At 41.3% G+C, this 72,089-nt stretch overlaps 2 protein-coding genes across 2 annotated transcripts; one reads left to right on the forward strand and one right to left on the reverse strand.

Annotated features, from left to right (window-relative positions):
* Positions 1-20,275: 20,275 nt before the first annotated feature.
* LOC138907791 (uncharacterized) lies at positions 20,276-20,788 on the reverse strand. The gene has a single exon (XM_070198404.1). It carries the CDS (start codon positions 20,786-20,788, stop codon positions 20,276-20,278), a length of 513 nt encoding a protein of 170 aa, XP_070054505.1.
* A 7,895-nt stretch (positions 20,789-28,683) lies between these two features.
* LOC138907792 (uncharacterized) lies at positions 28,684-56,643 on the forward strand. The gene is made up of 7 exons (XM_070198405.1): positions 28,684-29,219; positions 29,648-29,907; positions 30,804-31,000; positions 31,397-31,646; positions 37,742-37,963; positions 38,248-38,409; positions 56,447-56,643. The coding sequence occupies exons 1-7, from the start codon at positions 28,684-28,686 to the stop codon at positions 56,641-56,643; spliced, it is 1,824 nt and encodes a 607-aa protein (XP_070054506.1).
* The last annotated feature ends 15,446 nt before the right edge of the window (positions 56,644-72,089 follow it).

Below are 72,089 nucleotides of genomic sequence, written 5' to 3' on the forward strand. Positions count from 1 at the left end.
CATTTTGTTATGACTCGGGAGAGTGTATCAGGTGCTAGGTTTGACGAGGTGGTTGATATTACTCGGCAGCTAGAGATGGTCCATAGTCAGGAGCGTGAAGAGAAGGAGGCAAAGAGGCGTCGTGGTTTGAGTAGTTTCAGTGGTGTTCCTTATGGGGGGGCTGTTCTCCTACAGTAGGGGTCGTCCTTATAGGCCCGCTCGGATAACTCATCCAGTTCATCATGATGCATCAACTAGCCATGGTTCGTACAGTGCTCGTCCGGGTCAGTCATCTCTCAATGCTCTCCCAGCTCAGAGTTCATCCCATGCTCCATCGGTTCAGGGTTCATCTGTGCCAGGTCCTTCTAGTAGTCACTGTGGTACTCGAGGCCCATTCTAGCACCCACCATCACCAGCAGGGAGTTTATTCGAGTGCGGGAAGTTTGGGCATATGTGGAGACAGTTTCCTCGTTACCCGGGAGTTCCAGTTGAACAGAGGGTTCAGGCTATGACTTCCTCACTAGTCACTTCACCACCCGCCCAACGAGCTCGGGGTAGGTCCCAAGTAGCTACATGTCGCCCTAGAGGGGGAGGCCGATCAGGTGGTGGTCAGGCCTGATTCTATGTTATTCCTGCCAGCCAGATGTTGTTGCTTCAGATGTAGTGATCACATGTATTTTCTCAGTGTGGTACAATGAAGCTTCCATATTATTTTACCGTGGTTCTATTTATCCCTATGTATCATCCTATTTTATTCATTATTTGGATATGCCCCATGAGTCGTTAGTTTCACATGTTCATCTATCTATGCCGGTGGGTGATACTATTATTGTGGACCGTGTATATCGGTCGTGTGTAGTGACTATTGGAGGATTGGAGACTAGAGTCGATCTCTTATTGCTTTGTATGGTCGATTTCGACGTGATTTTGGGTATGGAGTGGTTGTCTCCATGTCATGCTATTCTGGATTGTCATGCTAAGATCGCCAATGTCGGGGTTGCCAAGGTTCGAGTGGAGAGGTTCTCTAGATTATGCTCCCAGCAGGGTGATTTCTTATTTAAAGGCCCAACGGATGGTTGGGAAGGGGTGTCTATCATATTTTGCCTTTGTGAGGGATGTTGATGTTGATACCTCTACTATTGATTTTGTTCAGGTGGTACAAGACTTGTCGGATGTGATTCCTACAGAGCTGTCGGGCATGCCACCCTACAGGGATATTGATTTTTGTATTGATTTGGTGTTGGGCACTCAGCCCATTTATATTCCTCCTTATCATATGGCACCAACTGAGTTGAAGGAATTGAAATATCATCTTCAGGAACTTCTTGATAAGTGATTTATCAGGCCTAGTTTGTTGCCGTGGGGTGCACCAATTCTGTTTGTTAAGAAGAAGGATGGTACTATGCGGATGTGAATCGACTATAGGTAGTTGAACAAAGTTACAATCAAGAACACGTATCCTTTGCCGCACATTCATGATCGTTTTGACCAGCTTTAGGGAGCGAAGGTGTTCTTTAAGATTGATTTGAGGTCCGGCAACATTGTTATTGTTAATTTGGTGATGTTGTGGCATACGGGCACATGTCGTGCAAGTTGATTATTGTGTTGTGATATTGATACACACGCGGTGGTATAAGAGTGGGTATTTGTAACGACCCAACCGGTCGTTTTGAGTATTATAGCCCCATTCCCCCATTTATTCCTTATTCTATGATCATTTGTTGTTATGTGACTTACCGCAGTAGTTGGTTTAGTTTCGGGGATGTGTCGGAATGAGTTAGGACACTTAGTGTCAAGGTTAGAAGCCTAAGTTGAAAGAGTTGACCGGATAGTGACTTATGTGTAAATGACTCCGGAATAGAATTTTGATGGTTTCGATAGCTCCTTATGGTTATTTTGGACTTAGGAGTGTGCCCGGATGTTGATTTGAAAGTTCGTAGATGATTTCGGCTTGAAGTGGCGAAAGTTGGAAAACTTGATGTTTGGAGAGTTAAAAGGTTTGATCGAGGGTTGACTTTGTGCTAACCGAGATTGGACACGAACATGAAGAACAAATATCCTCCAGTCCAATTCCTTATTCACAACTTACACCAGCAAAAACCAGCAAGACAAACATGAGAGAAATGATCTGAAATCAATCTGAAACACACCCAAGCCCCTCGGGGCCCCGTCCGAACATACCAACAAGTTACAAAATATAATACGGAATACTCCAGGCCTCAAATCTCATAAAATAGTATAAAACAACAAATAGTACCCCAATTCAAGTTTTATGAACTATTTAAAATCCAAATTCCAAACTTACGCCGAACACGTCTAAAAAACTCGGAATCACCTCACATTTTACACACAAGTTTCAAATGACATAACAAACATACTTCAACTCCCGGAACAACAATCTAAGTCCGATAATATCAAAGTAAACTTACAGTCAAACCTATGAACTTTCCAAACCTTCAAATTGCCAACTTTCGCCAATTAGAGCCAAAACCGTCTTGAAACATCCAAATGCAAATCCGGGCATACTCCCAAGTCCAAAATTACCATCTGGATCTAACAGAACCATAAAAACTATGATCCGAGGTCAAATACACAAAAGTCAAACTTAATTAACTCTTCCAACTTAAAGCTTCCTAGTTGAGAATAATTCTTCCAAATCAATCCTGAACCACTAGATAACCAAAACTGATGATACACACAAGTCATAATATACCATATAAAAATGCTCATGACCTCAAACTATCAAATTGAACTCAAAATGACCGGTCAGGATGTTATATATTTAAAAAAATAAGTTATGTTTACATATATAAGAAGTACTAAGCTATTGAATGTATAGAACGTTAATGCATCGTTCTAATTTCTTCTTACGTAATTGTAGTGTAAGAAGAAAGTGTACCATCCAAATGGACCACGGCATGTTACAGCGTCAGGAGCCTGAAAGAATCATATAATGGGAGGCACCTTATGTATTAGTATTTTCTATCAAATCTTTTTTCGGAAAGGCCACAAGGTGACTCAACTATTACCTGTGTCAATGTCTGTCTCAGTCTAAGCTATGTTTCAAAATGAAAACCTTTTTGCATTTCTACGTTGTCTTTCATATTTTCCATATGAAAATATTCTATGACCTTGGTTTTTGGTGTTGGCTCTGAATCCTTATATATAAATAATAAATATTTGAAATTACTCCATCACAAGAGAAAATGTTCAACTCTTTCTGTCCTCAAAGGTTTTCAACACTTGATGTAATTCAGCATCTCCTTCCCGAGTCATCTTTTTATTTTCTAGAGATTTCACATATATAACTAGTCGTGATGGCACCTAACGCAACCCGCTAGGTAAGCCAATTAATATATTTAAAGCTAACACGTTAATCAAATTCTCTCTAGGTTGATGAAAATCCTTCTCCGTCAATTTCAAGTATGTCCTTAACACTCTTTAAATTGGCAGTTGTGTATGAGCAAGCTGTTGGAACCAAGTTCTCTTTTAGGTATATCTGTCACGACCCAAAATCCAACTAGTCGTGATGGCACCTAACGCAACCCGCTAGGTAAGCCAATTAATATATTTAAAGCTAACACGTTAATCAAATTCTCTCTAGGTTGATGAAAATCCTTCTCCGTCAATTTCAAGTATGTCCTTAAGACTCTTTAAATTGGCAGTTATGTATGAGCAAGCTGTTGGAACCAAGTTCTCTTTTAGGTATATCTGTCACGACCCAAAATCCAACTAGTCGTGATGGCACCTAACGCAACCCGCTAGGTAAGCCAATTAACAATAAACAATAATATAATGATAATAATAAGAGTTAAGAATGAAATAACTGAATTTTATACAACTCCCCAAGGACTGGTAGTACAAATCATAAGCTTCTAAGACTTAGAGTTTACAAAGCTGGTATGAAATAAATACATCATCTATTCAAAATATACATGAACAGATTTATAAATCAAAACTACCAAGAACAAGAGGCAGTTGTAACCGGAATGCAAGTACATCTTCAAGGCCATCTCCCGCCACATGCAGCAACATCAACTCCAATATCTGCACGCAAGGTGCAGAAGTGCAGTATCAGTACAACCGACCCCATGTACCTAATAAGTAACAACCCAAACCTTAGGTTGAAAATAGTGACGATCTTGGACAACGGTTAGAGTTCAACACCAATGGCCAAGAACAACTCGTAACAATATAATAAAAACATGACAAGTAATAACTCAAAGATGTGATGCTCAGCTCATTCGCAATTAGGGAAAATAGGCATGCTTTTCGGGTGTAACAGTAAAACCCAAATCTTTCACCGAAATCACCAAATATGAGAGTATCAGAAAACTCTGATTTTTTCCATAAACTTTCAACAACAAATAAGGTATTCCATTATCAGATAGCATGAGGAAAGTACATCTCTATACCTACATGTCAATGTGCATGTGAAGTCATGAATGCAACAGTACTGTTTAGCATGAGGAAATGCATCTCTATGCCTACATGCCAAGTATGCATCACAATGATAAAACTCATGTGCTCATACTTTATGAGTATTCAACCTCACTCAGCATGCTCAATCACTCAGCACCTCCCAATCACTCAAGACACTCAATCACTCAGCACCTCCCAATCACTCAACACTTGGCACTCGCACTCAGTAGGTACCTGCACTCACTGCTGGTATGTCAGACTCCGGAGGGGCGAATCCTGCCCAAACACTAATCTAAGCCAATCATGGCATGCTGTGGCATACAACCCGATCCATCATGAATCAATAAAGCTTGCTGCAGCGTGCAACCTGATCCACCATGAATCAATAAAGCTTGCTGCGGCGTGCAACTCGATTCCTAAATATCACTCACAATCAGGCCATGGGCTTCACTCAGTCATCAATCTCTTCAGTCTATCGGACTCACAAATCTTATGCCAGTCAGCCAAAACAATGATAACATGATGTGACAACAAATGATAACAGAGACTGAGATATGATATGCAAATGAATCAATATGACTGAGTATGTAATTGCAATTTAAGAAAATAACTCAACAATAGAAATAACCTCAGTGGGTCCAACAGAATACGTATATGGCCTAAACATGATTTCTAACATGGATCACAAATCAATTACTCTAACACATATGAATTTCATGGAAAGAAACAAGATAGATAACTGCACAGTACCAAAGAATCAATCGAGTCATAATTCACATGATGCACTCCCACACGCCCACATCCCCATCACTTAGCATGTGTGTCACCTCAAGCCCAACACATAACAGATATATTCAGTGATCCATACCCTCAGTACCAAGTTTAGAAGTGTTACTTACCTCGAACAAGCTGAATCCAACACCGAAGAAGCCAAACAATACTTTAGAAACGCCATCCCGTGCGTACCGACCTTCGAATGGCTTGAAACTAGCCAAAAGCAACTCCAAAACATCAAATAATGCCAAAGGAAACAAACCCAATTGGTAAAGGTCGAATCTTTAATCAAAATCCCAAAGTCAACCAAAAAGTTAAACCCAGGCACGCACCTCGGAATCCGATGAAACTCACAAAATACAACAACCCATTCAATTACCACTCAACCACACTAGTTTCACTCAAATTCGACTCTTAATTGATGTTCAAAAGTCAAAAAATTCACTTTATGAAAATTTAGACAAAACCCCCCAAATTTAACTTCTAAATCATCAATCAAATGCAAAAAACGAAGATGGATTGATAAAATATAACCAAAACGGAGTATAGAATACTTACCCCAACCTATGTGGTGAAAATCGCCCAAATCCTAGCTTCCCAACTCAAAATATGAACAAATGAACAATCTGAAAAATCTAACAACCCAATTCTTAGTAAAATGACCATAAATTTCGCATATGATGTCGAAACTTGATGATTTCAGTTGCTATGGTTCCAAAATTATGATACGTATATAATGGTTTAGTCAAAACAAGAATCAAATGCCATTTTCTCAATATGGTAACCTTTATGCTCAAATCGACGTTGAAACCGAAAATAATCACCATACAACCCAAACTTATCCAAAATCATCATACAAACCTATTAGAATAATTAAAACCCGTTTCCGAGTCTGTTTATCCAAAAGTCAAACTTTGGTCAACTCTTCCAATTTAATGCTTCTAAACGAGAATCATTCTGCCAAATCAATCCTAAACCACTCGAAAACCAAAACCAACCATACACGCACGTCATAATACATAATATGAAGCTACTCAAAGTGTCAAACCACCGAATGGAATGCTAAAGCTCAAAACGATCGATCAGGTCGTTACATTATCCCCCACTTAAGCATGCGTTCGTCCTCGAACATGCCAAGAGTCGTTCCAAAGCCATCAAATCGCAGTGTAACCTTACCATGCACATACCCAGCGGAAATCCCGTGTCACCCCAACCTATATAAGTCTGACAACACAACATAACTGAAAATCCTTAATTCAACCTTTGCTCATAAACTTAGAACCCAACTTCCAACATCCGAAATTTTATACAAGATTCGAATCTCGCATCTACACACTGTATAAGTGTGAACAAGTTGTATCAAGCCATAAATATAACCCAAGATGTAATCATATGATATACCACATAACTCGTATACTCGTAGCAATAATTCTCGATCATAGTAGCTACTCAAAACAAACCCAAAACCTGTAATAAACCTCGTATCAAGTAAAACCTCATTCAAAACCTTCGTACTCTTCCGATGATGAAAGAAACATACAGAAACTCATAACCACTCATCAGATCAACAAGTCATGGAGCCCTTTCTCGTCCACCAAGAACCAAATCCAAATCCTATGCTGACTTCCGATATTATTCCTCCATACATACCATAATCAAATACATCCATTCTAGGTCCAACGACCCCATCTCATCAATACAACCACTCTACTGACATGCCATATCAATAAAACCTTAAGCCACAAACCATGCAGTATGTGCTCCAATACACAACAATTCAAATGCACCCAAAAATGAAAAATGACTCAAATGAGAGAACCATCCCGCAAGCTCAACAAGTACCACCACAACCGCAATGATATGAACCCATCATACATAGTATAACCAAGACACACGAATATGACACAAAGGAGCATATCCCAACATAACTCTGTTTCAATGCGTGACCACATCCAACACTGGTCCTATGAAATACCTCAAGCCACAATGCTCAAAATCATCAACCATATGCAATTCGATAGCTAGTACACGAAGTGCATGACCAAAACCATGGAGAAGTAAATAACACAATATACCACAACCCGAAAAGACCATAACCATGGTACGATCAACCATTCCACACCCAAATCACCATCTCGCTCGGATTCTGCTATAAGGCCCAAACATGACCACACCATGTGTTCATATAACCAACGAATCACCACCCCTTGTACCACAGGGGAGTAATACATAGAACATATCTGAACACTAACATGCTTAACTCTAACTGAATGGCACACCTTTTAGCAATCATGATGTTGAGTCAACAAATCCGACCCGATATAGAATACACATCATCATTGGGCCTACCAATAAGCCCATAAATCAACTCCGATCATCCCCAAATGGATAAATGGCCCTCCAACCATCCACAATGACCTAACTATAGCACCTACTGTCATCTAGCAAACTTTGGCCACATCTTCACAGTCCGCCACTCCGAAACAATCTGCTTTTGAGAACTCCTAGTCTCCAAATCCATAGAACACATGAATCACCATAGTCGATCCCAACTCCACCACTCGAATGACTAACGCATCTCTCATACATAATCATTCCCACGAGAAATACATTTATAATTCTTCCGTACCACATAGCAAAAATCTGAATATCAGCAGTCGATCAACCATGCGAGTACCACAATATCAATGAAGCATCCGCAAGTCAACATATAATGCGCCTTCTAAAATGCGTACCCTTCCCAAGCAATACCAAGTAGTAATAGAATTTATCTAGTCATCTGAAACAGTCCATTTTGTCTAATAATTCATGACCTTCCCTTCAAAACTAAACTGTGACCTTGCATATGCGAATCTTAATCCCACACAACACACCGCATCTATCGTACCATCATATGAAAAATATGAGAATCTCATAATCAACTCTGAGTCACCAGCAAAATACATACCTGATCAGTTAGAAACCTTCTGCTTGATCCCATCTAGGATAAAATCATAACGCGCCATATACCCCTCATACATCCGTAGATTACCCCATAGGTGATAACTCACCTACTTAGCCTCAAACTGGCATCTCTCTATACCCTTTCACAACCATAACTACTACGTAATCACTTAATCTTCCTAAGTTTGAACTCATCAACAAGACATCGAAATCTACTTCGTTCCACAAGTGAAATAACAGGAAAGAATCTCCCAAAACCTTCATAACTCAAGACTGTATGACACATCCACAGAAATTAAGCATCCAATATTCCTTTTCACATCTAAAACAAACTCTTCCCGTCACATCAAACCATCTGAACACATCCCGTAGTCACATCTTACTAATCATATAGCCATCCAACCACTCACCGAGCCACCAGTCCCACTCATAGGGACACCACTGGACATAGATGTCCAAAAGCACATCCTCACACAACTAAAACTACCAAGCCTAAGTAGTGGTCCAAATCGGGCCTCAAGTCCTCCAGACTGGGTCATCACCAAAACACGGAAAATACATCTTACACCTCATCCATGAAATCCACAAGTCGACGATATATAGTTGATACCAAGTGCTCACATGTACATACGAGTGAGTGGAAGGAATTCAGAGAGCTACATTTCAAGCTGAATCAATGCCACACGATAAAGTAAAAAAGATGGGAAGAGTATCCTAAATGCCCTTTAGCCTATCAAAGATAGGTATGGACATCATCATACCGATCCGTAAGACTCTACTAGACATTTGCTCATGACTCATAGAACCTATGAACCTAGAGCTCTAATACCAACTTGTCATGACCCAAAATCTAACTAGTCATGATGGCACCTAACCCAACCCACTACGTAAGCCAATTAACAATAAACCACAATATAATGATAGTGATAAGAGTCAAGAATGAAATAACTGAATTTTATACTACTCCCCAAGGACTGGTAGTACAAATCATGAGCTTCTAAGACTTAGAGTTTACAAAGCTGGTATGAAATAAATACCTCATCTATTCGAAATGTACATGATCAAATTTATAAATCAAAACTACCAAGAACAAGAGGCAATTGTAATCGGAACGCAAGTACATCTTCAAGGCCAGCTCCCGCCACATGCAGCAACATCAACTCCAATATCTGCACGCAAGGTGCAGAAGTGCAGTATGAGTACAACCGACCCGATGTACTTAATAAGTAACAAACCAAACCTTAGGTTGAAAATAGTGACGATCTTGGACAACGATCAGAGTCCAACACCAATAGCCAAGAACAACTCGTAACAATATAATAAAAACATGACAAGTAATAACTCAAAGATGTGATGCTCAGCTCGTTTGCAATTAATGAAAATAGGCATGCTTTTCAGGTATAACAGTAAAACCCAAATCTTTCACCAAAATCTCCAAAATATCAGAGTATCAGAAAACTATGATTTTTCCCAAAAACGGTCAACAACAGATAAGGTGATTCCATTCTCAGATATCATGAGGAAAGTACATCTCTATGCCTATATGTCATTGTGCTTGTGAAGTCATGAATGCCAAAATACCATTTAGCATGAGGAAATGCATCTCTATGCCTACATGCCAAGTATGCATGTCAAATGTAATGCATCATAGTGATAAAACTCATATGCTCATACTCTCAGAGTATTTAACCTTACCCAGCACGCTGAATCACTTAGCACCTCCCAATTACTAAACACTCTCAATCACTCTGCACCTCCCAATCACTCAGCCCTCTCAACCACTCAGCACTTGCACTCGGCACTCGTACTCAGTAGGTACCTGTGTTAACTGCTGGTATGTCATACTCCGGAGTGGCGGATCCTATCCAAGCGCTAATATAAGCCAATCATGGCATGCTACGGCGAGTAGTCTGATCTCATCAAGAATCAATAAAGCCTACTGCGGCGTGCTGCCATCCCATCAATATCACTCACAATCAGGCCCTGAGCCTCACTCGGTCAACATCTCTAGTCTCTCGAGCTCACAAATCTCATGCAAGGCAGCCCAAACAATGATAACATGATGTGACAACAAATGATAACAAAGAGCGAGATATGATATGTAAACGAATGAATATGACTAAGTATGTAATTTCAATTAATCCAAATAACTCAACAACAGAAATGACCACAGTGGGTCCCAACAGAATAAGTATATTATAAGGCCCCGTAAAATCTTACCAAAAACCCGGAGTTTCGTATATTGGAAGTACAGGGTATTTTGTGTGGCCAAGTGATCGTGTCCAAGCCTACACTACTATTGAGTAGCGAGGATGGTCGATGCAGTTTTACCCAACAAGGTCGGGATCGAATCCACAGGGAGTTAATTGATTTGGAATTAGGTTGATATCTAAGTCTAGCTGTGTGTTTTGTTCCTAATTGCACTTCCAAACATGAAGGTGCTGATTCTACTTCTATTTCTATTTCTATTGTATGCTAAGATTAAAGCTAAGTACAATATTTTTGATGTTGGTTTTCAAGTGTTTAAAAGTACTGGGGTAGTGACTTTCGCCTAGGTGGACATCGAACGGGTAGTAAGAATCTAGGGTAAGCTTGATTAATTTGGGATCGTAATATAGCCATCACACCCAAGTACTCACTTTATATCTCTCGATAGTTTGAGTGATTTTGCCCAATTTGGCTTTCTCAAGTCCAACTAGGTATTCATGCAAGTCATGTGATATTAGCTCAAATCGGGTATTACTATCTCTAGGTTTAACCCTTTATCTAGGGCTATCAATTTCTTGAGTTCACCCCAATTACTTGTTAGCCTAGTTTTCCCAAACTTAATCCCTCTAACTCAAGAAGAGACAAAATCATAAAGGCATGAATCAATATTTGCAACCACTAATTCTATAATTCTAGCAAGAACTAGGCTAAATATCACTAACCCATAAACATTCAAGTCCTAAAATTCAAGACCCATTAAATACCCACACTAGGGTTGAATCACGACCCTAGCTATGGGTCTAGCTACTCTTAATAATAGCAGAAATCAAAGATAAAGAGAAGATATAATCCATAATACTAAATTAAAATATGAAAATCTAATGTTGTAAAGTAAATCTTGTAAAATATTGCCCAAAGAGGAAAACCTAGCCGTCTCACGTACTCAGCAAAAACATAACATAACCTAAAATTGACAAAAAGATCTATTTATCCTAAGTGGAAACTTCTGGACAAAAATACCCCTGCGGAAGTTTCACGGCCGCGTAATTCTGACTGCGGCCGCACACTTGCTTTCGCGGCCGCGTAATTCTGATCACGGTCCGTGTTTCTTCACATCTGGACCTGGGTTGAACCTTGTTTCACGGACCGCGTAATTTTTACCGCATCCGTGTGAGAGACTTCCGCGGCCGTGTAATTTTGCCGCGGACTGCACTTCTCATTTTTTCTTGGATTATGCACTCTCTGAACCTTAGCAACCGCGGTCCGCAAAATTCCCATCACGGTCGCACTGGTACTTTCACGGCCGCAACTTCTTGTCGCGGTTCGCGTTCATGTTTGTGCCCAAAAAACCATCTATCTGATTCTTCATATCACGGACCGCGAAATAATGGCCGCGTCCGTGTTGATACTTTCTCGGCCGCACTATTTTGTCGCGGTCTGCATTCCACACCTCTTCGCCCAGTTTTGGTTTTTGTTCAATTTTTGACTCCTTTATGAGTTGATTATGGCTCCTTTGGCTCATTTTGAACAATCCCTGCAAGCAAGCATATTAAGTTAGTTTTCAGAAATACCTTCACGCAATTTTGGCCCAAAACACAAAAAAGAGAGCAATTAATAGGCTAAAATCCCTACTTATCAACTCCCCCAAACTTAAGCTTTTGCTTGTCCTCAAGCAAATAAGATAATTCCCACCATCACAAGAAAAAGAAAAGGATATTTCAGCTGGCCTAAGGTGACTTCATCAAGCATCAACTGGGACTAAGAATTACCTTCAACACTAATGAATTATCAAAAACATCGTGTTATGACTTTTTGAGTTCCATAGTTCTAATGTGACACTAGAGCATCAAGAGTTGACTCAATTCATCAAGGAAGCTCGCTCTCTCACGTAGGTTATTGTGGATCCCAAACTCCTCCTCCTCTACTCTCCATGAGCAAATCTCGCCTTTTAGAATGTAACACTCAAAATAAGGATTGTGAAGAAGTGCGCTCATCACTCTCAAAAGAATACTACAAGTCCGGCTCTAAGTACCATAAGCTTGCCCCTTATGTAAATCACCACTAATGTAAGCTCACTCAACTTGAAATCATATAGGGCTTTAGCAAGGATGTAATGAAGGCTTTTGGATCAAGATAGGACTTAACGAACTATGATGGTTTCATTTTTCCTTAAGCACTCCATTTTCTCATTTCGGCTCATACTTTCTTGACTCTTTGAGTCATTTTTCTTCTTCCTTAGGGGAACTAGAGAGATAAACCGTCACTCTTTCTTACTCATGACAATCATTTTTCTCCTTTTCTCATCATTCCTTGCCTTTCATCATTATGTTCTTTGAATCCCTTCAACCTTCTCTTTCTTTTTGATGTATTTATTTTTGGCTTTTCTTCCTTTTCTTTTCCCTTCCTTTTCAACAATTCCTTTTCTTCTTTAAACCTTTTATCATTTTCAAATTACTCGTCTCTCCCCCAAACTTATGCTTTTGCCAATTGTTCATCATGAATGCTAAGGAAAGATTGGGTGCCAAGAGAGGGTTATTATAGAATGGTTAAAGGCTTGTAATGTGGCTATTGAATAAAAAAGGCTTAGGCTCAAAGGGGTTGACTAGGGATATCATATTGGTAGGCTACGGAAGCTTTCAAAGTTCAACTTGGACCAAGGAGAGCCTACAATCATTTTTCAAGTCGAGCTACACTTAGAATTTTTCCTAGACAAACAGTCAGGGCAAGTTCTAGACTTATTGGCACGGGACTTGGACTTGCAATTCAGTACCCCACTTCTCAAGCCACTGGATTGTTAAAGAGAACAAAGTCTAGGGCCCACAACAACCCTAGCTAAGATTTGAAAATCACAAATGGCTCAAGGAAACCACTCGATGATTGTTTTAGCTAACGAAAGAGTCTAAAGGTCACAACTAGAGCTAATCTTTGCCAATAAACTTGTATCTTACCATGAGGTCGAAGGTAAATGTGTTAGAACCAAGTGAAACCTTCTTTAGACACTTTTATTCATTACTGCTACTATATACACCAAAACAAAAAGAAAACGAACTCGATCCCTTAAGAAGGTTGTCACGCCATCCATCATTGGGAAGAGCCACCCGGTTCATACAACCTCCATATTTGAAAAGAACCATGGCATTAAGAAAACCAAAGGCTATTGATCATGCAGAAAGTAAAAAGAAGGTAAAAACTCAAAAATAAGCTACTAAAGGAAATAAGAAGCTAAGCTATTAAGGAAAAATAAGAAAGAAGTTATAAAGTAAACTACGGAAAGTAAAAATGAATATGTACAATAATGGAGTGAACGAATATATACAAAATGGAAATGAATAAATACATAGAATGGTAAAGTTATATACATACCAAAAGTGAAAAAACAACGAAAGTGAAACTAGCGATAAATAAAGGTAAAGAAAAATAGTATCATAATTATTACATACCAATGTTATCAAATCATCACCAAATCAAACCCCCCCCCCCCCCCCCAAATAAAAGATAGCATTTTCCTCAATGCTAATATCAAAATAAGATCAGGGAAGGGTTAGAGAGTAAAGAAAATTCCCTATGTGGTCTCTGTTTGTATGGGATCATCAGCTCCCTCTGGGTCCTCTAACTGGATCTCCAAATCCTCTGACTGAGGAACCATAAATCTTCTAACTGGAGCTCTGTCTGCCTTATGCTCTACTGCCTGTGCTGGTGGGGCAGTCTCTTCCATAAGCAAGTCAAGTGGGATGTCTACAGCATAAGTGAAATTCTCTATCTCCCTCTTCAGCTTCTCCACTAACTCCTTTGACGCCTGAGTTTTTCTCATCTTCTTTACCTGCTTGCCCAGATCCTTGATCACCTTGCCATGAGTATCCAAAGTCTCCAGGATCTTCGTTTAGTTATCCAGGAGCTTCTTCTGGTTGGACAGAAGCTCCGTCAATGAATCATCCACTGATGGAGGTACCCGAAGCTATGCTGGGGCTGACTGTGCTGCTAATGCACTGGATAAGACAGACAACTTTGATGTAGCTACCTGCATCCAGTTGTTGATGCTGGATAAGTTCTGAGAAACCTGCAGTGCAGTCTGGGGGTAAGTAGAAGATGGGGGCATAGATAGTGGCACAGTGATGGATGGCCCGGATGAAGGAGGAGGCATGGCAGCTGAAGGTTCTTCTGCTGTGGAAAGCTCTGACCCGGTGGCCACTACCCTTGGCTCTTCAGACTGGCCAGTGGAGAAAGTGGCTTTACCCTTTGCTTTAGGGTTGTCTAGTCCTTGAAGGCTATACCAGGAGAAAGGATTCTTCGGCTTCACCTTTGTGTCATAGTGCATCCCCTCTACCCCTTGGTCCTCGAGATACATAGTGATGAAGTTGGGGTAGGGGGTAGGACCTTTCTTCTTTCCGGTTCATTTGGAGATGTGGTGGGACATGAGGTTCCCCACATTGATTGGATACCCCGCCATGATGGAAGCTATTAGGATCGCTCGGGAGAGTGGGATGTCACTATCATGATGGCTAGGATCAAGCTGGCTACATACAAATGTGCACCACCCATTGGCTTCAAAGCTGAGGGTGTTTCTGGCGATTGGGACTCCAGCTGCGAGCCAGGCCGGTGTTGTCCCTGGGATGGCTATTACTTATGCTAGCCAAGGCTAGGCTGCTTCATCTAGGGTCATCTTCTATAAATACTGTACCACTTCCACATCCTCAAAACCGGCATATTTGTTCAAGGTGTCGCCATCAAACCGTATCCTCAAGTTCCGTAACTTTGTCACAGTTGTGCCCTTTTTGATATGGGCAACATTTGTGTAGAACTCCTTGACAAGGTACTCATTGGCATCCAGGATCTTGCTGGTGAAGCACTTCCACCCTTTTATCTCCTCAAACTGAATCTTGACATTTGGATTGTGAGGAAGGAGATCTCTTTCTATAAACTATCTCTCAAGGATGAGCGATCTTTGGGGCCACCATTCTCGGAATTTGAGGTATGCTTTCTCGCTCACGAATATATCCGCCCACACCTCGGGTTTCCTTGATTTAGCAAGATCACCCACATTGGTATCACAACCTCTCCCGTCATCCGGGACCTCGTCATCCTTATCTACACTGATAGGAGCAGTAGTAGAGGCCGGAGTTGCAACAGGTGGGGAAGATGGCTCTGATGCCTCACTATCTCCTTCTGAGCCATCATACGACCCAGTAGAGAAGGTAGTTTCATCGATTAGGCGAAAGAGTTGTGATTGGGCCTCTTGTCGAGGTTGTGTAGATTCCCCCTCAGAAATATCTCGGGATGAGAGATATTCACTTGTGTCTGATGAATCGGCAGGAGGTCTAGTGAGGGTTTTCTTTTTGCTTATGATTCTTTGAGCTGCTAAGGGTAAAGCCTACTTTCCTTTGCCCTGGCCTCGGGAGGATTATGCCCTCCCTTTAGATATGTCTGCTCCACGAGATCACACCATTTTCTGTAAACACACAATTAGTGAAAGATAATTAGAATTGGGGTTCAATCATGCCTTAAAGCAGTACAGATGAAATGAAGAACAGGGCTTCTCAAAATAGGGCATCGTGGACCGTAAAAAAGTGGCCGCGGCCGCGGAATGTCCATCACGGGCCCAAAAAATTGAACGTGGCCGCGAAGAGGTCAGGTTCAGACCCCTGACTCTCTGATCTTGGGCACATGTGAACCGTAAAAAATTTGACGCAGCCGCGAATGACCAATCGCGAACCCCGAAAAACTGAACACGGCCGCTAAAGCAATTAACAGACTCTTTGAAGTTCACAGGCGCGGACCGCGAAAACTTGAATGCAGCCGCGAAGGACCAACCGTGGACCGCGTAAAAGTAACCGCAGACCGCGTAAAAGTAACCGCGGACTCTTAGCAATTACTCAGTAACTAAAAGCTGGGGTAGCGTAGACCGCAAAAAATGAACATGGCCACCTACCCTATCGCGGATCGCGTAAAACTGACGGCAACCGTGAAATTCCAATAATATCGGTACTAAGAACACTGATAACTAGGGTTTTCACTAAGTGTTCAAAAATTAGTTCAATTAACCATGCAAAGTTAGTAACCCCAGCCCACATTAGGTATATAAACACTACCCACATATATTTAAGTATCAATTAAGCATTAATTTGAGATCATGGCATGCATCTAACTCTAACTAACAAAGAAAAATTAAAACAAAGAGAGAAGAAAAGAAAAATACAAAATCACATCATGGATTTGAACATACCAGTTGTATGATTGTAGTAGGAAATGAACTCTTAATGTGAATGATATGAAAATTGAGAGCAGGATGAGATGAACAGTTCTTTTTTTTGTGCGGTGAAATGTTAGGGTTCGAAAACTATAAAATGTTTAAAGAACCCTTATTTATACTAATGAAATGTTAAACCCTTATATAGACCAGCTTCAAGCACATGGGCGTGATCCGCGGAATATTGGCCGCCGCCGCAAAATTCAATGCGGTCGCGATATCTGAAGAATATTTTTGACAGTCCAACTTTAGAGAGTTGGAATTTTGCTCTTATCAAGTACGCGTCCGCGGAAAAAAATGTGATGCTGTGAAATGCTCACGCGGACCGCAAAATTTTGGGTGAGGTCCACGAACGTCCAACACTTAGCCAAATTTTTCCTGTCAAAATCCTGCACTACACAACCAGTTCCTACATACACTTCACACCCAGTTAATCCAAAACAATGCCTAATCTAAGAAGAAGATCAAAAGAAATAAAAACGCATGAGTTGCCTCACAAGAAGCGCCTGATTTAACGTCGGGGCATGACGCATATTACCATCATCATTTGAAATGGATCAAGGCCACTACGTGGCTATCATCAATCTTACCAAGGTAATGCTTCAGTTAGTGTCCATTGACTCTAAAGATTTAACCATTTTTGGTTTTCAAATCGAGAGCACTAAACGGAGTTACATGCACCACTTCAAATGGGCCACTCCACTTTGACTTGAGCTTTACCAGAAACATCCGTAACCGAGCGTTGAATAAAAGAACCAAGTCACCCTCCTTGAATTCTTTGTTTTGGATATATTTGTTATGTAAGTACTTCATCTTGTCCTTATATAAGGACGATCTGGAATAAACATGGAACCGGAACTCATCAAGTTCATTTAGTTGCTCTACCCGGAGATTGGCAGCTACATCCCATTCAAGGTTCAACTTCTTCAGCGCCCGCATGTCCTTGTAGTCTAATTCAACTGAGAGATGGCATGCTTTCCCAAATACCAACCGGTACGGAGACATACCAATTGGAGTCTTGTAAGCTGTAGGATAGGCCCATAAAACATCGTCAAGTTTCCTTGACCAATTAGTCCGGTTTGCATTGACAGTCTTGGATAATATGCTCTTGATCTCCCTGTTGGAGATCTCAATTTGTCCACTAGCCTGTGGGTGATAAGGGGTTGGCACCTTATGATTAACACCATACTTAGAAAGTAAAGTGTCGAAGGCTTTGTTGCAAAAATGAGAACCCCCATCACTAATGATAGCCCTTGGGGTGCCGAACCTTGTGAAGATATTTTTCTTTAAGAAAGCCACCAAACTCCGTGCCTCATTGTTGGGCAAAGCCATAGCTTCAACCCATTTGGAAACATAATCAACAGCAACCAGAATATAAGTGTTTCCACATGAACTCACAAATGGCCCCATAAAGTCGATGCCCCACATATCGAAAATATCAATCTCATGAATATTGGTGAGGGGCATTTCATTCTTCTTGGAAATTCCACCAGCTCTTTGGCACTCATCACAACGCCTAACAAGCTCGCTAGCGTCTTTGTATAAGGTAGGCCAATAGAATCCACAGCTTAGGACCTTTGTAGCAGTTCTCCTCCCACCATGCTAACCACCATAGGGGGAGGAATGGCAAGCTTCAAGAAAACTCAATTGCTCTTCTTCCGGAACACATCTACGGATAACACCATCATTGCAAATTGTGAAAAGATATGGCTCGTCCTAATAATAATCTAAACAGTCCTGTTTGAGCTTCTTCCTTTGGTTTGAAGAGAGCTCATTCGGGACAATGCCTGTCACAAGAAAGTTAGCCACATCTGTGAACCAATTTATCCCAATCATAGACACGGAGAGGAGTTGTTCATTTGGAAATGAATCATTAATCTCGAGGCCATCATGGGGCCTCCCCTCCTCTTCCAAATGGGACCAGTGGTCCGCCACTTGATTCTCACTCCCTTTTTGGTCTATTATTTCAAGGTCAAACTCTTGTAGACGAAGAACCCATCACATCAACCTAGCCTTCGAGTCCTTTTTACTCATCAAATAACGAAGTGCCGCGTGATCGGTGTGCACAATCACTTTGGTACCCATGAGGTATGGGTGAAACTTTTCCATGGCGAAGACAATGGCTAATAGCTCTTTCTCAGTCACCGTATAGTTGACTTGGGCATCGTCCATTGTTTTTCTTTCATAATAGACCGGATGAAATATCTTGTTGATTCTTTGCCCCAATATCGCTCCTACCGCAACGTCGCTAGCATCGCACATGAGCTCAAATGGTAAGCTCCAATTGGGTGCGGTAATGATGGGAGTGGTAGTCAACCTATACTTGAGCAGCTCAAAAGATTTCAAGCAATCATCATTGAACACAAACTTGGCATCTTTTTCCAACAAGTTGTACAAGGGGTTCACCACTTTTGAGAAATCCTTGTTGAACCTACGGTAAAACCCTGCGTGACCAAGAAAGCTCCTCATTCCCTTGACGGAAGTCGGAGGAGGGAGTTTTGATATCACTTCAATTTTTGCTTTCTCCACTTCAATACCGTTCTTGTAGATCTTATGGCCAAGGACAATGCCCTCCTCGCCATAAAGTGGCACTTTTCCCAATTAAGCACTAAGTTGGTCTCTTCACATTGAGCCAACACTTTGTCAAGATTATCCAAACATTCTTCAAAGGAATCCCCCACAACACTGAAATCATTCATGAACACCTCGAGGGAGTCCTCCACCATATCCGTAAATATTGCCATCATACACCGCTGAAAGGTAGCCGGTGCATTACACAAACCAAACGGCATCCGTGAGAATGCAAATGTGCCATTCGGACAGGTGAAGGTGGTTTTCTCTTGGTCTTCAGGTGCAATGAGAATCTGGTTGTACCCGGAGTACCCATCCAAAAAGCAATAATAAGCATGCCCGGCAAGTCTATCTAACATCTAGTTGAGAAATGGCAATGGAAAATGGTCTTTGCAGGTCACTTTGTTCAACTTTCTATAATCCACGCATACCCTCCAACCGGTGACATTTCTTGTGGGGATCAATTCATTTCTATCATTTGTGATCATAGTCATGCCCCCTTCTTTGGGACACATTGTACCGGCGGCGTCCATGAACTATCAGAAATGGGGTACATAACCCCTGTATCTAGCCACTTGATGATCTCTTTCATGACTATCTCTTGCATGGCCTTGTTCAACCTCCTTTGATGTTCCACTGAGGGTTTGGCATCTTCCTCCAATATGATTTTGTGTATGCAGAAGGCGGGGCTTATACCCCGAGTATCCGCCAATGTCCAACCTATCTCCTTCTTCCTTCTTTGAAGCACCGCAAAGGTAGAATCTACCTGCATGTTAGTTAAGCATGAAGAAAGAATAACAGGTAATGTGGAACAAGGGCCTCAAAACTCATACCTGAGGTGTGAAGGCAAGGGCTTCAACTCCAATGTTGGTGGCTCCTCGATTGAGGGCTTTGTTGGAGGATTCGTTCAGTGCTCAGGGTCTAAGGAAAGTTTATGGGGTCCATATGTGTAGGATCCCATTCCTTGCAAAGCATTTGCACATCTATCAAGCCTGCCTTCTCATCATCCTCATGATTCAACAACACAGCTTCCAAAGGGTTTTCCACATTGATCATAACACTCGTGTCATCAACAATCACCTCCGTGACTAGATCCACAAAAGAGCATACTTCGTTGCTATTAGGCTGCCTCATTCACTTGCATACGTGGAACACAACCTTTTCATCGCCCACCCGGAAGGTGAGCTCCCCAGCTTCCACATTAACCAATGCCTTCCCTGTTGCTAGGAAAGGTCTCCCCAATATGATTGGCACCTCATAGCCAACCTCAAAGTCGAGTACCACAAAATCTGCAGGAAATATGAACTTGTCGATCCAAACTAGCACATCATCAATTATCCCCAATGACCTCTTCATTGTTCGGTCCGCTGTTTTCAACCTCATGGAAGTAGGTCTTGGTTGCCCAATCCCCAATGTCTTGAACACAGAATATAGCATCAAATTAATGCTTGCTCCCAAATCACACAAGGCTTTGGCAAAATTTGCACTACCGATAGTGCATGGAATTGTAAAGGCACCGAGACCTTCTAGCTTTGGAGCCATGGAATGCACAATGGAACTCACTTGATGTGTAATTTTGATCATCTCATAGTTTATTGACCTCTTCTTTGTTACCAAGTCCTTCATGAACATGGCATATCCCGGCATCTATTCTAGAGCTTCAACCAAAGGTACATTTATGGACAAACTTTTCATCATATCAATGAATTTCTTGAATTGGTTCTCGTTGTTTTTATTTGCGAGCCTTTGAGGATATGGTGGAGGAGTTATTGGCAAATGAGCCTTGGCTTTGGGCACTACCGGATCCGGTATGTCTATCACATGTTCCCTAGACGGGTTCACATCATCTTGTGTCTCCTCCACGTTTACATCAATGTCTATCCTCACTTCATCATTCACATTATCACCATTTCTTGGCTCATCCTATTTATTCACAACCAAATCATCATTCATAATCTTTCTTGGATTGGAGGTACTTGCATATCCACCTCTACCGCTTCTTGTGGTCACCGCCATAGCATGGCCTGTATTGTTCCCATCCTTTGGGTTTACTACTGTATCACTTGGTAGTGCCCCCTTAGGGCGAGTATTCAATGCATGAGACATTTGACCCATTTGTACTTCCAACTTGCGGATAGAAGTATTGTGGGAGGCTATTTGGGCATCAGAATCGGTGTTTCTTTCCATAATTTACTTGAACATACTTTCTATCTTTCCCATCTTATTATTGGAAGAACACTGACCTTGTGACGGATATGGAGGCGGGTTGTTGAAACATCGGTGGCCTTTGAGGGCCCGACCCCCGGTTCCCTTGATTATTGTTGTTCCAACCCCATTGGTTTCCATTGCCTCCTCAATTACTATTATTGTTGCCACCCCAATTGCCTTGGTTATTTCCTTAATTCCCCCAATTTTGATTGTTGTTCCCCCAATTGTTCGAATTATTGTTGTTGCTACTATTCCAATTCCCTTGGCCTTGGTTGTTCCAATTTTGATTGTTTCCCTGTGATCTCCACTGTTGTAAATTTGGAGCATTGCTCTATTGACCTTGGTAATTGTTCACATTTTATCCTCTTCACTTTAATCGTCATAAGCGTCATCTTGGTTGTACCCACTACCCCTTTGCTCAAATTGATCCTGATCGTGTTGAACTTGTTGACCTCTTTGTCTCCTTTTGTTAATCATTACATTCACTCCTTCCATGGCATTTACTTGCTTTGGCCCCTGAACTTGCTGAAGCTGTGCATTGGCTAGCCGATTCATGGTAGTTATCAACTCTGCTATGGCTTTTCCGTGATCATGAAGTTCCTTGCGAAGGTGGATAACATTAGGGTCACCCTGAGGAACGTTGGCCCGACTTTGCCAAGATGAAGAGGTGTTCTCCATCTCATCTAATATTTCACATGCTTCTGAATATGGCGTGTTCATGAAGTTACCCCCTGCGAGCTGATTCACCACACACTGGTTAATCGTGTTGATACCCCTATAAAAGGTTTGCTGGATCATTGCTTTAGTCATATTGTTGTTGGGGCACTCTTTGACCATTGTACGGTACCGTTCCCAAATCTCATGTAACAGTTCATTTGGCTCTTGTTTAAAAGCAAGGATTTCATCTCTCAATGTTACCATATGTCCCAGAGAAAATAACTTCGCTATGAACTTCTCGGCCAACTCATCCCAAGTGGAGATGGAATGGTTGGGTAGCCTCTCAAGCCAATCTAAAGACTTCCCTCTAAGTGAGAAAGGGAAAAGCCTTAACCTTAAAGCGTCCTCAGATACATTTGTCTGCTTGCTCCCCCGGCATGTGTCTACAAAACTTTTGAGATGTGGAGCTCCGGTGATGAAACCCTTTTGTTCCAATAGAGTAAGCATGACATTGGTTATTTGAAAATTGCCCGCCAGAATCCGGGGTGGGATAATTGCACTTGCGTAGCCTTCATTGGGCAAACCCAGAGTGCTGCCCTTGGAGGAGGTGGGGGAGGGTTTGGAACGTTGTCATGAGGCGGGTGGCCTCTTCTTTGAACTTGAGGTTCAAGGTGAACCTCATCCACTTCATTTTCATCTACCTCCTCCCCCTGAGGAATATGTCCGAGGACCTCGTTAAGAGCCATTTGGTACCTAAAAGCAGTTGACACACACAAATTAGAAAAACAGAATAAAACAAAAACAAAACACACAAATAGTTAGATATATAGCTAAGACCGTCTAACTCCCCGGCAACGGCGCCAAAAATTGATCACGTCCAAGACTGCACTACTATTGAGTGGCGAGGATGGTCGATGCAGTTTTACCGAATAAGGTCGGGATCGAATCTATAGGGAGTTAATTAATTTGGAATTAGGTTTATATCTAAGTCTAGCTGCGTGTGTTGTTCCTAATTGCACTTCCAAACATGAAGGTGTTGATTCTACTTCTATTTCTATTTCTATTGTATGCTAAGATTAAAGCTAAGTACAATATTTTTGATGTTGGTTTTCAAGTGTTTAAAAGGACTGGGGTAGTGACTTTCGCCTAGGTAGACATCTAACGGGTAGTAAGAATCTAGGGCAAGCTTGATTAATTTGGGATCATAATATAGCCATCACACCCAAGTACTCACTTTATATCTCTCGATAGTTTGAGTGATTTAGCCCATCACACCCAACTAGGTATTCATGCAAGTCATGTATTATTAGCTCAAGTCGGGTATTACTATCTCTAGGTTTAACCCTTTAATTGGGGCTATCAATTTCTTGAGTTCACCCCAATTCCTTGTTAACCTAGTTTTCCCAAACTTAATCCTTCTTTCTCAAGAAGAGACCAAATCATAAAGGCATGAATCAGTGTTTGCAACCACTAATTCTATAATTCTAGCAAGAACTAGGCTAAATATCACTAACCCATAAACATTCAAGCCCTAAAATTCAAGACCCATTAAATACCCACACTAGGGTTGAGTCACAACCCTAGCTATGGGTCTAGCAACTCATAATAATAGCAAATCAAAGATAAAGAGAAGATATAATCTATAATACTAAATTATAAGATGAAAATCTAATGTTGTAATGTAAATCTTGTACAAAATTGCCGAAAAACGAAAACCTAGCCATCTCACGTACTCAGCAAAAACATAATATAACCTAAAATTGACAAAAGATCTATTTATACTAAGCTGAAATTTCCGGACAAAAATACTCCTTTGGAAGTTTCGCGGCCGCGTAATTCTGACCGCGGCCGCACACTTGCTTTTGCGGCCGCGTAATTCTTATGGCGGTCTGCGTTTCTTCACATTTGGACCTGGGTTGAACCTTGTTTCGCGGACCGCATCCGCGTGAGAGACTTTCGCGGCCGCGTAAGTTTTCTGCGGATTGCCCTTCTTATTTTTTCTTGGATTATGCACTCTCTGAACCTTAGCAATCGCGGTCCGCAAAATTCCCATCACGGTCGCGCTGATACTTTTGCGGCCACATCTTCTTGTCGCGGTCTGCATTCCTAGTTGTGTCCAAAAAACCATATCTATGATTCTTCATATCGCGGAGCGCGAAATAATGGCCGCGTCCGCGTTGATACTTTCGCGGCCGCACTATTTTGTCGCGGTCCGCGTTCCATACCTCTTGGCCCGCTTTTGGTTTTTGTTCAATGTTTGACTCCTTTATGAGTTGATTATGGCTCCTTTGGCTCATTTTAAACAATCCCTGCAAGAAAGCATATTAAGTTAGTTTTAGGAATACCTTCACGCATTTTTGGCCCAAAACACAACTAAAGGAGAGCAATTAATAGGCTAAAATCCCTACTTATCACCAAGTCTGCGATCGCAAAACTGATCTGCGGACCGTAGATCTGCCGCGGAGTGAAGCAGAAACCTGAGCTGATTTTGGGACCAATATGCGGTCCATTTAAGGCCGCATAATCATTTCACGGGCTGCGCAATCCATCGCAAATTCCACATAAAACTTTTCGGAGGGATGTTCTGCGACTCATTATGCGACTGTAGAATAAGTCTGCGGACTGCAAATCAGTCGTAGAGTGAAGCAGAAAATGCTAGTTCTGGAGGGCCATTATGCGGTCGCATATGCGACCAAAGATTTGCATCTGGGCTTCATTGTTTTAAATTTTTGAACCCGACCCCATTCTTATAAAACAACCTTAGGGATCATTTTAGAAGGTTAAAACTTACAATTTTAGAGAGAGGGAGTGCCATAGAGTGAGAGGGGAAGTTCCTAAACTCATTATTCATCAATTCTTGCTCAAAGTTGAAGAATTTGCAAGACGAATTCACCAGGTCTTCATTCTAGAGGTAAGGTTCTACTCCATAGTCCTCAATTTTGTGATTTTTACTGAAAATAGGCAATAAGCCAAGCAATTCTTGGGTGTGGGAGTTATTTATTTTACATGCATGTACCATCAAGGGTAGTGAGAATATTGTTGAGCTCTTTTGAGTAAACTTTGGGTGATGGGATGAAAGAATCCACCATAAGAGGACCTTGAAACCTTAAAGTACACCTAGTGTTTGATAAAATGCTCAAGTGAGCTGAAACTATGAAATCCTTCCTAATTTGTGTTCAATTTTACTATATCTTTAAATAGATCGAAGTAGCTAAGATTTTCAGAGCATTGTAGTAGTTTAAAAGCTCAAGGTGAGGTATGTTGGCAAAACTCTTCCCTTAGAATTTACCGCACAATATCTTTGTAAGTCTCGGGATGCTTATTATAAATTGATTAATTCGAATAAGTTGTGTGTCAAAGTAAGTATGCGTTCAATCTGTACCCTAAATATTCTTGTTATGTTGAGTTACCATTTGAGAATTTGGTTGAAGTATGGGATGTGTGGCATTGTGTTGTGATTTAAAAACGTGTTTCTAATGAAAGTTATCATGTCAATTGTGTAATAAATCACATGAGCCTAAGACCCTAAATTGCCCAAATATGTCTTTAAAGTCTTGATTTGAAAGGCCTTGTTGTCGAGTATCCACAATGGTATTTGAAAGTAAAAGAAGAGAGCATGAAATATGATGTGCGGCCACGTGCCAAAAATTGTATTGCATTATGGCCAATGGTGCAAATGAAATGAATGACATGTAAAAGAATATGAAATGAGTGATAAATCCTTTTATTAATAAATTCTTTGGGAGTATCGTTTAATCACCGAGGAAGGGTAGGTCAATATAACCTAACCCCGAAACTACGCGTGCCGGAGTAGGAGTAATTGAGGGGTAAATCCCCGTGTCAATGTGATGGGTTTGTTTCCCCTTAAATGGGATAATAGTGATGTGTTGAGATGTTTCCCCTTTAATGGGATGTGATTATTGCTAGAAAGAAGTGATGTCGACCAACATGACATTGTGGTGAGACAGCTTAGCCGCTCGGGCGGAGATCGGATGCCATGTCGCGCACATGGTGGTATTGTGAGTGGATTTCTCGGGGTGAGACGTCTTAGTCGATCGGGTAGAGATCAGAATTCGTGTTAAAAGACTGTGGTATATCGTTGCTAAAGGTCTCCCAATTTAAAATATCGAACTTGTTTGAAATTTACCTTTCCCCTAACATGAAGCTTTGTTACTATTTGAGTCTCTTAATGATTTCATATTTCTTTCTCCCTTTATTGTTACTCGTTCTATTGAGAGGGTGTTTAGCTTTACATGCAAGTACTATTCCATATGTACTAACATCCATTTTGCCGGGGGTGTTACATCTTTAATGGATGTAGGTGGTTCCATAGCAAGTAGTGTTGATCCGTGATAGCACCATAACCTCTCCTCAATTGACTTGGTGAGCCCCACTGCACTTTGGGGTCCTGCATCTCTTATACTTTGTACATAGAATGTTGAGGTATACCCGGGGACTTGTTGCCGGCACTGTCTTAGCACTCTTTGGTTATGTTAGAGGCTCCGTAGACATAGTGTGGGTTGCCGACACTGTCTTAGCACTCTTTGAACTTTACTTATTGTAATTTTACCATCTGTTCCGCTTTCACTATGAATGTATAATGTATTGATATGGGAACTTGTTAACGACGTAACTAATGGAAATTAACTAGTGTTATTCATATGACCTCTTACTCTCTAGATAATGAAATGTATTCATCTCTTTAATCATGGGTGAGTTGGGTAGACGACATGGTGTAGGCTTACTTGACCTGGGTAACGCTGTGGAGCATCGGTCGTTCTTCCCAAGGTCGAGGCGTGACAAGCTTGGTATGAGAGCCTAATGTTTTAAAGTGTCCTAGGATGTCTTAGAGCTGTGTCTAGTAGAGTCCTTCTTATCGGTGTGTTGTTGACAACATCTATAATTAGGAGGCTACTTGGACATTTAGGAATAATACCCTTCTTTGATATTGTAGATCGTGCAATAGAGATGATTGTAAGACTGTTCCTCCTCTAACTCGTGCATTCCTCTAATTTTCAGTACATGATGCCTAGGAAGAAAACAAGAACTGGTCAAGGATACAATGCCACCCCAGGAGTGGTAGTTGATTCTTTACCTGATGATGCGGGTAAGTGGCCGAGGGGTGAGAGAATTCCCCCAACTACTACACTGCCTGATTCTACTACTCCTGATCAGACCACACCTATCTCTACACCTACTGAGTGTGCAACTATTCCAACTCCGACTGATATCCCAGTTCCACCTCCAGCCCCAGCTTCCGATTCCGGTGTATCTGACGGGGATCTCAGGGGAGGCATACAGATGATGGCTCAGATAGTGGCTTCCTAGGCCTAGAGATCAAATGTTACATCCACTTCTTCTAGTCAGCCAGGGGATTCTGCCAGTTCTAGGGTGAACGGATTTCTCCAGTTGGATCCTCCAGTGTTCACAGGTACTGATCCTGAGGAGGACCCCCAGGATTTTATTGATGAGATGCACAAGACCCTCCGAGTTATGTGTGCTACTGAGACAGAGGGAGTGGAGTTGGCCTCCTACCGCCTAAAATTGGTGGCCTATTCTTGGTTTGAGATGTGAGAGGACTCCCGTGAGGAGGGGAGCCCTCCGACGAGGTAGAGAGAGTTTGTCGATGCTTTCATTGATCATTTCTTGCCTGCTGAGACTAAGGTAGCCAGTGCCACCGAGTTCGAGAGCCTAAAACAAGGTAGCATGAGTGTATGGGAGTATTATATGAGATTCGCGCACCTGTCCAAATATGCCATCTACATGTTGCCCACTGTGGAGGCTAGAGTGCTCCGATTTGTGCAGGGCCTAAGCCCCTTAGTTATTAATGAGGCCGCTATAGCTGCCTTGAATTCTGACATGAACTATGGTAAGATGGAGGCATTTTCTCAATCCACAGAGACCCGCAAATTGAAGATTAGAATATAGCTAGAGGGAAGTAACAAGGCCCGGTCCGCGGGAAACTTTGGTGGTTCTTCTAGTGGTGGTGGTGGTAGGTCAGCATTCCGGGCAAGGTCGTTAGGGCCCTCCAAGTCTTTCCATCAGTCTTCGGTCAGTGCACATCAATTGGGGCCCAGTCAGCAATAGGGGAGCCATTTTAGGCCCAGCAAGGGCAACAGGTGATCCTACCAGCAAGGTCGGTTTGGTGGGAGATTTCAATAGCAGCGGAGGCCGCCATGCCCTAAGTGTGGGAAGATGCACTTTGGGGCATGTTTCATGGACCAACCTGTATGCTTTGAGTGTGGTATGAGGCGTCACATTCATAGGGAATTTCGTTCGTCTCACCAGAGCATGGGCAGGGGTACAGCAAAACCAGTGAGCTCTGAAGCTACTACATCTACAACACCTCCTCTGGCTCGAGGCAATCCAGCACCCGTAGGGCATGGTGCAGCTAGGGGTGGTACACAGAGTTCGGAAGGACCTAGCCGTTTCTATGATATGAAGGGTCGCCATAGTTTAGAGGCTTCTCTATATGTCGTCACAGGTATATTGACTGTCAAATCTCATGATGTGTATGCTCTTATTGATCCTAGTTCCACCTTGTCCTATGTCACTCCCTATGTTGCTATGAAATTTAGAAGAGAACCGGAATCTCTTCATGAGCCGTTCTCTGTATCTACTCCGGTTGGTTAGTAAATTATGGTCGTGCGAGTTTGTAGAGACTGTGTTTTGACGTAATGGCCGATCTTATTGAATTAGGGATGGTTAATTTTGACGTAATCATAGGGATGGACTGGATTTATTCATGTTTTACTAAGCTTGATTGCCGAACTAGAACCGTTAGATTTGAATTTCCAAATGAGCTAGTTGTTGATTGGAAGGGGGATGATGTGGTGCCCAAGGGTAGGTTTATTTCTTACCTTAAGGCCGCCAAGATGATCAACAAGGGGTGTATTTATCATTTGGTCCTGGTTACAGACACCGACGCTGAGGCACCTACCCTTGAGTTTGTACCAGTTGTGAATGAATTTTCGGAGGTCTTTCCTGATGAACTCCCTGGGATCCCGCCAAACAGGGAGATTGATTTTGGGATTTATGTGATGCCATGCACGCAACCTATATCTATTCCACCTTACAGAATGGCACCAGCAGAGTTGAAGGAGCTAAAGGAACAATTAAAGGATTTGTTAGAGAAGGGTTTCATCCGGCCGAGTGTGTCGCCTTGGGGTGCACTGGTTCTCTTCATAAGGAATAAAGATGGGTCACTGAGAATGTGATTATCGGCAGCTCAACAAGGTCACAATCAAGAATAAGTGCCCGCTACCAGGAATAGATGACTTGTTCGATCAATTGCAGGGTGCTAAGTATTTTTCCATAATTGAAAATCAGGGAGCAGGATATTTCGAAAACAACTTTTAGAACTCGGTATGGGTACTTTGAATTTCTGGTAATGTCTTTTGGACTAACAAACGCCCCAACAACTTTCATGAATCTTATGAACTAAGTTTTCAAACCGTTCCTTGAATCTTTTGTGATAGTGTTTATTGACGATATCCTTATATATTCACAAAGTCGAGACGACCACGCCAATCACCTCAGGGAAGCTCTATAGACTCTACGTCAGCACCAGTTGTATCTGAAGTTTTTGAAATGTGAATTTTGGCTTAAATCTGTTGCGTTTTTGGGTCATGTCTTCTCCAGAGAAGGAATTAAGGTTGATCCTCGGAAGATTACAGCTGTGAAGAATAGGCCTAGACCTACAACTCCAACTAAAATTTGCAGTTTCTTGGGCTTAGCAGGGTATTATAGGAAATTTGTGGAGGGATTCTCCACTCTTGCTTCTCCATTGACTAAGTTGATGTACAAGACAGCAAAGTTCCAATGCTCAGATTCTTGTGAAAGGAGCTTCCAGGAGTTGAAATCAAGATTAACTACGACACCGATATTGACCCTACTAGAGGGTACAAATGGGTTTGTGGTATATTGTGATGCTTCAAGAATGAGACTTGGGTGTGTGTTAATGCAACATGGCACGGTGATAGATTATGCTTCTAGGAAACTCAAGAATCACAAAAAGAACTATTCAACACATGACTTAGAGCTTGCGGCGGTGGTATTTGCATTAAAGATTTGGTGTCATTATCTGTATGGGGTCCATGTGGATATATTCAAGGACCATAAGAGCCTTCAATACATTTTCAAGCAGAAGGAATTGAATTTGAGGCAGAAAAGATGGATTGAGTTACTCAAGGATTACGACATCGATATTTTGTATCATCCGGGGAAGGCTAATGTTGTAGCGAATGCTCTTAGCCAGAAATCTATGGGCAGTTTGGCTAACTTGGAGGCATATCGTTGGCCAAGAAGGTTCACCGGTTGGCTAGATTGGGAGTTCGTCTTGCGGATTCTAGTGAATGAGGAGTGATTGTGCAAAATAGGGCTGAATTATCGCTTGTTGTGGAAGTCTAAGAAAAGCAATACAATGGCCCATTGTTGGTACAATTGAAGGAGAGGACTCATAAACATAAGACCATGGCCTTTTCTCTTGGCATGGATGATGGTACACTAAGGTACTAAGGGCGACTATGTGTACCAGATGTTGATGGTCTCCGGGAAAGAATCATAACCGAGGCTCACACTTCCAGGCATTCTGTGCATCCGAGCTCTAAAAAGATGTACCATGATCTTAAAGAAGTCTAATGGTAGAATGATATGAAGATGAATGTAGCGAACTTTATGGCAAGATGTCCAAATTATCAATAAGTAAAGGCCGAGCATCAAAGGCCGGGTGGGTTGGCCCAGAAAATAAAAATTCCGATGTGGAAATGGGAGATGATCAATATGGATTTTTTGGTAGGACTACCTCGCACTCCTCGCAAGTTCGACTCGATTTGGGTGACTGTTAAGTCTACCGATACAGCGGAGAAGTATGCTCAATTGTATATCAAGGAAGTAGTCAGGCTGCATGGCACTCCAGTTTCCATCATTTCTGATCAGGGGGCACAATTCACAGCTAACTTTTGGAAGAAGTTTCAGCAAGGGTTGGGCACGCAGGTAAATCTAGTACAACTTTCCATCCACAGACCGACGGGCAAGCGGAGCAGACGATTCGGACGCTCGAGGATATGTTGCGCGCTTATGTTCTTGACTTCAAAGTTATCTGGGATGATCATTTGCCGCTCATAGAATTTGTCTACAATTATAGTTATCATGCTAGCATTCAGATGGCAACGTTCGAGGCTTTATACGGTAAGAGATGTAGATCTCTCATCGGATGGTTTGAGGATGGGGAGGCAGAGTTGATAGGTCCAGATCTCGTGCATCAGGCTATGGAGAATGTTAAGACCATTAAGGAGCCCAAAGTCATCAGAAGTCTTATTCAAATGTGCATCGTAGGGGTTTGGAGTTCCAAGAGGATGATTGGGTTTTCCTGAAGGTTTTTCCATGTAGGGGGTAATACGGTTTGGTAAGAAAGGGAAATTGAGTCCAAGGTATGTTGGACCGTACAAAATAATTCAGAGGGTCGGTCAGGTGACTTACAGGATAGAAATACGTCCAGAAATATCCTTAGAGCACCCTGTGTTTCATGTGTCCATGTTGAAGAAGGTGGTTGAAGATCCGTCGCTTATTGTTCTGATTGAGACTATAAAGGTTAATGAAGAGTTGACTTATGAAGAAATTCCATTGCCATTCTTGATAGGCAAGTTCAGAAGTTGAGAAATTAAGAGATTGCATCCGTGAAAGTGTTATGGCGAAACCAACAGGTTGAAGAGGCCACCTGGGATGCCGAGGAAGAGATGAAGAATAAGTACCCTAATTTATTTGAATAGCTCATATTAGGAATACTCCATCTTGGTAATGCAATGTTTATGGCGTTGTTGCCGGTCTTATTTCCATATTGTTTTACATCGTTATGTTGTGGTTATGCTGTTCGGATTGGGTTCAGGAATTCTCTGACAGGTGGATAGGCCCAATTACAGGGCAAACTCTGCCAAATATTTTGGAAACTTAGGGAGTTAGTCAAAAATTGGGGACTGTTGGGGTGTGAAATAATGGCTAAATCATTGCGGATGCTAATGGCAGATTCTGACCCTCATTCGAGGGCGAATGATCTTAAACGGGGGAGGATGTATGGCCCCGTAAAATCTTACCAAAAACCTTGTGTTTCGTAGTGCCGTGGTGGACTTATGTGTTAACGATTGTAGGAGTGAAGCAGAAACCTGAGCTAATTTTGGGACCAATATGCGGTCCATTCTGCGGCCGCATAATCATTTCATGGGACGTGCAATCCATCGCAAATCCCACATAAAAATTGCCGGAGGGATGTTCTGCGGAGCATTATGCGACCACAGAATAAGTCTGCGGACCGCAAACCGGTCGCAGAGTGAAGCAGAAAATGCCATTTTCGGAGGGCCATTATGTGGCCCATTTTGCGGACCACAGAAGCTTTATGCGGTCGCATATCTGACCGCAGATTTGCATTGGGGCTTCAATTTTTTTTATTTTTGAACCCGACCCCATTCTTATAAAAGAACCTTAGGGATCATTTTAGAAGGTTAAAACTTACATTTATAGAGAGAGGGAGTGCCATTGAGTGAGAGGGGGGAGTTACTAATCTCATCATTCATCAATTCTTGCTCAAAGTTGAAGAATTTGCAAGAAGAATTCACTAGGTCTTCATTCTAGAGGTAAGGTTCTACTCCATATCCCTCAATTTTGTGATTTTAACAAAAAATAGGTAATAAGCCAAGTAAATTCTGTTACAACCTGTACTTTAATATTACGATGAGTCGTAGTAAACCATATGAGCTTGAAAGGATTAAGACCCGTAAGTATCTAAACACGCAGGTACTAAAATATAAAATCCGCGATTCTATTACTTTGTTTGACAAGCACAAAAAGATGTGCATCTAATATCTGATGCTAGGAAATCTTCATCTCAAGAAAATCTGGTTTTAGAAAACCATTTACTGTCCTTAGATAATCAGCCCACGGTTTTGGATAGTTCTACCTGTAATAAAAAAAAATTAAAAACAATTATGAAAAATGAATGGAAAACTCTTTAGCTTTGAAAGACACGTCTGACCATAAGGTGGTGTCTATTACAAACAAAGCCAACTGTGGAAATATTATTAATAATAATTTGGAGGCTTCAGTTAAGACAAAAACTACCTACTCTCCCACTGTTATGTGTAAAATTAGTGGCTATTACGTGGCTAATGAAGAAGCTTCCAATGATGACTCTCCTAGTATTGAGTATTTAAAAAAATAATGCTAAAGATACTAATATGGAAAGAACTAATATTACCACTACTTGTAAGTATCCTCAAAACATCAATAATATTCAGACTACTAGTTGCTTCACTAGCAATACTAATACCTCTGCACACTTGGAAGATTCAACTCCCCAACTGTCCATGGAAGAACCTCTTATAGCCTTACTTAATTCGAATACGCAATCACAACCAATTACAATGCAAATAGACTCTATATGTACTGAACGCCTTGTCCCGGAATCACTTGTGCACTCCAATCCCTCCAGTGACATTATAAAATCTCAAGAAAATGTCAAGAACAACGTAACTTTTGAATGTGAGAAGTCTGAAACTAATCAGAATCCTTATCTACTCCTTGAGAAGCCAGAACATTTGAACAACCATGACAAATCATTCACTCTACAAGCTTCTAATGAACACACCCATTGTGTCCACAACTCCATTACCTCCTCCACATCATCACCCTCAGGACCAAATAGCACCTCCCAAACAGTAAGAACTAGAAGCAGGGAGGAGAGGAGGAGTCCTAGAGGAGCTAATCAACTAGCTAAGGGAATCATACACAGAATACGTGAACCTTTATGAGATTTTGTAAATATAAGAGAGTACTGTATACGGTCGAAATAGGCCTTCCTACGTTCGATCGAGTTCGAGTGTTAAGAAGTCGGAATGAGATTTTGGGAGTGAGCTCTGAGGTAGGTACTAACGAACTTCGAGACCGAAGGTCGCTCGAGGAGGCGGCTCGATAATCCTATCGAGCCCGTGACCGAATCGATTCGCAAGGCACTACTTCGAGGTCGGAAATGCGCGACACCCATGTCGAAGGTCGAACTCGATCCAAGACCGAAGGGCCCGACCCGGTAACGAGTTCGAGCTAGTATCGAGCTCACAGACAAGAGCCGTTGCAACCACACCAACAAAGAGAATCTTGACGGGAATCAAGGAAGAGACAAGTCATCATGGGTCTTCCACTACATATTTTATTTTATTATTTTTTGGTAATGACCCTCTTCTATAAAAGGGGGAATCCTTGTAAGCTAGAGAGGGAACATAAAAAAAAAAAGAATACTTTCTCTAGATATTGATAATAATCCCCTTGTGCTTGTTTTACTTATTCATTCTTTTTGCTTATTATTTTCGTTCTTATAGTCAACAATACACATATTTCCATTTCTCTACGCGATTTATATCAAATTGTATCGCATATCCTTAGAACCATTCACAAATCTAACGTTATCCGATTTTTCCGGTAAACAGTTTGGCGCCCACCGTGGGACTAAGTGTAACAGTGATTGTTTGATATAAACCTAAAGTACACGCCAGTTTGAAACTTCAAATCAGCAATGGCTTCACTTATCGACCACGAAGCCGACCTTCAAGATGAAACCACTAACTTGGCACCCGGGGCCGGAAGGCCACTCGATGACGGCGCTGAGGCTCGAATCGAGGCACCCGAAATTCGAGCCGAAGTATCATTGGATGTCAATTCACAAATAGCTCTAGAGACGAATCAGCGTTCTGAGCCGGAAAGGAGCATTCAGGGTGGTACTCGATCCGTAGCTCGAGACACCCATAACTTGGAGGAGATCGGAGTCAGCTTACGGATGAACTTCGAGATTTTACAAGCCCAGCAAATAGCGATAGCTCAGTTGTAGAGCCAAACTCAGGTACAAAGCATGCCGGAGCACAATCCGCTTCGAGAAGTCGCCCACAGAACGGAACCAGCCATAGAGAAGCCAAATGAGCAAGAATCGGGGACTACTCCCGAAATTACTAAATTGCTCGAGGAACTCACAAAATGAGTCGAAGCCAACGATAAAAAAGTAGAAAAATATAATTCCAGGGTCGACCAGATCCCGGGGGATCCACCAATGATAAAAGGGCTAGATTCGAAAAAATTCATTCAAAAGCCTTTTCCCTCGAGTGCAACCCCAAAACCAATCCCCAAAAAATTTTGTATGCCCGAAATACCCAAATATAACGGAACGACCGACCCCAACGAGCACATCACTTCTTACACGTATGCCATCAAGTGCAATGATTTGGAAGATGATGAGATCGAATCTGTATTATTAAAAAAATTTGGTGAAACCCCGTCAAAAGGGGCAATGATATGATATCATAATTTATCATCTAACTCCATTGATTCTTTTGCTATGCTTGTAGATTGCTTCGTAAAAGCTCATGCCGGAGCCATAAAGGTCGAAACCAGAAAGTTGGACCTGTTCAAGGTAATGCAAAAGGATAACGAGATGCTAAGGGAGTTCGTAGCTCGTTTTCAAATGGAACGAATGGATCTGCCACCAGTCACAGACGATTGGGTTGTTCAAGCTTTCACTCAAGGTCTAAATGAGCGGAGCTCGAGGGCTTCGCGGCGGCTGAGGCAAAATCTGATCGAGTACCCAGCTATTACTTGGACCGATGTGCACAATCGATATCAATCCAATATAAGAGTCGAAGATGACCAGTTGACTTCTAGGACCATTACGAAAAAGCAAAAGTCGACCAGAGATCGATACCAGCCATATAGCGGAAACGATACTACTGCTGAGTATCCGTGGCCTCTTTAAAATCAACTTCGTACACAGGAAGGCTTTATCATTGAACGCATCTGTGATGATTATCAAGTTCGATGCAAAGTAAATTAGTTCATTATTTCATGACAAATAGTGTCTCAACGGGAAACGTTGTAAGGGCTAAACGGTCAACACGAACCATGCTTATATAGTTGGCTCGAGCCCTGACGCAAAACATGAACCCATGTATAATGACCTGCAAAGAACGCTCTCCTCCTTACCGATATTCTATGTTCAAGATTTATTATGCAAAAATGATCGAGTTAGAATCATTCACTCGATTGCCAAGCCTACGGGCCACCTTTATTTCGAGTTCGAGCAATCACTCACTCGACCATTAAGCCTACGGGCTACTTTAACTATTACGCCTGCGGGCTACATTGCATCAAGTTCGAATCATTCACTCGACTACTAAGCCTACGGGCTACCTTTATTTTGAGTTCGAGCCATCACTCGCTCGACTATTACGCCTACGAGCTACATTATTTCGAGCAAAACTACTCATTTCTTTGAATTAAAACAAACACTTGACTATTTAAGCTGAAGGATGCTCGAGCCCGATAAAGAAAATGGGACTACCCACGAGGCCCGAAGGAAACAGAGATTTGAAAGCATGTCTATATTTTTGTATTGTGCACAAACTGATTATGTTTTTTCTCTGAGATATTATTGTCCTTTTTCCTGTCATACTTGTACTATTATAATTTGGATTTGGACTGTTCCTGTCTGAGCTCGTCACTACTTTCAGACCAAGGTTAGTCCTATTACTTATTCAGTACATTGGGTCGGTTGTACTCATACTACACTCCGCACTTCTTGTGAAGACCCAAATACTTTCGGGCAAGGAGGTTGCTAGATTTGGAGCTTCATCTGTTCGGAGAGTATTGACGTTGCTGCCTTGGCGTTCGCAGACCTCGACTCTCATTTTTTTTAGTTTATTAGCATTGTTCTATCTTTTTAGACAGTGATTTTAGCAGTTAGACTATATTTTCATTTAGATGCTCATGTACTCAGTGACAAACGAATTTTGGGAATGTTTTATTTTGGGAATGTTTCATTTAGACCTCGACCCATGTTAAACCAGTTTTATTTTGTTTTCAATTTTAAAATGCATAGTTATTTGTGGTTGTCGGCTTGCCTAGTACTCTGATAGGCGCCATCAAGACATGTTGAGTTTTGGGTCATGACAGTACAGTAACGAATTCGGTGAGATAAGGTGGGATTTATACGCGTGTTTAGTAGAGTGTAGGTTACATATGTCTCACGAGTCATGACCAGGTTTAGTAGAGTCTTGGGGAGCAGTTCAGAGACGTCTCTACTTATCTTCGAGAGGCTACCGAACCCTTAGGTAAAACATCAATTTCTTGTATTCGTGTCGTGTAAATTTGTTGATTCCGGAAATTAAACTTCTGCTATTTTATTCTTTCACAAATGGTGAGGACACATGCTACCGGATCAGGCGGATGGCCACCAGTACTACCAGCTAGGGCCACAAGAGACCAATTCATCATAGAGGCTGGGGTGCAACTCATACAGCAGCCAGAGCAACACATGTAGATCCACCAGTTGAGCTCGGGAGCAAATTCCAGATGTGGTTGAGCCGGTGGGACTAGCTGAGGCACCAGCTATGCCCATTGGCCTAAATACTGATTGTATATACTAGCATTGCTAAGGTGATTTTAGTTCCAGCAATGCCAATCACTTCTCAGGCCTGGGGAGGTGCACAGACTCCCGCCGCCCGTACTCCAGAGTAGGTGGTTTAGGTACTTCAGACACCAAGGGTACTACCAGCCCAGCCGGTAGCCGCTGATCAGGCCTAGATGGGTCTCCCTGTGAGTGACGAGGAGCAAAATAGGCTAGAGAGGTTTGTGAGGCTCAGTCCTCCAATATTTAGTAGGGCTGAGTCAGAGGATGCTTAGGACTTCTTGGACATGTGCCAGCAGATTCTTTGCACAACGGTATTTTGGAGACTAGTGGAGTCTCATTTACTACTTTTCAGCTATTGGGGGCAGCCTTCAGATGGTGGGAGGCCTATGAGTTGAGCAGGCCAGCTGGTGCTGCACCACTAACATGGCATGAGTTCTCTGTTCTCTTCTTGGAGAAGTTTATTCCACAGACCTACATGGAGGAGTTGTGCAGGATGTTTGAGCAGCTGCTCCAGGAGGGTATGTCCGTGACCTAGTCTGAGATGGGGTTTTCAGAGATGGCTCATCACGCGATCTAGTTGGTTCCCACAGAGAGTATTAGGATGTTTACTGACGGCCTCAACTATGGACTGTACTTTGTTATAACCCGAGTGGATATATGCGGGCTCAAAGACGCAAAATAGTTATTTGGAAACTCTTTCAAGCAAATGCGCATTCCCCCTTTTATCTTGACAGAATAATCCCCCCCCCCTCCCTTTTTTTAATCTTTGGAGTGATTAAACCTATTTTTCGAAATTGGTTAGGTAAAGAAGGAGAATTCAAGATTCTTGAGTCTAGAGAAGAACAAACAAAAAGAGAAGAGAAAAAGGAAAAGGACAAAAAAAGGGAGAACAAAAGAAAGGAAAAAGCACAGATAGAGATAGCAGAAGCTTGGGATACAATTCCTTTTGTGAAAATAATAAGAGGTTACATGTTAATAACTCAATCAATTCTTCGAAAATATATTGTATTACTTCAATTGATAATAGCCAAAAATCTCGGGCATATGTTATTCTTGCAATTTCCTTAATGGTCTGAAGAAAATTTGAATTAGGTGCTAGGTTCGACGAGGTGGTTGATATTGCGAGGTAGCTAGAGCAGGTCCGTAGTCAAGAGCGTGAGGAGATGGGGTCCAAGAGGCCTCGTGGTACCGGTGGTTTCAACGGTGTATCTTTCGGAGGACAGTCCCACCATTGCAGGGGTCATCCTTATAGGCCCACTTAGATGGCTTGTCCTGTTCATCGTGGTGCATCAGCTAGCCATGGTTCATATAGTGCTCATTTGTGCCAGTCGTCTCTTAGTGCCCTACTAGCATAGATTTCATCTCGTGCTCCATCAGTTCAGGGTTCATCTTTGCCAGGCCCCCTAGTAGTTATTCTGGTTCTCGAGATCCGCTTCAGTTCCTACCACCATTGTCAAAGCGAGGTTGATTTGAGTGTTGAGAGTTTGGTCATGTGAAGAGGTATTGTCCCCGTCTTTTGGGAGGTCTAGTTTAGTAGAGGAGTCAGCTGCGACTTCCACACTAGTTACTTCACTACCCGCGCAGCTAGCTTAAGGTGAGGCCCAGGTAGCTAGAGGTTTCCCTAGAGGGGGAGGCCGATTATGTGGCGGTCAAGCTCGATTATATGCTTTCCCTTCCCGGCCAGAGGTTGTTGCTTCAGACGTAGTGATCACAGGTATGTCTTAGTATGCAACAGGGATGCTTCTATATTATTTGATGCTGGATCCACTTACTCGTATATATAATCATAATTTGCTCGTTATTTGGATATGGCCCGTGAGTCCCTAGTTATGCATGTTCATGTATCTACATTGGTGGGCGATTCTATTGTTATGGACCATGTGTATCGGTCGTATATTGTGGCCATTGGGGGATTGGAGATGAGATTTGATCTCTTATTGCTTAGTACGATTGATTTTGATATGATTCTGGGTATGGATTGGTTTTCCCCATGTTATGCTATTATGGATTGTCACGTTAAGACCGTGATGTTGGCGATACCGGGGTTACCTAGGATCAAATGTACATGTTCTCTAGGCTATGTCCCCATCAGGGTGATTTCATATCTGAAGGCCCAATGGATGGTTGGGAAGGGGCGCTTGTCATATTTAGTTTTTGTCAGAGATGTTGGTGCTAATACAACTACTATTGATTCTGTTTCGGAAGTGTGAGACTTTCTGGATGTGTTTCCTGCAGACCTGCTAGGCATGCCACCTGACAGGGATATTGATTTTAGTATTGACTTGATGTCGGGCACACATCCTATTTCTATTCCTCCGTACCGTATAGCACTAGTAGAGTTGAAGGAATTGAAAGGAAGCTTCAAGAGCGTCTTAATAAGGGGTTCACGAGGCCTAGCGTGTCACCTTGGGGTGCACCGATTCTGTTTGTGAAGAAGAAAGATGGTACTATGTGGATATGCATTGACTATAGATAGTTGAACAAAGTTATAATTAAGAACAAGTATCCTTTGCCGCGCATTGATGACTTATTTGACCAGTTTTAGGGATCTTGATGGTTCTTTAATATTTTTGATCTTTATATAATTCATATAATATTTTTGGTATGGGCATCACCAGTTGAAGATTCAGGACTCAGATATTCTGAAGACGGCATTCAGGACTCGTTATTGTCATTATAAGTTCCTTGTGATGTCTTTTGGGCTGACCAATGCCCCAGCAGCACTCATGCATCTGATAAACAGTGTGTTCCGGTCATATTGTTACATCCCGTACTTTTGTACGTTGGATTTGTCGTAAGATAATTGATATAAGTTCAAGGACAAGATTATTTTTGAGATTATAAGTATTTATGCTATTTATAACAATTGATAAGTAACTGTCGTGAAGGTCAGAGGGTAAACAAATCAATGAAAATGAGTTTCGTCGAAGTTTGATATTTTGGGATGAAATACGGTCCAAGCAATAATATCCCATATTTATGGATTGGTGTTCTAAGGTATACAAAGTATATTAGTATTTAAGTAAATTGAGTGCTAGAATTAATTTTGTGGATAATTTGCTAATTATTTAGTTATATGTGGGATAAAGTAAGTATTAAACAAAAGAATAAGTATAAAATTGGCATGTCCACATGGTGCCATGGAAATGATGTAATATATAACTAATGTCCTTTACAGGATCTATGAGTTGTCACTTGGAATAAGTTAGTGGTATAGTAATATAATGAAGAGGTGAGTGGACCCCACATACCATGATGGATAAAACACTTTCTTTAGTCTTCTTATTAGGAGCAATTGCAGCAAATATGACCCCTTATCACTTTAGTTAAATGTGGTGCTTCATAAATAAAACTAGGGAGCAGGAACTTTGGTTCCTTCATTTCACGAGATGTAGAAATATTTGAAGCAACGTTTTATCTTTGGAAATTATGCATAGCACAAATACAACATCAAATGGATAGTAATCTTTCTCAAAGACTATATACGGGTTTTGCGCATCGCCTCGATTTCGTTGTTCTGTTTTGGCGCGTTGGTTAATCTGGGCTTTCTTCGATGTGAAGTAAGGTGGAATAAGAGTATTTCTTGGAAAATAAGGTAATAATTTTCTTATCCTTGGTATATTTAAATTCGTTTAGGTCATAGCTAAATTTTGGGATGAGAATTAGGGAGTTAATAGCGGGAAATCGTATTTTAACGTTGTTGTTTTTATTGTTGTATCGACTATTTGGTAATTTTCTAAGTTGTGTTGTGGCTGGAAACTTTTGGAGTAAATCGGGTATATAGTTGGTGTAGTCATTGATATGTGTTTTGAAGGAAAGAAAAGATTGGAGAAGTATGGTTGATAATTGTACCCGAGCTTTCCGCTCATTGTACCGTTGTTTGGGTTGTAAAACTGGTTATAGGACTTGCAAGTTGTGTTGTTGTAGTACCTTGCCTATGGTAGGATTGAGGGAATTATAAGATCAGGGGAAAATACTGTCCATTTCGTTTTAGTATAGGTTATCTTCCGTTATGCGATTAAGAGAATTGTTCGTATGGTTGACAATAGTATTATTCTTGTTATCATATAGATCGGTAGGGCAGTCATGCATTTATAACCGTGTTATGGCCGGTCGGGCAGTCATGTATTTACCATCGCGCTACAGATGGTCGGGCAGTCATACATTTACCACCATGCGACGACCGATAAGACAGTTACCATTGATCAGTTGGGCAGTCATGTTATGATATGGAATATAGTTCCAAAGAGAGGAATTATATATATAAGTATAATTAGTATGCATATATGATGGCACTTCAGAGGTTTAGGTTAATTATTATATCTCTCTCATTAATGTTGACTTATTGTTATGTTTCAGTTCTGCCTTACATGCTCGGTACTTTATTCATACCGACGTCATTTTTAGTGTGGATGTTGCATTCATGCCTGCAGGTGTAGGTAATCAGTTTTATGAGCTCTTATAGTCAACTAGGTTAGAATTTAGTGAAGGATCAATAAGACTTCACTTCATTCAGAGTGCAACCAAGTCTATAAGTCATCCTGTCAGAGTTTTGCTACAGACTTATGGGTAGGCCGGTGCCCTATCCTGTTTGATGTTGAATACTCTTAGAGGCTTTGTAGACACAAGTTCATTATGTACAGTATCTCAGAGGCCTTGACGACCCATGTGTATTCATGTTTTAAGTATAATGGATCGCTGATACAACGTTTGCTCACTTACAGTTATACATTATGAGTTGTGGTCATGTTAGCCCATGATAGTTACAAAAAGGAATGAGCTTAGCTAACTAGACCTATGTATATTCTAGTTTTGGTCGAACGATCATGAGTTACAGAGTGGTTCGCTCGGGCTAGTAAGGCACCGAGTGCTAGCCACGCCCCCCAGGTTTGGGGCGTGACACATATATTGGTTAGTTTTTCATAGTATTTATTGACGATATACTGGTGTACTCACTTAGCCAGGAGGAGCATACACATCGTCCGAGGATTCTACTATAGTTGTTGAGGGAGGAGAAGCTTTATGCCATCTTCTCCAAGTGTGAGTTTTGGCTCAGTTCGGTGATGTTTTTGGTGCACGTGGTGTCCAGTGAGGGGATTAAGGTGGATCCGAAGAAGATGGAGGCAGTTTAGAGTTGGCCCAGACCATCTTCAGCTACTGAGATTTGGAGTTTTCTTGGCTTGTTCGGATATTATCGTCGCTTTGTGGAGAGTTTCTCGTCCATTGCATTGCTTTTGACTAGGTTGACACAGAAGGATGCTCCATTCAGGTGGTCGAATGAGTTTTAGGAGAGCATTCAGAAGCTCAAGACTGCCTTGACCACAACTCCAATTCTAATTTTGCCTTCAGCATCGGGTTCTTGAATTGGTATTGGGTGTGTTTTGATGCAAGAGGGTAGAGTGATTACATATGCTTCACGCCATTTGAAGACTTATGAGAAGAACTACCTTGTTCATGATTTAGAATTGGTAACCATCGTCTATGCATTGAAGATTTTGAGGCATTATCTCTACGGCGTGTCTTGTGAGGTATTTACAGACCATCAGAGTCTTCAGCACTCGTTCAAGCAAAAGGATCTAAATTTGAGGCATCGGAGATGGTTGGAGCTGCTAAAAGACTATGACAGTACCATTTTGTATCATCCAGGGAAGGCCAATGCCTTGAGTAGGAAGGCGGTGAGTATGGGTAGCCTTGAAATTATTCCTATTGGTGAGAGACTGCTTGCATCAGATATTCAGGCCTTGGCCAATCAGTTCATGAGTTTATATGTTTCGGAGCATAGTCGAGTTCTAGCTTGCGTGGTTTCTCGGTCTTCTTTATATGATCACATCAGAGAGAATCAGTATGACAGCCCTCATTTGCTTGTCCTTAAGGACACGGTTCAGTACGGTGATGCTAATGCGGTTTCCATTGGGGATGATGGAGTGTTACGGATGCAGGGTCGGATTTGTGTGCCCAATATTGGTGGGCTACGTGCGTTAATTCTTGAGGAGGCCCATAGATTGAAGTATTCTATTCATCCGGGTGCCACAAAGATGTATCACGACTTGAGGAAACACTATTGGTGGAGGAGGATGAAGAAAAAAATAGTGGGGTATGTAGCTCGGTACTTAAATTGTTATCAGGTGATATACGAACATTAGAGGCCAGGTGGTTTGCTTTCGAGGCTTGATATTCCTGAGTGGAAATTGGAGCGTATCACCATGGATTTCGTAGCTGGGCTCCCATGTACTTTGAAGAAGTTTGATGCTTTTTGGGTGATTATGGACCGTTTGACTAAGTCTGCGTATTGCATTCTAGTTAGGACTACCTATTCTTCGGAGAGGTTGGTTGAGATCTATATTCGCCAGATTATTCGCCTTCACGGTGTGCCGGTGTCCATTATCTAAGATCGGGGCACGCAGTTCACATTATAGTTTTGGAGAGCACTGTAACGAGAGTTAGGCACATGGGTTGAGTTAAGTACAGCATTCCACCCTCGGATAGGTGGATAGTCCGAGCGCACTATTCAGATATTAGAGGACATGATACGCGCTTGTGTTATGGATTTTGGGATTCTTGGGATCAGTTTCTACCACTTGTAGTGTTTTCCTACAACATCAACTACCAATCGAGTATTCATATGGCTCCATGTGAGGCCTTGTATGGGATGCGATTTCGGTCTTCGATTGGTTGGGTTGAGCCAGGTGAGGCTAGGCTACTGGGTACTGACCTGGTTCAGGATGCTTTGGAAATGGTTAAGCATATTCAGGATCGGCTACACACGACACAATCTATATAGAAGAGTTACATTGATCGGAAGGTTCGTGATGTTGCCTACATGGTAGGGGAGAAAGTATTTCTTAGCGTTTTGCCCATGAGGGGTGTTATGATGTTCGGGAAGAAGGGCAAGTTGAGACCTCGGTATATTGGCCCTTTTGAGGTGCTCGAGAGGATTGAAAGGCAAGTTGAGCCCTCATGTTTTGGACTTCAGCACAATTTAGTTTGATGGGGATTTGACTTATGATATGGAGCCGATGGCTATTTTGGATCGGTAGGTTCGAAGGTTGAGGTCAAAGAATATAGCTTCAGTGAAGATGCAGTGGAGAGGTCAGCCAGTCGAGAAGGCTCCTTACGAGGCCGAGCGGGAGATATGGAGCAGATATCCACGCCTATTTGGGACTCCAAGTATGATTCTAGACCCGTTTGTGGATGAAAGTTTGATTAAGAGGGGGAGAATGTAACGACCCGGCCGATCATTTTGAGTATTATAGCCTTGTTCCCCCATTTAGTGCTTATTCTATGCCAATTTATTGTAATGTGACTTGAAGGGGTGGTTGATTTAGTTCTGGAGATGTGTCAGAATGAGTTGGGACACTTAGTCCCAAGGTTGGAAGCCTAAGTTGAAACAGTTGATCGGATGTTGACTTATGTGTAAATGACTCCAGAATGGAGTTTTGATGGTTCTGATAGCTCTTTATTGTAATTTTGGACTTAAGAGTGTGTCTGGATGTTGATTTGGAGGTCCGTAGATGATTTCGGCTTGAATCGGTGAAAGTTAGAAAAGTTGAAGTTTGGAGAGTTGAGAGGTTTCACCGAGAGTTGACTTTGTGGTTAGTGGGCTCGAATTTTTGTTCTGGAAGTTATAAAATATCCGTTGTGTCACTTATGACTTGTGTGCAATATTTTGAGGTCAACCGGAGTTGGTTTGACATGTTTTTGCATTAGTTTTGGAAGTTGGAAATTCATTAATTTTATTAGGCTTGAATTGTGGTGCGATTCGTGTTTTTGATGTTGTTTGATGCGATTTGAGGCCTCGACTAAGTTCGTATGATGTTTTAGGACTTGTTGGTATATTTTGTTGAGGTTCGGGGGGGGGGGTGGACTTCAGATGATTAACTTGTTGGAATTTGGCCTTAGAAGATTACTGAAGAGTTTCAGGTCTTGTGCGATCGCACCTGTGAAGGATTTAGCCACAGGTGCGCGGTCACAAAAGCATGGTTGGCATCGCAGGTGCGGTTTTTTGTTAGGCTAAGGGGTAGGAGTTTTCGTAGAAGTAGAGCCTAGGTTGCAGGTGCGACTCCGCAGAAATGGAGCCTCGTCCGCGGAAGCGAAGGCAGGGGCCTTCATGGAAACTGCAGAAGAGGAGTTTTGGCCGCACTTGCGGAGCCACAAAAGCAGTTAAGTGAACCGCAGGTGCGAGATGCCTGGTAGATTCATAAGGTCGAGGGTTTGAGCTATTTTCTCATTTTTGGACTTTGCAAGCTCGGTGGGAGGCGATTTTTGAGAGGGGTTCCACTAAAGTTCAGAAGGTAAGCAACATTTGGTCATTTTTATCTATTAATATTCAATACCCATTGAATTTCCCTCCTAGATTATGTGTTTTTAAGGTAAAGCGTGGGGAATTTTGGGCTGGGGATTGGAGAGTAAGATTTGGGGATTTAAGTGACGATTAGATGTCGGAATTGGGCAATTTTGGTATGGTTGGACTTGTTATTGAGTGGGTGTTCGGATTTTGGAAATTTTGTTAGATTTCAAGAAGTGGGCCTGGAGTTGACTTTTGGGTGAACTTTTTGACTTTTGTTAAAGAACCTAGTTTTATCATATGGAATTGATTTCTATAGCTTGTGTTGATTGTATTAAGTGGTTTGTGGCTAGATTCGAGTCGTTCGGAGGTCAATTCGCGAGGCAAGAGCTTGTTGGAGTAGAGAATTGCGCGGTTTGAGGTAAGTAACTCTTCTAAACTTGATAGTGAGGGTATGAATCCCCGAATTACGTGTTATTTGGTTGGTGTTGAGGTGACCCACATGCTAGGTGACGGACGTGTGGGCGTGCAATGTAGTAATTGTGACTCGGTTGATTCCGTGGAATTGTGTAGTTATCTAATCTTGTTATTATTCATGTATTCTTCGTGTGTTAGAAAAATTGAGTTGTGAATCATGTTAGAAGTCATGTTTAGACTATATACTGGTACTGTTGGGACCCACAAATGTCGTTTTGTTGTCGGGTTATTTGCTTAGATTGCAATTATGTACTCACTCACATTCATCATCTGCATGTCATATTTCAGTCTCTGTTATCCTTTACTGTACATTATGTATCATTTGTTTGGGCTGATTTTTATCAGTATTGTGAGCCTTAGAGACTAGAGAGATTCATGACTAAGTGAGGCCGAGGGCCTGATTGTGAGTGATACTGATGGGATCGGGTTGCACGCCGCAATAAGTTTTATTGATTCATGGTGGGTTCGGGATGAACGCCACATCAGGTATTATTGATTCATGATGGGATCGGTCTGCGCTGTGCAACATGTTTTATTAGCTCTTGGGCAGGATACGCCCCTCCGAAGTCTGACATTCCAGTAGTAAGCGCAGGTACCGCACAGTGCCGAGCGACTGAGAGTGATGAGACAGTAAGGTTAAGTACTTTGAGAGTGTGAGTACGTGAGGTTATCATTGTGATGCATTACATCTCACATACACATTTGACATGTAGATATAGAGTTGTAACATTCCTCATATCAGCCATACTTGGCATATTTTATCTGTATTGAGCTTAAACAGCTAAACTTGAAAGCATGTCTACATTTCTGTATTGTGCACAAACTGATTATGAGTTTTCTCTAAGATATTATTGTCATTTTTCCTGTCATAAATGTATTGTTATAATCTGGATTTGGATTGTACCTGTCTGAGCTCGTCACTACTTTATGCCTAAGGTTATTCCTGCTACTTATTGAGTACATTGGGTCGGTTGTACTCATATTATACTCTGCACTTCAGGTGCAGATCGAGGTACTTCTGGACACGGTGGTTGCTAGATTTGGAGCTTCATTTGTTCGGAGACTATTGAGGTAGCTGTCTTGGCATCTGCAGACCTCGACTCTCCTTTTTTTAAGTTTATTGGCAATGTTCTATCTTTCTAGACAATTATTTTAGCAGTTACACTGTATTGACATTTAGATGCTCGTGTACTCAGTGACACCCAAATTTGGGAATGTTGTATTTAAGTCATAGTATTACTTATCGACTAATTATGATAGTATTACAGTTAAACTTGTTTCATTTTGTTTTCAATTAAAAATGTGTAGTTATTTGTGATTGTCGGCTAGCCTAGTACTGTGATGGCGCCATCACGGTATGTTGAATTTTGGGTCATGACAGTATTGAAACATATGCAGTGAGATAAGATGGGATTTATATGCGTGTTGCTAGTAAGGGAATTACTTGAAGCCATACAGTGAGATAAAGGGGTAAAACGCGTGTAGCTGTTTCGAGAAAAATATTTTAAAAATAAATGCAAGTCTCATGCTGTGATATAAGGAAAATTGTGATTATGACTTATGAAGTGTGAATATGAGGCGTGGTACCTTGGTGTGATTCTTGTTGCACATTCTACGTGAAAAAACTTGTTGATTTAAATGGTTGTTTTCTTTCCTTCACTTGTTTCTAGTTGTACTTTCACGGTATTTGATCACTTGTTGTTTCTATCATATGTGTACTCTTTGTTGTTCGTTATTGCTTTAATTTTCATTATTAGTCTTATATCATTGTACTATTTTATTTTCATCTATTTCCTTGCTTTCCGTCATTAGATTTTATAGTATTTTGTTAGGTTTCTTTTGTGTAGTAAGTGTCTTGACCTGGCCTCGTCATTACTCTACCGAGGTTAGGCTTGATACTTATTGGGTACTGTTGTGGTATACTCATGCTATGCTATTGCACATTTTTGTGTAGATCCAAGTACATCTGCTCGTGTCGGATGCTAGTAATTGATCAGTTATCCCGGAGACTTCAAGGTATAGCTGCTCGACGCTCGCAGGCCTCGGAGTCACCGTCTTCTATTGCTTTAGTACTGTTTATCTTCATTTCAAACAAAGTTGTATTTACTACTCTATAGAGCTTATGACTTATTTCCACCGATTTTGGGAGTTATTTGATAGTTGTACCGTTTGGGCTTATCTATGATAGTTTAACAGTTTAATTTGATATTTAAGTTGTTATTTCGGCTAATTCTCAAAGCATGTTTAGGTTTACCTAGTCTTAGAGACTATGTGCCATCATGACATTCTAAGAAGGTAATTTGCGATCGTTACAACTTACCTCGCAAAAGTGATATACAATGATGAAAACCCTTTGCGAACACGGCCTCGACCTCGCGAATCTGAATGTGAATGCGAAGGCAACTCCACCAGCTCCCAACTCCCCAATGCGAATGTGACCTCCTCTTCGTGAACGCGAATAGGGGAAGTTTATAGCTAAACAAACAAAAATCGTGAACGCGGTCCCCCGCCATGAATGCGAAGAACAAATATCCTCTAGTCCAATTCCTTATTCGCAAACGCGATGATGTCCCCGAGAACACGATTCATAGCGTACACCAGCAAAAACCAACAATACAAACATGAAAGAAATGATTTGAAATCAATCTAAAAACACACCCAAGTGCCTCGGGACCCCGTCCGAACATAACAACAAGTACCAAAATATAATACGGACATACTCGAGGCCTCAAATCTCATAAAATAGTATAAAACAATAAATAGCACACCAATTCAAGTTTAATGAACTATTTCAAATTCAAATTCCAAACTTATGCCGAACACGTCTAAACAACTCGGAATCACCTCAAATTTTTCACACAAGTTTCAAATGACATAACAAACATATTTCAACTCTCATAACAACAATCTAAATCCAAAATTATTGAAGTCAACTTACAATCAAATCTATGAACTTTTCAAACCTTCAAATTGCCAACTTTTTCCAATTAGAGCCAAAATATTCTTGAAACATCCAACTGCAAATACAGGCATACTCCCAAGTCCAAAATTACCATTCAAATCTAACGGAACTGTAAAAACTCTTATCAGATGTCAAAAACACAAAAGTCAAACTTGATCAACTCTACCAACTTAAAGCTTTCTAGTTGAGAATCATTCTTCCAAATCAATCCTGAACCATTTGATAACTAAAACCGACTATACACACAAGTCATAATATACCATATGAAACTGCTAATGACCTCAAACTATCAAATTGAACTCAAAACGGCCGGTCAGGACGTTATATATTTTAAAAAATAAGTTATGTTTACATATATAAGAAGTACTAAGCTATTGAATGTATAGAACGGTAATGCATCTTTCTAATTTCTTCTTACATAATTGTAGTCTAAGAGGAAAGTTTACCAGCCAAATGACCATGGCATGTTACAACATCAGGAGCCAGGAAGAATCATAAAATGGGAGGCACCTTATGTATTAGTATTTTCTGTCAAATACTTTTTCGGAAAGGCCACAAGGTGACTCAACTATTCCCTGTGTCAATGTCTTTCTCAGTCTAAGCTACGTTTCAAAATGAAAACCTTTTTGCATTTCTACGTTTTCTTTCATATTTTCCATATGCAAATATTCTACGACCTTGGTTTTTGGTGTCGTCTTTGAATCCTTATATATTAATAATAAATATTTGTAATTACTCCATCGCAAGAGAAAATGTTCAACTCTTTCTATCCTCAAAGGTTTTCAACACTTGATGTAATTCAACATCTCCTTCCCGAGTCATCTTTTTATTTTCTAGCAATTTCATATATATATATATATATATATATATATATATATATATATATATATATATATAATTTAAAGCTAATACAATAATCAAATTCTCTCTAGGTTGATGATAATCCTTCTCCCTCAGTTTGAAGTATGTCCTTAAGACTCTTTAAATTGGCAGTTGTGTATGAGCAAGTTGTCGGAACCAAGTGCTTTTTTATGTATATCTGTCACGATCCAAAATCCAAATAGTCGTGATGGCACCTAACGCAACCCGCTAGGTAAGCCAATAAATAATAAACAATAATATAATGATAATGATAAGAGTTAAGAATGAAATAACTAAATTTTATACAGCTCCCCAAGGACTGGTAGTACATATCACAAGCTTCTATGACTTAGAGTTTATAAAGCTGGTATGAAATAAATACATCATCTATTCTAAATATACATGAACAGATTTATAAACCTAAAGCTACCAAGAACAAGATGCAGTTGTAACCGGAACGCAGGAATATCTTTAAGGCCAGCTCCCGCCACATGCAACAACATCAGCTCCAACATCTGCACGCAAGGTGTATAAGTGTAATATGAGTACAACCGACCCCATGTACTTAATAAGTAAAAAGCCTAACCTTAGGTTGAAAGTAGTGACGAGCTTGGGCAACGGTCACAGTCCAACACCAATAACCAAGAACAACTCGTAACAATATAATAAAAACATGACAAGTAATAACTCAAAGATATGATGCTCAGCTCGTTCGCAGTTACGGAAAATAGGCATGCTTTTCGGGTGTAACAGTAAAACCCAAATTTTTCACCAAAATCACCAAATATGAGAGTATTAGAAAACTCTAATTTTTCCCATAAACTTTCAACAACAGATAAGGTATTCCATTCTCAGATAGCATGAGGAAAGTACATCTCTATACCAACATGTCAATGCGCATGTGAAGTCCAGAATTCCACAATACCATTTATCATGAGGAAATGCATCTCTGTGCCTACACGCCAAGTATGCATCACATTGATAAAACTCATGTGCTCATACTTTGTTACACCCTGTGCGTCCCAAGGTGACGTAATGAATATGAGACTTGTTAATCATGATTTAAATTTTTTTAAAGTCATAATATGGCTATATATGATGTTTGGATAGAAAATATGAAGTTTGGAAAAAATCGAATTTAAGTTGCGGAAACACCGACTAAGGATTTGCCTTGTAATAGAGCTTTTTGAGAAATAAATTTCGTATGTTATATGAGGTCTTTTCGGGACATATTATATACCAGATTGAAGGTCTTGGAATATAGTTTCCAACTCCCTTAACCGTTCATTCATACAACATCCGGATAAAAAGATATAGGCGTCGGAAGATGGGCGAATGAGAGGGTGCCAAGCTAGCACCTCTTTGACTTTTCAAAAGTTAATATATATGTCTTAACTCGTCTGCCTCTTCATTTTCACATAGAAACGGACCATAGAACACCATATAACCTGTATTTGAGCTCTCTAATAGTGTTTCAAAGAATATTATCATCCCGGGCACGGAATCAAGAAGCGATAACATTAAAACGATCCCTACGACATAAGTATCGCTACATCGCCTCTCTTTTTCTTTGTAGTTTGAATTTTGGAAGGTACTTCATAGTCAAGAAAATGTGTAATTTCTGTATTTAAGTGTTTAAATATCAAGGAATGTTGATAAATTCGTTTCCTAATAGTTAGAAGTCACGGGATGGTGATTGGAAGCCGTGAGTTCGAGTTATTTGACTTGTAGTGGACTATTTTGTGGGCTGCTTCGTGTTTCTTTTGGGATGTATATTTTTCTACGGTTTAATGGAGTTTTGGAGGACAAATGGTGTGGATAAACACCACATAATAATGGAATGGTGGGCTGGTCGTTCGTCGTTATATTGTGTAAGTTGTTTGACACTACTTTGGTTGTCATTTTATATATGCAGTGATTAGGGTGTGTGGGCTGTTTTGTGGTATATTGTAATGGAGATAAGGTTTTAAAATGATTCTTACATGTTGTTATTGTTGTGTTCTTGTTGTTGTTAGTATATGGTATTGGAGGAGAGCCTAGTTGCAGGGGAGATGCTGCCCAAATTTACGTAAATGAGCTACTAGTTTAGGTTGCGGACTTAGCCTTTACTCAACACTGATTTTGAATCTCATTATGATGTCTTAGATTGAATTGAGTTGTTTGAAGAGTTTCTTGGAAGGTATTAAGGACTCAACAGAGTTAAGGTATGTTAAGGCTATCCCTTCTTTCTTTTTGGCATGATCCAAATGATACAAACGAAACGAGCAAAATACGTAACTTTCATAAATGACCCTATTCATAGAAATACTAGGGGTGTCTATATTCTTGGTTCCCCATGTGAGTTATTATTATTATATCTCTGCTCATGGGTCTCAGAAAAATACGTATTTGATAAAGTTTGTCCTAAAGGCATGTTGATTTTATGATAGTCGAGAAAGCTTATTAATGTATTTCTTATGCATTTCATGCATTTATACATGTGCATTGACCCATGACCAGAAGGCGTTATATACGCGTATATTATATGTATATGGGATATGGAAAAAGGTTACAGTGTTATATACGCACCACCACCTGATCAGCTGGTATACGTTGATGATTTTGCCCATAGTGGCTGAGATGATATTATGGGATGCCCTCAGAGGCTTGATAATGTTATGTACGCATATAACTATGCATGGTATGGAATTTATATGCACATGCATGAAATTATAAATTTTCATTATTCATAGAGTTATTCAGAATTTCAGGTTGAGTTCCTTACTCCATGTTTCTTTCATTTCTTTTATATACTACTGTCATGCCTTACATACTCGGTACCTTATTTGTACTGGTGTCCCTTTTGCTTGGGGATGCTGCGTTTCATGCCCGCAGGTCCCGATAGATAAGTTGAGAGTTCTCATAGTAAGGTATCAGCTTAGTAGAAGGTGTTTGTGCACTTCGCTTACTCCGAAATTGCCTATTTGGTCAGAATGATTTGAATATGTATTGATTGGTATGGCGGGGCTCTGTCCCATCCTTTTATTATATTTATGTAGTCTTAGAGGCTTGTAGACAGATATCATGTATACGGATACTCGTATGGCCCTATAGGCCAGTACGTCATATGTATAAGTCGGTATATCATGTTTTATTCTACTTATCTCACGACAGCCTCTCCGACTCATTTACCTATGATAGTAAGATACGAAAGATACGTTATGTTGGTACTCGGTTGAGTAAGGTACCGGGTGCCCATCATGGCCTTGCGGTTTGGGTCGTGACAGAAGTGGTATCAGAGCATTTTCGTCCTAGGGAGTCTACAAGTCGTGTCTAGTAGAGTCTTATTTGTGGGTGTGTTGTGCACCACACTTATAAGTAGGAGGCTACAGAGTATTTAGGACTGTCACTCTTTCTTCTTACTCTAGATCATGTGGTAGAGCTCAGTTGTAAGAAATTAAAATTCTTAAATTCTATTTTATTCGTTATAGAATGACATCTACATCCAGAAAGACAGTTGGTAAGAGATTGAATGTGGTTCTGGAAGAGTTGAGTCAGAGGAACTCGATTTTGCGTCATGCTTATGATGTGTAAATGTAAGGCCTTCAGTAGATACGTGTGTACTACGATGTGTGAGCCTCTTGATAAGGATCCCTAAGGCATAAATATCTATCTACCCCTATGGTAAAAAGCAACGAGAGAATCAGAAGGTAGATACAAGTTTCAACAAGTAAAGAAGCTAGGTGAAGAAGGAAACGAGGTATGTAGTTAGTGAAGATTATCTGTATTTACAATTCAGGTTGAGAAATATAAGCATTCCGAGTTACTTTCAACAATAACAAAGATATATTCACTTGACAACACCCATTTCAGTTATACCCTGTGGGAGCTAACAAATATAATTTAAGAGAAGGATGGGATATCAGCATCCAGCCGGGGTTAGAGTAACCCAAAATTGTGGATGGATTGTTATCATTAGCTCGCATTTTTGAGGGATATTGCAAACGTGGTAATGGTTCTCCTTGTGAGACATCCAGATGGTGCACTCTAGAATAGTACAATCAGATATGAATACTAGAATGTTCAGAAATTTCAGAAGATTGGCATTGGAATCATAGAAGGGATAAATATTTACCTTTGTATGGCGCTCGTACCTAGTAAAGAGAGAGTGTTAGGCGACCCGGAGAGCCAGTGAGTTGAATCATGGGGGACTAAAAGTGAAATAATGTTTTGAAGAAGTTTTCATAATAAGGTGATAGAGAAAAATATAAGCAGGAGAATAAGAACAAAGTAAATGAAGCATTATGAGTCAGATGTGATAAATGGATGATAACGGTAAATCAAAATATAACAGGACTAAAGATTCTATAGTCAAGTGAAGGAAAAGACAAGAAGTTACATGCCTTGAGACAATAAAAGAGTATAAGCCATAAAGTCATGTCCCCATTTCGAGAAATGAGTTGGTGACTCATACGTGATTACCAGAAGGAAAAGTTACACCGTGGAGTAATAGAAATTAGTATGGGCTAGTGAATAACATAAACTGAACATGAATTCATGATCGAAGGATTTGATAATAGTTGACATCGTGAGAATTTCAGAGAGTGAGTTACGGGCGATAATTGAATGGACAACAGAAGAATAACATTTAAAGGTCATTCAAGAAGACGTTTCCCTAAAACAAGCGTTGTGAGCAGAGTTAAGCTTAAGAGACATAGTGTGCCAGTTATACTAAGTGTCACCTTTGTGTGTAAGAAATTAAATTATCCCTGGTACAGAAGGGTTACCGCAAGCCATGTAAGAGTCCGTGAAGATGTGAAAAGTCGCCAAATATGAAGAGGTGAAACATTTATAGGTAAATCTTCATAGCAATAAATGTTGGTACTCCCCTAAAGGGGGGAGATGGTGTGATATGGTATTAAGTCGGAGTTATGTGGTTAAGGTAACTATGGAATAGTCAAAGAAGAATGTGGTAGAAAGGAGAAAGGAATGAGATTGCATTTATTCAGATCCTACGGATATGATACGACTCCAGAACATTATGTAAGAATGATTACGGGGAGAGGTAGAAAGGGTTCCATCAATAGATGTTATTGATAAATAAGTGAAAATGAACACTGGATACATAAGAAGCCATTGTGCAGGGTAAGTTAAGACAAAGGATATAACCAACGAGATATTACGCAAAATATAGATATGATAATGGACTAACGTGTAGTTAGTAGTTGATTCAGGAAGAGCCTAGCCATGGCTAAACAAGAGGGTATAGACAAATCAGCAGGTTGTGCAAGATAAACATAGCGAAACCCAACATAGGAATTAAGTCTCGCAAATAAGATGACATTGTAATCCTTGAGAAATATCCAGATAGGAGTTGGGGCTGTTAAAGGTACTGTATAAGTGTTACGGAAATAAGAGAGAGTGCCACTAAGGAGACAATCAAACTATGAGTTCAGAAGTAACCCTATGAGCACAAGGGCACTAATGTATGTAACTAAGGATATTTGTAGGCGAGTAAGAACATCAAAAAAAATTCTTTCGGGTACACGATGTAATAAGCTCGCAGCTTTACAGAAGTCAAAGGGTCTCTCTTAAGTACTACAAAGAAAGAATAACTGAAGGAATAAGGAAGAAGGCTTCAACTTAAGCATAAAGACATAGGAAAGAAATGGTCTTGTAACAACAGTTTCACAACAATATTGTATGAACTCCATAAGAAAGTGGCACCTATCATGATTAATGAACGGGAAGAAAAAAAAGTCAAAAGATGATATTTGAGATCATATGAGTTACAGGAAATTCAAGTATTTGTGGGCAATGAGATAAGCCATGTATTCATGCAACAAGTGGCAGAACGACCATGAAAAATAATTTCTTATTTTTAAAGACAACTAAGAAAGCACGAGAAGAATTACCTGACCCACGATTTAGAGTTAGCCGCGGTGATTCATGCACTAAAGATGTAGAGGCACTATATGTATGGCATTCATGTTGATATCTATACGGATCATAAGAGCCTTCAATATATCTTCAAGCAAAAGGAATTGAATATATGCTAAAGGAGATGGTTGAAGCTACTCAAAGACTACGACGATATTTTATACCATCCGGGGAAGGCGAATGTATTAGTCGACGCCCTCAGCTGTAGATCTATGGGTAGCCTATCATATTTACTTCTAGAGAAGTGTGGGATAGCCCATGAGATTCATCAGCTAGCTAGTCTTGGAGTTCGATTACTAGACTCAGGTGATACCAGAGTTACTATTCAGGACACGACAACATCCCCTTTAGTAACTGAAGTGAAGGAACGCCAGTATAAGGATCATGTTCCAGCTAATTACATAGATACATCCCCTCAAAAGGAGAATACACCATTTGAGGTTACAGGAGATGGAGTCCTCAAATATCGAGGTTGATTATGTGTTCCTAATGTGGCAGGGTTGCGCCAGCAGGTTATGAGAGAAGCTCACTCTTCTCGTTTTTCTATTCATCCAGGAGAGACTAAGATGTATCATGATATCAGGGGAATATACCGGTGGGGCGGAATGAAGAAGGATATAGCAGATTTTGTTGCTCAGTGCCCTAATTGTCAGCAGGTTAAGATTGAGAATCAGAAACCCGATGGATTATTATAGGCTAGAGAGATTCCGACTTGGAAATGGGAAGTGACTAATATAGATTTCATCGTAGGCTTACCTCATACCCAGTGTAAGTTCGATTCTATATGGGTTAATGTCGCTAGACTTATAAAAGAAGCCATTTTCTATCTGTCAGGAATCCTTACTCAGCAGAAGATTATGCAAGGATTTATATTAGGGAGATAGTACAACTTCATGGTGTCCCTATATCTATTATCTCATATAGTGGTGCTTAGTTTACAGCTAATTTCTGGAGGTCCTTCCAAAAAGGATTGGGGACTCGGGTAAGTCTTAGTACATCATTTCATCCCCAGATAGATGGTCAGGCTGAACGTAAAATTCAGACACTGGAGGATATGCTATGAGCTTATGTGATGGACTTCAGGAGTAGCTGGGATGATTATCTTCCACCTATTGAGTTTGCATATAATAATAGTTATCATTCCATCATTCAGATGGCTCCATACAAAGCTCTTTACGGACGAAAGTGTAGGTCTCCTATAGGATGGTTCAAGATTGGGGAAACTACGTTAGTAGGACTAGAGTTGGTACAACAGGCAGTTGAGAAGATTAAGCTTATAAGGGAAAGTCTATTAGCAACACATATTTGTCAGAAGTCCTATGTAGATAATCGACAACGAGACTTGGAATTTCAGGTAGATGACTGGGTATTCCTAAAGGTATCACCGATGAAAAGCTTTATGAGATTCGGTAAGAAAGGAAAGCTTAGCCCTCGGTACATTGGACCTTATAAGATTATACGCAGAGTAGGCCAAGTAGCATATGAATTAGACTTTCCATACAAATTGGAGTCTGTACATCCAGTATTACATCTGTATATACTCCGTAAGTGTATTGGAGATCCCTCTAAAGTCATTCTAGTTGACGATATTCATGTAACAGAGAAACTATCATATAAGTAAGTTCCCATTGCTATAATACATAAAAAAGTTTAGAGATTAAGAAATAAGGATGTAGCTTCGGTTAAAGCACTTTGGATTAACAATAATGTAGTGGAGATGACTCGGGCTGCTGAAAAAGAAATGAAGACTAGGTATCCTCACTTGTTTCCACTACTGGAGGAGGATCAGACTGAGATATCACAGCCTTTAGGTTGGTAGTAGTACCATTACAGAGGAGACTCTGCCAAAATTTCTATAGATTTCTGGGAGTTTAAAATTCGATGATGAATGTTTCTAAGGGGGAAAGATTGTTACACCTTGTGCGTCCCAAGGTGACGTAATAAATATGAGACTTGTTAATCATGATTTAAATTATTTTAAATTTATAATATGGATATATATGATGTTTGGATAGAAAATATGAAGTTTGGGAAAAATTGGATTTAAGTTGCGAAAAAACCGATCAAGGATTTGCCTTGTAATAGAGCTTTTTGAGAAATACATTTCCTATGCTATATGAGGTCTTTTCAGGACATATTATATACAATATTCAAGGTCTTGGAATATAGTTTCCAACTCCCTTAACCGTTCATTCATACAACATCTAGATAAAAAGATATAAGCATTGGAAGATGGGCGAATGAAAGGGTGCCAAGCTAGCACCTCTTTGACTTTTCAAAAGTTGATATATATGTCTTAACTAGTCTCTCTCTTCATTTTAACATAGAACCTAACCATAGAACACCATAGAACCTATATTTGAGCTCTCTAATAGTGTTTCAAAGAATATTATCATCCCGGGCATGGAATCAAGAAGCGATAACATTAAAACGATCTCTACGACGTAAGTATCGCTATATCGCATCTCTTTTTCTTTGTAGTTTGAATTTTGGAAGGTACTTCATAGTCAAGAAAACGTCTAATTTCTGTATTTAAGGGTTTAAATATCAAGGAATGTTGATAAATTCATTTCCTAATCGATAGAACTCACGGGACGGTGATCGAAAGCCGTGAGTTCGAGTTATTTGACTTGTAGTGGACTGTTTTGTGTGTTGTTTCGTGTTGCCTTTGGGCTGTATATTTTCTACTGTTTAAAGGAGTTTTGGAGGACAAATAGTGTGGAGAAACACCACATAATAACGGAATGGTGGGCTGGTCGTTCGTCGTTACATTTTTTAAGTTGTTTGACACTACTTTGGTTGTCACGACCCAAACTAACCTTGTCGTGATGGCGCCTATCGTGGTACTAGTCAAGACGGCCATTCCAAGACTCTTTCAAAATTTAACAAAAGTGAAGTAATACATTTAAAATATCCAGATTTTTTCATAAATACGGGGTAAAACCCAAATAAAAACATAAGTTCAGAAAAATAGCTCGACATCGGGGTGTCACTAAGTCATGAGCATCTAGATAACCAAACTAATACAACCAGTATCTAAGTATCAGTACAAGACAAATAATATATATATAGAAGGAGATACAAGACCCTGCGGACGCTGGCATCTACCTTGTAGTCTCCGGTACTCGATCCTCCCAGACTCAACGACCTCCGTAATCAAACACACCTGGATCTACGCATGAGGTGCAGGGTGTAGCATGAGTACAACCAACTCAGCAAGTAAAAGAAATAAATAAGGAACTGAGAAGTAGTGATGACTTATATAGTACAGTTCATTTTAAAAGTTTTCAGCAAGAGTGAACGTGCTTTCAAATCCTGTGGTATAAGTCAAAATAGTTCGTGCTCATGCAAAACAGATTACAACCAAGTGCAACAATAAATAAAGCAGGTACAACCTCTCAAGGTAGCAGTCATTCAACCCATCTCAACCTCACACTCTCGGCTCTCAGCCCTCAATACACACTCTCAATAGATACATGCGCTCACTGGGGTGTTCAGACTCATGAGGGGCTCCTACAGACCAAGGGCTATAAGCAACTCACGTGCTATAATATCATATCTGGATCCGCACGGACAACTCACATGTTGCACGGACAACGCACGTGCCATAGTATAAGTATAAGGATCCGCACAGACAACTCACGTGCTGCACGGATAACTCACGTGCCATAGAATAATACCTCACAACCAGGCCTTCGGCCTTACTCAGTCATGAACCTCTCTAGTCTCATAGCTCTCAATAAAGAAAGGGAAAGCAGCCCAAATCAAAGTGTTATAGTATATCATCAGGGAAAAATAAATAATAGAGACTGAGGTAAACATGTACAAGAATCACTATGACTGAGTATAACTACCATGAACGGAATATAGCCTAAGCATGACTTCTAACATGAAAGGCAGTCAAGTTCTAGTAAAAACAGGAATGCATATAAACACAAATAATGGCTACTAGACTTCACAATCTCCCAGGATGGACCAAGTCTCAATCCCCTACGGTGTACAGCCGCGCGCCCATCACCTATCATGGGTGCCACCTCCAAACAGTCACATTATACAAAACTCCGGGTTTCATATCCTCAAGACCAGATTCAAAACTTTTGCTTACCTTAACAGCGTAGAACTCCTACTCCGGAATGCTCTTGCCTCTTGACTCGGCTTTCAAATGCTCTGAATCTATTCACAATCAGTACAATACAATCAATATACGCTAATGGAATGAATTCCACAAGAAGAATTATCAAATTAGCCCAAAACCAGAAATTGGCTCAAACCCGGCCCTCGGGCCCATGACTCGAAATCCGACAAAATTTACAAAACTCGAAAGCTCATCCACTCATGAGTCCATACATACAAAATTCATCAAAATCCGACATTGTTTGGTCCTTCAAATCCTTAAATTTCTCTCCAAAAATCCAAATCCCTAACACCTCATTTTCACTAATTACATAAACAACGAGAAATAACCATACATACGAGTATGAGGGCTCAAGCTACTTACCTCACAGATAGCCCTTGAATCACCTATCAAAAGTCACTCCAAAAGCTCCAAAACCCGACTTGAAAATGGTGGAAATGAACCAAATTCGCGAAGGGTTCTATTTATGGTTTCCGCCCAGGCTTTTAGCACATGCGGACCATGTCTCGCTTCTGCGCAACCACACGTGCGGAACAATCTATCGCTGGTGTGGAACTCACTTATGAGCCTAGGTTCTGCATCTGCGGCCAACCTGTCGCACCTTCGCGTGACACGTCGCATCTATGAAGCCAGCCTTCTTCCTCCCTACCGCATCTACGCCCCAAGTTTCGCACCTGCGGGCTCGCAGATGCGATAGCCTTCTCGCACCTACCTAGCCCAGCACAACCCACACCTGCGAACCCCCATGCACACCTACAAGTCCCCTTCCGCAGGTGCAAAAATAACAGTAGCAGCATCTTCAGCTGCATTTTCCAACTTCGACAAATCCGTTAACCACCCGAAATCACCCCGAGGCCCTCGGAACCTCAACCAAAAATACCAACAAGTCATATATAAACATACAAACTTAGTCGAGCCTTCAAATCACTCAAAAAAACATCGAAACACCAAATTACCCTCGGATTCAAGCCTAAGAACTTCTAAAACTTCCAAATTAGACAACCGATGCCGAAACCAACCAAACCACGTCCAAATGATCTCAAATTTTGCACACACGTGACAAATGACTTTACAAACCTACTCCAACTCCCGGAATTCCATTTCGACCCTGATATCAAATTTTCCACTTCCCACCAAAAATTCGCCAATTTTCCAATCTCGCCAATTCAAGCCTAATTCTACTACAGACCTTCAAATCACATTCCGGACGCGCTTCTAAGTCCAAAATCACCAAACAGAGCTAATTGAACCGTCAGAATTCAAATCCGAGGTTATTTACACATAGGTTAACAGCTGGTTGACTTTTTCAACTTACGCTTCTACTTTAGAGACTAAGTGTCTCAATCCACTCTGAAACCACTCCGGACTCGAACCAACAAACCCGATACATCATAATATAGCTGAAACGCAAGAAAAGAAGCAGAAATGCGGGAAACGGGGCTATAACTCTCGAAACGACCAGTTGGGTCGTTACATCCTCCCCTCTAAAATAACCGTTCGTCCTCGAACGGGTCTAGAAACATACCTGGAGTCTCGAATAGGCATGGATATCTGCTTTGCATCTCCCGCTCGGTCTCCCAGGTGTCCTCCTCCACAGGCTGCCCCCTCCACTGCACCTTCACTAAATCTTTGTCCTTTGACCTTAACCTTCGAACATACCGATCCAAAATTGCCACCGGCTCCACATCATAAGTCATATCACCTTCCAACTGAACCGTGCTGAAGTCTAAAACATGGGACAGATCTCCAATATACTTCCATAGCATGGAAACATGAAACATTGGGTGCACACTTGACAAGCCAGGTGGCAAGGCAAGCTTATAAGCCACCTCCCCTATTCTCTGAAGCACCTCAAAAGGCCCAATGAATTGGGGGCTCAACTTGCCCCTCTTCCCAAACCTCATAACACCCTTCATGGGTGATACCTTCAGTAAAACTTTCTCCTCAACCATAAAATACACATCACGAAAATTTCTATCCACGTATCTCTTTTGCCTAGACTGCGCCGTACGAAGCCGCTCCAGAATCAATTTCACCTTATCTAATGCATCCTGGACCAAGTCTGTACCCAAGAGCCTAGCCGTACCCGGCTCGAACCATCCAACCGAAGATCTACACCTCCTCCTATATAAATCCTCGTACGGAGCCATCTGAATTGTCGACTGATAAATATTGTTATATGCAAACTCCGCGAGTGGCAGAAACTGGTCCCATGAACCCCCAAAGACAATGACACAAGCGCGCAACATGTCCTCCAATATCTGAATAGTGTGCTCGGACTGCCAGTCCGTCTGAGGGTGAAAAGCTGTGCTCAACTCAACCGGAGTACCCAACTCTCACTGCACGGCCCTCCAAAATGGCGAAGTGAACTAAGTGCCCCAATCTGAAATGATGGAAACTAGGACACCATGCAGTTGAACAATCTCTTGGATGTAAATCTCAGCCAACCGCTCTGAAGTGTAAGTAGTACTAATAGGAACGAAGTGCACGGACTTGGTCAAAAGATCCACAATAACCCAAATAGCATCGAACTTCCTCGAAGTCCGTGGAAGACCAACTACGAAGTCCATGGTGATCTGCTCCCACTTCCACTCTGGGATCTCTAACTTCTGAGGCAAGCCACCCGGCCTCAGATGCTCATACTTAACTTACTGACAGTTGAGACACTGAGCTACAAATCCAACAATATCCTTCTTCATCCACCTCCACTAATAGTGTTGTCTCAAATCCTGATAAATCTTCGCGGCACACGGATGGATGGAATACCGCGAGCTGTGGGCCTCCTCAAGAATCAACTCCCGAAGCCCATCTACATTAGGCACACATATCCGGCCATGCATCCTCAACACACCATCACTGCCAATAGTCATATCTCTAACATCACCTCGCCAAACTATGTCCTGAAAAACAAGCAAGTGAGGGTCATTATACTGACGTCCCATAATATGATCATAAAGAGAAGACCTGAAGACCACGCAAGCCAATACCAGACTAGGCTCCAAAATATCCAATATCACAAGCTGGCCCACTAAGGCTTGAACATCCAATGCCAAAGCTCTCTCTGCTGCTGGAAGAAATGCTAAACTCCCCAAACTCTCCGCCCGACGGCTCAAAGTATCGGCCACCACATTGGCCTTCCCCGGATGGTACAGAATAGTGATATCGTAGTCCTTAAAAAGCTCAAACTATCTTCGCTGACGCAAGTTAAGATCCTACTGCTTAAGTATAGATCTCACAATGAACCCCATACAAATAGTGAAGCCAAATCTTCAAGGCGTGAACAATGGCTGCTAACTAAAGATTATGGACAGTATAGTTCTTCTTATGGGTCTTCAACTGGCGCGAGGCGTAGCCAATCACCCTACCCTCCTGTATCATAATACATCCAATGCCTATCCTCGAGGCATCAAAATACACAGTGTAAGAACCTAAAGATGATGGCAGAACTAACATTAGAGTTGTGGTTAAGGCAGTCTTGAGCTTCTGGAAGCTCTCCTCACACTCATCTGACCACCTTATTGGAGCACCGTTTTGGGACAATTTGGTCAAGGGCGATGCAATAGATGAAAATCCCTCCATAAAGCGACGATCGTAACCCGCCAAGCCAAGAAAGCTCATAATCTCTATGGCAGAGGATGGTCTAGGCCAACTCTGCACCGCCTCTATCTTCTTCGTATCCACCTGAATACCCTCACTGGACACCACGTGTCCTAAGAATGCTACTAAACTGAGCCGAAACTCACACTTGGAGAACTTTGCATAAAGCTTCTCCTCCCTCAATCTTTGTAATACAATCCTCAAATGCTGAACATGCTCCTCCTGGCTACGAGAGTACACTAGGATGTCATCAATGAATAAAATACGAATAAGTCCAAATAGGGCTAGATTATACTGTTCATCAAATGCATGAGCGTTGTTGGGGCATTGGTCAGCCCAAAAGACATCACTAAAAACTCATAATGGCCATATCGGGTCCTAAAAGCTGTCTTAAGAATATTCGAATCCCGAATCTTCAACTGGTGATACCCGGACCTCAAATCAATCTTGTAGAGGATACTTGTTCTTGACTGTGACCTTGTTTAACTGCCTATAATCAATGCACATTCTCATGGAACCATCCTTCTTCTTTACAAATAGAACCGGTGCACCCCAAGGTGACATACTAGGCCGAATAAACCCCTTATCAAGGAGTTCCTAAAGTTGTTCTTTCAATTCCTTCAACTTCGACGGTGCCATACGATAAGGTGGAAGATAAATGGGTTGAGTTCCCAGTACCAAATCAATACCAAAATTCAATATCCCTGTCAGGCGGCATGCCCGACAGGTCTACAGGAAACACATCCAGAAAATCACGTACCACTATAACAGAATCAATGGCAGGAGTCTCTGCACTAACATCCCTCACAAACGCCAAATAATATAGGCAACCCTTCTCAACCATACGTTGAGTCTTCAAATATGAAATCACCCTACTTGGTACATAATCTACAGAACCGCTCCACTCAACCCTCGGAAATCCCGGCATAGCCAACGTCACTATCTTAGCGTGACAATCTAGCATGACATGGAGATAACCAACCCATACCCAATATCACATCAAAGTCAACCATACTGAGCAACAATATATCCATTCGGGTCTCCAGACCCCTAATAGTCACCACACATGACCGATATACGCGGTCCACAATAATAGTATCGCCCATAGGAGTAGATACATGCACAGATGAAACTAAAGACTCACGGGGCATATCCAAAAAATAGGCAAAATACGAGAAAACATATGAATATGTGGAACCAGGGTCAAACAACACCGAGGCATCTCTGTGACAAACTGAGACAATACCTGTAATCACAGCATCTGAAGCAATAACATCTGGTCTGGAAGGGAGGGCAGAAAAATGAGCCTGGCCACCCCCTGATCTACTTCCCCCTCCAAGGCAACCCCTAGCTAACTGAGCTCCGCCCCTAGCTGACTGAGCTCTACCCCTAGCTGGTTGGGCGGGTGGTGGAGGAACTGGTGCTATCGGCCGAGTAATCCGTTGTGGAGTCCCACCCAATAGCCTAGGGAAATCTCTCATAATGTGACCAAAATATCCGCACTCGAAATAACCCGTCCTCTGATGAAACTACTGCTCCTAATGCCCAAAAGAACTACCCGAGGATACCTGAGTGGGCGGGGCATGATGAGAACTCTACGTTGGTAGTGCACTAAATTATGACTGGCCCTGCTGATGACTGTGAGAACTATGGCCAGATAATGCACCATGGTGAAATGGCCGAGTTGTTTGAGCCTATCTCAAATGACGAATCCACCCTAACCACAAGGCCTCTTGGCCTCCCTCTCAACCCTCTCCTGATCGCGAACCATCTCAATCTGCCGAGAAATGCTTATCAAAGGTAGCTCCAAACACCCTCTCCCTGTCTGTGGGAACCAACCAGATAGCATGACGGGCCAACTCCAAGAATCGCATCTCATACTGCATCACAGATATGTCGCCCTAGTGAAGCTGCTCAAACTGCCTGCGCAGATCCTCTCTGTGGGACTGAGGCACGAACTTCTCCAAAAAGACTACGGAGAACTGCTGCCAAGTAAGGGGTGCTGCGCCAAAAGGCCTACGTCTCTCGTAAGTCTTCTACCATCTGATTGCAGCCCCAGAAAACTGAAAGGTAGTGAATGAGACCCCACAAGTCTCCAGAATACCAGCAGTACGGAGTATCCTCTAACACCTGTCCAAGTAGTCCTGAGCATTCTCTCTCTCTGTGCCACTGAAAGGAGGTGGCTGGAGTCTCCCAAACCTCTCCAACCTACGCTGATCAGCCTCAGGCATAGCAGGAACCACATAATCCTGTGTAGATGCTACCGGTTGGGTTGGTGGTGCCCCCGGTATCTGGAGTCCTTGAACAACCTACTCGGGTGTGCGAGCGACGGGAGTCTGAGTGCCTGTGCCTCCCCCGTCCTGAGAAGTGGTTGCAGCCGTCTAGATAGACACCGCCTGAGCAAAACCGGCACACGTTGTCAGAATCTGAAGTAGGGCCTCATGAAGGCCTGTAATCACAATAGGCACAGGTGGTGCTTGAGCTGATGCATCAACAACTGGAACCTGGTCCTTATCTGGGATAAATGGTAGATCTGCATGTACTAACCCAGCTGCGGTACGGGCTGCACGTCTACCCCTACCACGGCCTCTATCGCGGCCTCGGTCGCTTGTGGCCCTGACTGGGAGTACTGGTGACTGGCCCTCCTGACCGGCAGTACGAGTCCTCACCATCTGTGAGAGAATGAAAAAATAGATGTTTAGTTACTAGAATCAACAGATTCGCACGACAAGAATTCAAGAATGTGGAATTTTCCTAAAGGTTCTGTAGCCTCTCGAAGATAAGTACAAACGTCTCTGTACCGATCCGCATGACTCTACTAAACCCGCTCATGACTCGTGAGACCTATGTAACCTAGGCTTTGATACCAATCTGTTACAACCCAAACTAACCCTGTCGTGATGGCACCTATCGTGGTACTAGGCAAGTCGACCTTTCCAAGACTCTTTCAATATTTAACAGAAGTGAATTAATACATTTAAAAAATTCAGAGTTTTTCATAAATACGGGGTAAAACCCAAATAAAAACATAAGTGCGGAAAAATAGCCCAACATCGGGGTGTCACTATGTCATGAGCATCTAGATAACCAAACTAATACAACCAGTGTCTAAGAATCAATACAAGACAGAAAGAAATATATAGAAGGAGAGACAATGCACTGCGGACGCTGGCAGCTACCTCGTAGTCTTCGATACTCGATCCTCCAGGACTCAACGACCTCCGTAATCAAACACACATGGATCTGCACATGAAGTGCAGGGTGTAGCATGAGTACAACCAACTCAGCAAGTAACAAAAATAAATAAGGAGCTGAGAAGCAGTGACGAGCTATACACTACAGTTCATTTTAAAAGTTTTCAGCAAGAGTGAACGTGCTTTCAAATCCTGTGGTGTAAGTCAAAACAGTTCGCGCTCATGTAAAATAGATAACAACCAAGTGCAACAATAAATAAAGCAGGTACAGCCTCTCAAGGCAGCAGTCACTCAACCCATCTACACTATCGGCTCTCAGCCCTCAATACACACTCTCAATAGGTAGCTCCGCTCACTGGGGGTGTTCAGACTCATGAGTGGCTCCTATAGACCAAGCGCAATAAGCATGGACAACTCACGTGCTGCATGGACAAGTCATGTGCTATAATATCATATCTGGATCCGCACGGACAACTCACGTGCCATAGTATAAACAAAAGGATTCGCACAGACAACTCACGTGCCATAGAACAATACCTCACAACCAGGCCTTCGGCTTTACTCTGTCATGAACCTCTCTAGTCTCATAGCTCTCAATAAAGAAAGAGAAAGCAGCCCAAATCAAAGTGTTACAGTATATCATCAGGGAAAAAAAAATAACAGAGACTGAGTTAAACATGTACAAGAATCATTATGACTGAGTATAACTACCATGAATGGAATATAGCCTAAGCATGACTTCTAACATGAAAGGCAGTCATGTTCTAGTAAAAACATGAATGCATATAAACACAAATAAAGGCTATTAGACTTCATAGTCTCCTCGAACCGCCACACACCTGTCACCTAGCATGGGTGCCACCTCCAAACAGTCACATTATACCAAACTCCGGGTTTTATACCTGCAAGACCATATTTAAAATTGTTACTTACCTTAACAGTGTAGAACTCCTACTCCGGAATGCTCTTGCCTCTCGACTCGGCCTCCAAATGCTCTGAATTCCACAAGACGAATTATCAAATTAGCCCAAAACCCGAAATTGGCTCAAACTCGGCCCCCGGGCCCATATCTCGAAATATGAGAAAATTTACAAAACTAGAAATCTCATCCACTCACGAGTCCATATATACAAAATTCATCAAAATCCGAAATCATTTGGTCCTTCAAATCCTTAAATTTCTCTCCAAAATCCAAAGCCTTAACCCCTTATTTTCACTAACTACATGATTAAACAATGACAAATTACTATACATACGAGTATTAGGGCTCAAGCAACTTACCTCACTGATAACCTTTGAATCTCCTCTCAAACATCACTCCAAAAGCTCCAAAAACGGACTTGAAAATGGTGGAAATGAGCCAAATTCGTGAAGGGTTCTATTTATGGTTTCTTACAAGGCTTTTCGCACATGCGGACCATTTCTCTCTTATGCGCAACCGCACCTGTGGAAAAAACCATCGCAGATGTGGAACTCACTTATGAGCCCAAGTTTCGCATCTGCGGCCAACCTGTCGCACCTGCGCGTGACACGCCGCCTCTGCGAAGCCAACCTTCTTCCTCCCTTCCGCATTTGCGCCCCAGATCTCGCACCTGTGGGTTCGCATATGCGATAGCCTTCTCGCACATGCGCATCCTACCTAGCCCAGCACTGCCCGCACCTGCAAACCCCCATACACACCAGCGACCCCACACCTGCGATTCCCCTTTCGCAGGTGCGAAAATAACAGTAGCAGCAGCTTCAGCTGCATTTTCCAACTTCAACAAATCCGTTAACCACCCGGAATTACCCCGAGGACCTCGGGACCTCAAAAAAAATACCAACACGTCATATATCAACATACAAACTTATCGAGCCTTCGAATCACTCAAATCAACATCGAAACAACAAATTACCCTCAGATTCAACCCTATGAACTTCTAAAACTTCCAAATTCGACAACCGATGCCGAAAACAACCAAACCATGTCTGAATAACCAAATATTTTGCACACATGTCACAAATGACACTACGAACCAACTCCAACTCCCAGAATTCCATTCCGACCCTGATATCAATTTTTTTACTGCCGACCAAAAATTCGCCAATTTTCCAATCTCGCCACCTCAAGCCTAATTCTACCACGTACCTTCTAATCACATTTCGGACACGCTACTAAGTCCAAAATCGCCTAACGGAGCTAATGGATTCATTAAAATTCAAATCCGAGGTCGTTTACACATAGGTCAACATCCATTTGGCTTTTCCAACTTAAGCTTTTACTTTAGAGACTAATTGTCTCAATCCACTCCGAAACCACTCCGGACTCAAACAAACTAACCTGATACATTATAATATAGCTGAAAAGCACAAAAAGAAGCAGAAATGGGGGGAAACGGGGCTATAACTCTCGAAACGACCGGCCGAGTTGTTACATATGTTTGTTATTTTGTGGTATATTGTGATGGAGATAAGGTTGTAAAATGATTCTTACATGTTGTTATTGTTGTTATCTTGTTGTTGTTGGTATATAATATTAGAGGAGAGCCTAGTTGCAGGGGAGATGCTGCCCAAATTTACGTAAACGAGCTACTAGTTTAAGTTGCGGACTTAGCCTTTACTCAGCACTGACTTTGAATCTCCTTATGATGTGGTAGATTGAATTGAGTTGTTTGAAGAATTTCTTGGAAGTTATTAAGGACTCAACGGAATTAAGGTATGTTAAGGCTATCCCTTCTTTCTTTTTGGCATGATCCAAATGATACAAACGAAACGAGCAAAATACGCAACTTTTATAAATGACTATATTCATATAAATACTAGGGGTGTCTATATTCTTGATTCCCCGTACGAATTATTATTATATCCTCTGTTCATGTGTCTCAGATAAATACGTATTTGATAAAGTTTGTCCGAAAGGCATATTGATTTTATGATAGTCGAGAAATCTTATTAACGTATTTCTTATCCATTTCATGCATTTATACATGTGCATTGACCCATGACCAGAAGGCGTTATATATGTGTATATTATATGTATATGGGATATGAGAAAAGGTTACGGCGTTATATATGCACCACCACTTGATCAGCTAGTATAAGTTGATGATTTTGCCCACAGTGGCTGAGATGATATGATGGGATCCCTCATAGGCTTGATGATGTTATGTACGCATAAACCTATTCATGGTATGGCATTTATACGCACATGCATGACATTATAAATTTGCATGATTCATAGAGCTATTCAGAATTTCAGGTTGAGTTCTTTACTCCATGTTTCTTTCATGTCTTTTATATACTACTGTCATGCCTTACATACTTGGTACTTTATTTATACTTACGTCCCTTTTGCCTGGGGATGCTGCGTTTCATGCTCGCAGGTCTCGATAGATAGGTTGAGAGTTCTCCTAGTAGGCTATCAGCTCAGCAGAAGGTGTTTGTGCACTCCACTTGCTTCGGAGTTGCCTATTTGTTCAGTATGATTTCAATATGTATTGATTGGTATGGCGGGGCTCTGTCCCGACCTTTTATGATATTTATGTACTCTTAAAGGCTTGTAGACAGATGTCATGTATACGGATAGTGGTATGGTCTTATAGGCCTGTACGTCATATGTATAAGTCGGTATATCAAGTTGGGTCACCCTATATTGAGTATTTCCTCATGTTTTATTCTACTTATCTCACGACGACCTCTCTGGCTCATTTACCTATGATAGTATGATACGAAATATACGTTATATTAGTACTCGTTTGAGTAAGGTATCGGGTGCCCTTCAAGGTCCTGCGGTTTGGGTAGTGACATACTTTATGAGTATTCAACCTCACTCAGCACGCTCAATCAATCAGCACCTCCCAATCACTCAAGACGCTCAATCACTCAGCACCTCCCAATCACTCAAGACGCTCAAACACTTGGCACTCACACTTAGTAGGTACCTACACTCACTATTAGTATCTCAAACTCTGGAGGGGTGGATCCAGCCAAAGCACTAATATAAGCCAATCATGGCATGTTGCGGTGTGCAGCCCGATCCATCATGAATCAATAAAGCCTGTTGCGGCATGCAACCCGATTCCATAAATATCACTCACAATCAGGCCATGGGCCTCACTCAGTCATCAACCTCTCCAACCTCTCGGGCTCACAAATCTTATGCCAGTCAGCCAAAATAATGATAACATGATGTGACAACAAATGATAACAGAGACTGAGATATGATATGGAAATAAATGAATATGACTCAGTATGTAATTGCAATTTAAGCAAATAACTCAACAATAGAAATAACCTCAGTGGGTCCAACATAATAAGTATATGGCCTAAACATGATTTCTAACATGGATCACAGCTCAATTACTCTAACACATAGGAATTTCATGGATAGAAACAAGATAGATAACTACACAATACCAAAGAATCAATCGAGTCATAATTCACATAGTGCACGCCCATATCCCCATTACCTAGCATGTGCGTCACCTCAACCCCAACACATAACACGTATATTCAGTGATTCATACCCTCAGCACCAAGTTTAGAAGTGTTACTTACCTCGAACAAGCCGAATCCAACACTGAGGAAGCCATACAATATTCTAGAAATGCCATCTCGTGCATACCGACCTCCGAACGGCTTGAAACTAGCCAAAAGCAACTTGAGAATATCAAATAATGCCAAAGGAAACAAACCCAATCGATAAAGGTCGAATCCTTCATCAAAATCCCAAAGTCAATCAAAAAGTCAACCTGGGCACGCACTTCGAAATCCAATAAAACTCACAAAATCCAACAACCTATTCAATTACCACTCAACCATACTAATTTCACTCAAATTCGACTCTGAATCGATTTTCAAAACTTAAACAATTCAATTTATGAAAATTTAGACAAAACCCCCCAAATTTCACTTTGAAATCATTAATCAAATGCAAAAAACGAAGATGGATTGATAAAATATAACCAAAACCGAGTATAGAATACTTACCCCAACCTATGTGGTGAAAATCGCCCAAATCCAATCTTCCCAACTGAAAATATGACCAAATGAACAATCTGAAAAATCTAGTAACCCAATTTTTAACAAAATGACCATAAATTCAACATACGATGTCGAAACTTGATGATTTCATTTGCTATGGTTCCAAAATAATGATATGTATATAATGGTTTAGTCAAAACAAGAATCAAAGGCCGTTTCTCATTATGGTAACCTTTATGCTCAAATGGACATC

This window comes from Nicotiana tomentosiformis, chromosome 3 (genome assembly GCF_000390325.3).
Source record: "Nicotiana tomentosiformis chromosome 3, ASM39032v3, whole genome shotgun sequence".
Lineage (NCBI taxonomy): Eukaryota > Viridiplantae > Streptophyta > Magnoliopsida > Solanales > Solanaceae > Nicotiana > Nicotiana tomentosiformis.

Bases quoted from the DNA above. Each gene is read 5' to 3' on its own strand.
- LOC138907792 (XM_070198405.1), top strand. From the start codon at position 28,684: ATGGCCGATCTTATTGAATTAGGGATGGTTAATTTTGACGTAATCATA. The intron at 31,647-37,741 runs GCAAGTTCAGAA...ATGTGCCAGCAG, and splicing joins TCCATTGCCATTCTTGATAG to ATTCTTTGCACAACGGTATT. The intron at 38,410-56,446 runs GTTACATGTTAA...CTAATGTGGCAG, and splicing joins TTTTGTGAAAATAATAAGAG to GGTTGCGCCAGCAGGTTATG.
- LOC138907791 (XM_070198404.1), bottom strand. From the start codon at position 20,788: ATGCCGGGATATGCCATGTTCATGAAGGACTTGGTAACAAAGAAGAGG.